Source organism: Homo sapiens, chromosome 6, assembly GCF_000001405.40.
Source record: "Homo sapiens chromosome 6, GRCh38.p14 Primary Assembly".
Lineage (NCBI taxonomy): Eukaryota > Metazoa > Chordata > Mammalia > Primates > Hominidae > Homo > Homo sapiens.
Window position 1 is genome coordinate 40,773,307 of NC_000006.12, and position 72,089 is coordinate 40,845,395.

General features: G+C 44.7%; 1 long non-coding RNA gene across 1 annotated transcript, besides 4 other annotated features; it reads right to left on the minus strand.

Moving 5' to 3' along the window:
* Nucleotides 15,946–16,125: an enhancer, noted in NCBI's record as "active region_24496". NCBI's record gives its function as "activates an Ori minimal core promoter by ATAC-STARR-seq in GM12878 lymphoblastoid cells {active_cell/tissue: GM12878}" and the evidence as "EXISTENCE:reporter gene assay evidence [ECO:0000049][PMID:35858748]".
* Nucleotides 16,084–16,378: a silencer, noted in NCBI's record as "tiled region #15012; K562 Repressive non-DNase unmatched - State 21:Repr". NCBI's record gives its function as "represses a minimal TATA promoter and a strong SV40 promoter by Sharpr-MPRA in K562 cells {active_cell/tissue: K562}" and the evidence as "EXISTENCE:reporter gene assay evidence [ECO:0000049][PMID:27701403]".
* Nucleotides 17,297–18,496: an enhancer, noted in NCBI's record as "CDK7 strongly-dependent group 2 enhancer chr6:40758342-40759541 (GRCh37/hg19 assembly coordinates)". NCBI's record gives its function as "activates an origin of replication core promoter dependent on BRD2, BRD4, P300/CBP, MED14 and CDK7 cofactors, with strong dependence on CDK7, by STARR-seq in HCT116 cells {active_cell/tissue: HCT116}" and the evidence as "EXISTENCE:reporter gene assay evidence [ECO:0000049][PMID:35650434]".
* Nucleotides 21,378–52,037, minus strand: LOC105375053 (uncharacterized). The gene is made up of 3 exons (XR_926790.3): nucleotides 51,777–52,037; nucleotides 22,613–22,727; nucleotides 21,378–21,645 (listed from the first exon to the last, which is right to left on the minus strand). It is a non-coding gene; the product is annotated as an uncharacterized LOC105375053 (long non-coding RNA).
* Nucleotides 30,876–31,075: an enhancer, noted in NCBI's record as "active region_24497". NCBI's record gives its function as "activates an Ori minimal core promoter by ATAC-STARR-seq in GM12878 lymphoblastoid cells {active_cell/tissue: GM12878}" and the evidence as "EXISTENCE:reporter gene assay evidence [ECO:0000049][PMID:35858748]".
* Nucleotides 52,038–72,089: the final 20,052 nt, after the last annotated feature.

Sequence of the window (72,089 nt, forward strand, 5' to 3'; positions counted from 1 at the left end):
GGGGAAGCCTCACAATCATGGTGGAAGGCAAGGTGGAGCAAGTCACATCTTATGTGGATGGTGGCACAGGAAAAGAGAGAGAGCTTGTGCAGGGGAACTCCTCTTTTTAAAACCATCAGATCTCATGAGACTTATTCACTATCAGGAAAGACCTGTCACCATGATTCAATTACCTCCCACTGGGTCCCTCCCACCACATGGGGGAATTCAAGATGAGATTTGGGTGGGGAGAAGGCCAAACCATATCACCCTCAATCACTGACTTTTGTTGTAGGGTGGTGAGCCCTATCTAGGACTGGATTGGAGTGTCTACCTGTGATCTGTGATTTATGGGGATCCTGAAGGGTCCTGTCTCCCCAGCTGCTGCTATGTGGGTATAAGACACCATGCTAGACTCTGTGAGGAAACCCCTTGGTGGCCTATGTCCTTAAGCATCAGAGGATGCTTTGGGCTGCAAGTAACAGAGACCTTCACCTTAGCTGGCTTCAACCAGGAAGGTTAATGATCTGGCACCACAGGGCGCCCAGAGTAGGGGGACTGCCAAAGTTGGTACACTTAGTGGCTCAATCTGTTATCCCAGGCTGTCTGTGTCTTTTTGATTCACATCATCAGCATGTTGGTGAGCTCCCCTCCTAATCATAAGACAACTGCTGCAGTTCAAGGGCTCACTTCAAGACATAAAGTCACACCACAGAAGATGAGCCATTTCCTCCCGGTTGTCCTTTTTGTTAGTGAAGAACATTTTCTCCAAAGCCTCCCAGAAGAATTCTTTCCTCTCATTGGTCAAGATTCGGCCACATGTCACTTTCTTCACCAATGACGGGCAAGGGAAATGGGGTTACCAGAATTGACTTAAATTGAGATTTACCCTAGAGTCTTGGGGAGAGGTGGACACTCAAACAAACTCAGGGTTCTGCCAGCAAGAAGAAGGGAATGGCAGGGGGCAGGCACTCAACAGTACCTGCCACATATCATCACCATCTGAGAAGAAGTGTAGTGTTCAGAGCAGACTCTGGAGCTAGTCTGGCTAAGTTCAAATTCTTGCTCTGCTGCTTTCTAGCTGCATGACCTAAGAAAATTATTTTGTCTCTCTGTGAATCAAATTATTTGAAGAATATAATATAATCTACCTCTTGGTGCTATAAAAACTATGTAAGGTAATATATGTAAACCGTGCAAATATATGTAATATGTAAGAGGCCAGCCCACATAAATATTATATAGGGGTAGCTGTTGCTAGCTGCTTCCTGACTCCCTTCCCATCCTACATGAACACACACTCATGTTCACAACCCATATGCCCAACATCACTGCTACAGGAGCCTCATCATTATTCCAGAACTGACCTGCATTTTTCAAATCTTGAGACTTCACATATGCTGGCCTTCCACTTGTAAAGATAAACTTCCCACCATCTTCCCCATTGACATTTAAGAGCCAGCTCAACACCACCTCCTCCATAAACTTTTCCTGATCCCTTCTAGTTGGCATCAATCTCTTTCCACTCCACCCTCAAACTCCCCGAACCCTCAGTGTCTCCACTTGGGCTCCTGTGCATCCTGCCTTGCTGTGTGGTTCTGAGTGAGTGTGTTGGTCTCCTAGGCTGGGATCCCCTTTAGGGCAGGAGGTTAAAGACTAGGTCAAGAGTCTCTTTAGGAAATAACTCAGTACCCTGCATACAACATCATCTTAGTAAAAGTTTATCAAATCACATAGAATTGAATAAAAATATACAGTCTCCGCCTTCAAGGAGTCTAGTTGAGGAACAGGACAGATACATGTAAGACAATTGGCCATGTAAGCATTAGAACATCAGCACCCCCTACAGACCTGGTTCTCCAGCCACACCAAGCTTCCTGCCATTCCCTTACACCTGCTTGCCTTTGCACATGCTGTTCCTTCTTCCTCCAAGTTCCCTCTTTGCTCCCAGAATCTTTTTATAGCTGACACAGTCCTACTCACCCTTTCAGCCTCTACTCCATCATTGCCTCCTCTGTGAAGCCCCTTGTAGTGATGCTGCTGCCCACTGTGATTCTTCTCTGTTTATTATACCACTCACATACTCCACTTCTGCCTCCTCCAGCCTGGGTGCTCCTGGAGAGTTAGGACTAGGTCTTTCCATCTCAGCATCCCCCAGCCCAGTGCAGAGCTTGGCATGTAGCAGATGCTCCATGCCAACATACCATGTTGGTGGAGTGAATAAGCAGATGAGATTGCAGGCAGCCTGTGAGCACTCCTGGGGATTTATATTAGCTCTCTTTTGTCCCTTTCTCAGAACAGAATCCCTGGGACCCTGGTAACAATTTAACAACAGGCTGTGTCTTCAGGAGGAAAGCCAGTCGGGAAAGCCGAAGAGTGGGAGCCACACTGGTTGAAGATGCCGGGCATCCCAGCCTAGGAGATAAAAATATAATTAGTGTAATCCTGAGAGCAGTGTGACAACACCTGCCTGGTACTTGCCTCTGGAAGGAAAGCTGCAGAGAGAATAGGCACAGCAGAGTGGGGGTTATACTCCTCTATGTCAAGTGGCCAGACTGGAATGCAAAGAACACAGCATTCTTCTAAGAAGGGTCCACCAACAGGCACGGCCATGCAAGCACTGCATATCCCCCAGGATTCTGGCATGTGTTCCCAAGAACAATGTCTGCAGTGCACTCTTGCATTTGTCGCTGTTGGCTTTCCATTGTAATACAGTGCCATACCTTACAGTTTCCTGAGCCCTTTCCCGTGTTACTTCAACTAAGCCTTATATCAGCTCTGCAGGGACGATCCTGCCTATATTCCAGATGGGGAAACCTACTCTCAGAGAGATCAAAGGCCTTACCCGATCGCACACTGCTAGTAAGAGTGGGGGCTCTGGATCCAAGCCCAGCGCTTGCATGATCTGGTTTGGCTGGAAGGAAATTTGACAACGGGAGATTTCTTTCCGTTTTCAGGTGAGACACTGGTTTGCCCCCAGCATCCATGGTCTTGTGGGCCACTATTCTTCTGTGGGTCTTTATGTGTTGAGGTTGGGGGGAGTGGAGAATAGGGATATAGGGAATAGGGATGGAGGGGAGGTTGTGTTGTGTATGCATATGTGTATGTCTGATGTGTATATATGTGTGTATGTGTATATATAATGTGTGTCTATGTGCATGTGTATATCTGTACATGTGTCTGTATGTGTCTGTGTGGATATGGATGTGTATGTTTGTGTGTATATGTGTATGTGTATATGTACGCATGTGAATGTATGTGTCTGTGTCTGCATGTGCATGTGTGCCTGTCTGTATATGTGTGTCTGTGGGTTTCCTTGTATATGTGTATATATGTGTATGTGTATATGTATGCATGTGTATGTATATGTCTGTGTTTGTGTGTGTCTGTGTGTGTATTTGTGTGTATGTGTAATTGTGTACATGTGTATATGTGTGTGTATGTGTCAGTGTCTGTGTGTGTCTATGTTTGTCTGTGTATATATCTGTATATGTGTGTCCGTGGGTATCCGAGTGTGTGTGTGTCGTATGTGTCTGGGTGTATGTGTCAGTGTCCGTGTCTGTTATCTGTGTGTATGTCTATATATGTGTGTCTGTGGCTGACCACGTGTGTGTGTATTTGTGTGTGTTTGTATACGTATGTATGTATATGTCTGAGCTTGTGTGTGTTAGGCCCAGAGAGAGCTGAGAGCATCCCTCATGCAGTGAGCATGTTCCCTGGGACAGTGATGGATTCTCTCCAATTGCCCTGAATGTCATAATTCCCCCAAGTGCATGCTCAGGGCAGTGGTATTTTTAAAACCCATTCATATGTCTGTTCTGCACATTGCCCGGCCCTCTCCAAATGGAAAGGTGGGGCTGGAGCTACAGCTGTGCTGATATTTTCCATCACCCTGTCACCCAAGTTGTCTTCCCCACTGAGAAATAGAGGGCTTCTCCTTGTTTCCCCAGGGACCACAGTTTCAGCAGAAGACCCCACAACCCACCCCTTTTACCCTCATATTCTCTTCCTTGTTCAGAGGGGGGCCTCAATGCACAGGACTTCTCAGTGTCCCCCGACCAGCTTCTGAGCTGGCTCAGGCAACAGAAATGTGGTTTCTGGGTGGCTCCCGTTGGATCGGTGTCTCCTGAAGCAAGTCACCTAGCACCAAGGACTGTCATATCCTCATCTGTAAAGTCAGGATCATGGTGCCTCCTGAGAGGATGAAGTGTGGGAATGCTTTGGAGATTGTAGCAGGCCCTGTACCTTGGCCGTTATTACCACAGCAGCCTCTGGCAGCCATCAGCACCATCCAGAAGCCAGAGGCCCCACTTCCACCTCCCTGACTCTACTCTGCTTTCCTTCCAGATCTAACGACAAGCTCTCTGGCCCATCAGGGTCTCCTCTGTGGTGTCTCCACCAGCCTCTGTTGGCCTTCACCACTTCTGTCTGAACTACCAAGTGCTCCAGCCCTTCCTGAGCCAAAAGGTTGTCTTCTGTTTAGAAGCATTTTGATTTAGAAGGTGCCTTGGACTCAAACCATGGTCTTGTGAGCCACCAGGACTTATTCTTCTGTGTTTCTGTGTGTGTGTATGTGTGTGCATGCGTGCACACGCATGCATGTGTAGGGGCACGTAGAGGTGTTAAGGATGTTGTAGCATGTATGAGGGGGTATGTGGAGATGTTGGGCATGTTGCAGTATGTATGCTGTAGTGGGGGTATGCAGGTGTGCAGTGGCCTCTTTGCCCTAAAAGAAGCCAGGGGCTCCTGAGTCCCCCCGATGCAGGTGGAACAGTCCTGCTTTCCAAGGTTTTCTACCTGGGGATGATTCCCTGAACTCCCTGAGATAGCCATGTGAGTTGGGCTCAAAAGGTGCTCCTGGGATGGGTACTTTAGACCCCTGCTACTCAAAATCTTGCTCCAGGAGCAGAAGCATAGATACTACTGGAAGGTTTGTTAGAAAAGCAGTCTCATACCCTAGCCTGGAACTACTAAATCTGTCTGCATTTTAACCAGATCCCCAGGTGATCCGATGCATTGGAAAGTGTGAGAAGGCCTGGGCGGGGATAGGAGGATGAACCTGCAACAGGAAGGATATTGGCTCAGCATAGGGAGGAATTCTTGCCCACTGAGTGTGTGAGGTAATGGGCTGGGTGACTAAGAGAGGCAGGAGGGAAGGTCAAAGGAGACATTTTTCAGTAAAGGCTGGGATTGGCCAGTGACTTAGGAGGGGACAGAGCTGGTTGTCCCAGACCCTGATCCAGCCCAGCGTCTCCACTTCATTGTGTTGGGTGGGCTGGAAACTGGGCCCCCAGCAGGCCACAGCCTTGTGATTCTCCACCAGTGAGACACCACTGGCGTTGTGTGGCTTTGTATCAGGATGATACTGGCCTCACAGGATGAGTTAGGAATTGTTTCTCCTCTATGTTTTTGGAAGAATTTGAAAAGGATTGGTGTTCATTCTTCAAATGTTTGCTAGAATTCATCAATGAAGCTGTCTGGTCATGCACTTTTGTTTGTTGGAAGGTTTTTTATTACTAATTTAGTCTCTTTATTTGTATAGATCTGTTCAGATTTTCTATTTAATCTCTAGCCAGTTTTAGTAATTTGTGACTTTCTAGGAATTTGTCTGCTGTAAGCATTATGGCCTGGGAACCAAGCTTGCCTTCCCTAAGCAGATCATTATGGGTGGGTAGTTCCTAGGGTTCCTGCTGCCAGGTTGGGCAGTTCTCAGGAGTTCACCTGTGCCTGGTCCTGTCCTCAGATCCCTGAGTCTGGTCTCTTCATTTGACCCAAGTGCAACTGTGCTAACAAACCTGCTCTGGCCACAAGAGTTTCCTGCCTAGATCCACACCGCTGTTATCTTGCTGGTGGACTAGAGCCAGCTTGCAGGTGAGGTAGAAACCTCAGCAAAGTCAACTGCAATCTCTCAAGTCCTGCTCTGCACCCTGGATCCTGAATCCTGCCCTTGAATGTGGACTGAACATTTCTGATCATTCTGTAAGTGATCAAATAAGAACTTTCCCAGGTGTTCAAAAACTGAGGATATTTTCAGTAGACTCCTCATGACTCAAGTTGTCATAGTAAAAGCTTTTTTGGTTAAGATTAAAAGAAATCCACTATATTAGGCAGGAGACTCAGCTTGAGGACAAATAAACCTTGAAATCTCAGTGGCCAAATGCAAAAAGCTTGATTTCTCTCTCACGTGAAGCCCCAGAAGGGTGGCACAGTCCTCCTCAGCAGCTCTCCCTCCACTGAGATTGGGGATCTGGGTTGTGCATTCCTGAGTTCCTCACTCACAGCCACAGGATGAGGGGGGAGTGCGTGAAGCACAGTCACTGGGTGTTAGCTGCCTGGGACTGGAAGTGACACATCCCATCTTCTCATGTCATTGGGGAGTATTCAGTTAGCTGGGCTCACTCTAATGACAAAGTGCGATCTTCCTGGAAGTTAAGCTTCCAGACCACTTTAGACAAAATAGAATCAGGAAGTTACAGGGAGGTCCACATGAGAGTCAGGGCAAGAAATCCAGGCAGCCTCCCAGGACCAGGAATAGGCACTGGGGAGAATTCAGATTCAAGGAAGTTCCTCTTGGGCATCACAGGTCACTCTTCTCTACTTTGGGTGACCAGCTGATTCTGGGTTGCCTGAGATGTTCTGATTTTAGCGCTGAAAGTCTTGCGTCTTGAGCAAGCTAAAATAGTTGGTTGTTCTATCATCACTTCTCTTTACCTATTGGCTTCAGTTTTGTTGTTTTTTTTTTTTTCTCCCTCCTGGCTGAATTCCTTTATCTCTATGCATGTGGCATAAAGTCTCTATCCCAGCCTGGGAAGCTGCCAACCTCAGTACCTCCAACCACCTAACTAATGCACTTCCTCAATACTAGCTCCAAATTTTCAGGAAGGACAAATTGATTATTCTGTCTCAGGTCTCACACCCACCCAAGTAGAATAATCATGGCCACCTGGGCCTATCCCTTTAAGTGAAGAGGAAGAAGCAGAAAAAGCAGAGAGGGTCAACAGACACCCCAAGTTCATGTTATTGCATGGCCTATCAAGAACTTTCCATTTTAACTACACAGAAGACAAAAATAGAAGAGGACTATATTTACCCCGCCAAAGGACAGTGAACCTGGGATAAGAGCTGAGCTCCAGCCCCTCCCCTGAAGCCCCCCACACACAGAATTCATACATATTGTCAGCTACGGTGGTAGGCAGAAATGTAAGATGTCCCCCCACGTTCCCAGCCCTGTGTTCACCCCCCTCTCCTTGAGTGTTGACAGGACCTGGGAATATGCTGGGATGGTCCCTCTAGTGATTAGATTACATTATATGGCAAAAGTGGTCACATACTCACTTTCACAATTATTGTATAAGACACTCATTGCCAACTAGAGAGAGATTCTCCTGCCGGCCTTGAAGGAGCAAGCTGCCATATCGTGAGAGGCCCACTGGCCAGGACCTGGGGTCAGCCTCCAGGAGCTGAGAGTGGCCTACAACTAACAGCCAAGAGGAAAATGGGACTCTCAGTTGTAAGAACACCAGGAACTGAATTATGCCAACAACATGAAAAGGCTTGGCAGAGGACCTGAGTCTCAGATGGGATTGCAGCCCCAACTGACATCTTGATTTCAGCCCAATGAAACCCTAAACTGAAAATGGAGCTATGCCGTTCTTGGACTTCTGACTTACAGAAGCTTTGAGATAATAAGTTCATGTTGGTTTTAGCCACTAAATTTGTGATAATGTGTTACATGTGCATAGAAAACTAATACATCTAACAGGAAAAAATCATAGGGGCATTAGGCAAGCCCAGGAAAGTAAGTTTCAAATGTTCAATCTTAAATCCAGTGTCCACATGCACAAAATATTAAATCAGCTTTACTCCAGAGTCCAGCTTTCCTGGGCCACCCACATTTCTCACCACCCAATCCTCGCCGTTTGGGGCTGCGGCAAGGAGAGCTGTCCCCCTCCATGGGGGCTGGCCTGTGTCATCAAAAAGGAAGCAGCAGCCATCCCCCAAGGAAAAGGAAGAGTGTAACACTGGTTTCCCTTTAAACATTTGGACGTATGAAAAGGATTAATAACAACTCATTTGACAAGGGTGACAGACATCCAGCACTCCCATACATAGTTAATGTGAGGATAAATTAGTTTAGCTTTTCAGAGTACAGTTTAGCAAGATATATTAAATTGTAAACTACACATATCCTTTAATCTAGCAATTTCTCTTTTAAGAATTTACGCTCCAGAAATATTAACACAGAAACAAATCATAATGCTCAAAGATGTTCACTGCAACATTGATTGCCGTAAAAAAAAAAAAAAAAGGCGGTAACCTACATGCCTGTCAATAAGTGATTGGCTAAATAAACTGTGGTACACTCATACTGGAATACTATTCAACCACTGAAAAAAAATAAGGTTTATTTCTATGCGGTGACATGTCTATGCTGTATCTGTGATATACTGTTAAGGGGGAAAAGCAAGTTGCAGAGCACGATGTACTGTATATCATTTTTGTTAAAAGTAATTACATATTTATATGTTAAAATATGCCTAGTAAAGATGGAAAAATATAAACTACATTTTTAGAAACATTTCTTGAATTATGGGGAACTTTCTGTTTTACATATACTTCTAGATTATATGATAAGGACTTTATTATACATTTCTGTATCGTTAAAAATATTTACTACGTGCATTTGTTAATTTTCTAATAAAACAGAACAATGAATTTGGTTTTTGTTTTTTGTTTTTTGTTTTTGTTTTTTTTGAGACAGAGTCTTGCTCTATCACCCAGGCTGAAGTGCAGTGGCATGATCTTGGCTCACTGCAACCTCTGCCTCCTGGGTTCAAGCAATTCTCCTGCCTCAGCCTCCCAAGTAGCAGGTTTTTTTAATTAGATTAAACACCCCTAGATTTTTTTATCTACCGTCTGAGAAACTGATGCAAGCCAGCCAGGCTTAGAGCTCACCATCTAAGTAAAGCTTTCCATAGGCCTGCAGAACTGTCAACAGACACATAGTGGTTTTCTGCAAAGGGCTGATGTGTAGTGAAGAATTAATTTCACCCAAGGAGAGGCCTGGCCTTTGCCTTCAGCTACTGGGAGGTATCTCTAGACACTTGGAACACCATGCCTAATAGGAGTGTCTTTGTTTGCCTGGGGCTCTGGTTACCTGAACAGTCTAACAATGTGATTTGTGATCAGAGATCTAGGCCACGTGGTATCATTTCCACCTCCAAATGTCAGCCACATGGGCAGCATGTGATGGAGTACCAGTAAAAACTCTGGCTCACCAAAGGCTTGGGTGAGCTTCCCTGGTTGGCAGTACCCCATGTGTACTGTCACTTGTCAGTGTCAGCAAAGTAATGCTGCCCATGACTTCCTCGGGAGTATTTTCCTGTCTAGTTAATCCCCACTCAAATTCACCCCTCTGCTCGGACCATGTTTCTTGGTTCATGTCCCCATCTCCACCCCTAGGCACAAAATTTAAAGGGCACAAAATTTAAAGAGGCCTCACTTTCAGGGCTGACCCCACATTTGCATGACCCTGAGAATGAGCACCTCCTTATCATTTGTGTCCTCAGCCCTTGCTTGCCTCACCCTGGTCCCAGCCCTGAATTCCAGTCTCCTGGCCCCTCCCCTCCTCTCCCTGCTGATCCTCAGGACTTTTAGCCATAATCACATCTTGCCTTTTTAGAAACACTCCATTCACACTCATGGCCTCCTAGACTTCTTCCCATGAGAAGCAGTTTCTTCCAGACTGCAGGTTTCAAACATATTATTCTGCCTGCCTGGAATACCACCCCACCTCTCACCAACCTAAAATCCTCATGACTAATTCCTCCTCAGCCCTCTGTGCTCAGCTTAAATATCACCTGTGCTGATACTTACTCCTAATTCCCCCAGAGTAAGTCAGATGCCCTGTTACATACTCTTGAAAAGCATTGTATCACAGTTGCAACTAATTATTTGTGTCATTATTTGGTAGATGGCCATCAGGCTACATGTTATGTAAAGCTAGGTATACCAGTCAGACTGGAAGGAAACACATGGTGTATTTTAATGGGGTAATTGATTTGAGAGTTTGAGGCACCCCAGGGGTAGCAAGAGTGTGAAGCCATTACTTCTCCAAGGCTTGAAGGGGAAAGAAGAGAGAGTGGTTCCTAGAAACTAGGGAGATCTGTGGGTATTCTAGGAGAAATAGCAGCTGTGGCCTTGGGAAGAGGAACGCAGACCCTGCCAGCCTACAGAGCAGCAGGGAAGAAACGAGGGGGATAAATGTCTCAGCCTCTATGGCTAAACCCAACTAGATACAAGAAGGCAGGAAGCTCAGGTGATGCAGTTCATACCGTTCACCCTTCGGGGCACAGGGCAGGGTGGAGGAGGATGGAGAAAAAACCTGGAGGGATAAATTAAGATATCTATCCTGGCAGGGACCATGTCCATCTTGCTCACCCCTGAATCTCTGGTGTGTAGCTCAGTTCCTACCATGGAGAAGGCTCTTAAGAAATATTGGTGCTGAACAAAGGAATGAATCTCTCCCTCACCTACATCCCAGAGGTACAGTAAGATCAAATGAGATCAAGTGCATGAGAGTATTCTGTGAATCATAAAAGAGTAAACAAATAGAAAAAAGTATTATTCTGATTCTTCTTCCTATTGTGGAGTCAGTTTCTAAAAGAGAACCACAGCTTCTAGAAGGAACCACCTGGCTACATTTAATTTCTTAGCTGGCTAGAGCACCAGCCACCAAGGGCTCTGTTGGCTTGAGCACCTGACCTGAAGGTCTTCTTGGAGGGGTAGCTCTTAGTAAGGGTGCATCTATACCATAAAGGTACTTTATTTTTAATTTATTGAGTTAAAAATAAAATAATGACATTTTCTGGCAGCAAAATTCTCTCTGTCATACCTTGGGACTAAAGGTTTATTTCAACTTTATTAAAACATATTAGATACATTGAAGAGTCATGCTCTCCAGCCAGCTGACAGAGCCACTGCATCCCAGTAGATGTTTTGGTTTTGTATTAAGAAAGTTGTCACAAGTAATTTGGACTGCAGCGTGTAGTCATAGACTGCCAAATGTTGATTAATTAAGTCGATGTTTGGATTAGTTCAGCGTGATCATTGCATTAGGGGAGATGACAGAAAATGTGGAATAAAATATCAAGGGGGAATGAGAAAGCATCATGCCATAAGTGAGACCTAAGACAATAACGCCCACCCTGTATTCATTAGGATTTGCATGTTTGTGCGTGTGTATGTGTGTTTTCAAGTATTCCAGCAATGGATGGATCCATGGCTGTAAGAATTATAAATAATTAATGTGAATTCTTCTCCTGGTATCCGCTCCTTTTCTGTCCTCGCCTTTGGGCTTGACGTCTCTCTGCAATGACTTCCCCAAGTCAAATTTCCAAATGTTCATTGAGCTTTTAGCCTTGAGTTGGAGGACCCTCAGCCACACTGGGGTGACCATTTATGGGACCTTGAGGAACAGCCAGGTAAAGACTGACAGGGAAAGCTGGGGGTTGACTTCATTCAGCCACCCAGAACCTGGCAGAAATGCCAGATGAAAGGCAAGATTCTCAGAGAGGCAGGAAGATGCTTTTCCCAACCTCAAGGGAGCCAATATTGATGAAAACGTGAGTCTACCTCAAACACGATGTGCTTTTAAGAAACTGTATTTTTGCTAATACATAACTCAAATAATGAGAGGCTTGGACATTTTTAGGAGTTTGTATAGATGCATATGGTTTTTACCTTCATAAATTCATTCAAACATTAAACATTAATGTTCAGCCCTGAGCTGTTCAATTCACAAGAGGGACAAAAGACACAGCCTTTGCTCTTAAAAGATTTAGGATCTGTATGGGAAGGTGAGTTTCCTGTGTTACGTCTTTCTAGCCCCACATGTCCAGCCAGCATGCCCTGTATCTTTCAACCATATTGTACTTGTTAAAAATTCCTTAACTGCATCATGTTCTCTCTCATTGCCAAGATGTTGCCATGCTGTTCGTGCTGCCTAGAATATTGTTCTCTCAACCCCATCATCCCATCGCCAATTCTTCAGATAATTCCTGCTCGTCATTCAGGTTCCAGCTTAGCTTAAATGTCATTTCTTCCAGGAAGCCTTCATTAATCGTGGACACTCAGACTAGGTAAGAAGCCCTCATTCTATACTCCAGAGTATCCTGTGCTTCCCTAATCATAGGACCCATCACATCATATTGTTACTTCTTCTTTAATTGCCCATCTTCTCCTCTTTATCATAAGCATGGGGAAGAGAGGGCATTTGTCTAGCTTGTAACATCCTCAGTGCTTAGTACAACATGTAATAGGCTTAATAAATGAAGAGAAAGAATAGAAAGAACATGAGCCAAGAATCTAGATTATTTCTACCAATGAGAGTGATGGGAACCCTGGCAAGCCACCGCCCATCCTCAACACCCATTCTCTCATCTGCAGAAAAGGAATAATAGATTTGATGGCCATCTGGCACCCACTAGTGTCCAAGATTGATGTCTGGGCTGATGTAGTTAGCCAAGTGGGAGTCCCATCCCCACTCACTGCTCCCAGTGAAGCATCGGGCTGGAGCAGAAAGAACGATATCCCCAGGAGAGGTCAAGAGCACTAAGTAGGCAGGTGCAGTGGCTCACATCTGTAATCCCAGCACTTTGGGAGGCCGAGGAGGGCAGATCACCTGAAGTCAGGAGTTCAAGACCAGCCTGGCCAACACGGTGAAACCCTGAGTCTACTAAAAATACAGAAATTAGCCAGGCGTGGTGGTGGGTACCTATAATCCCAGCTACTTGGGAGGCTGAGGCAGGAGAATTGCTTGAACCCGGGAGGTAGAGGTTGCAGTGAGCTGAGATCGTGCCACTGCACTCCAGCCTGGGCAACAGAGCAAGACTCTGTCTCAAAACAAACAAACAAACAAAGAGCATTGAGTGAATGGGAATGACAAAATTGATCCCTCTCTCCCTCTTAAACCTCTTGGGGGCCCAAATGAGGATGGCCTCTATCAGTCAACTGTCAAGCAATACCAGGAGAGAATGGTTGTTACATTAGTGAGACAACTGATGGATACATATTTTGATGGCTTACAACAATCAGTGGCCAGATGAATAAAATTCTGCTCTGGCATGAAGAGGATTTACTCTGACATGCGGTATAGCTAGCCAGCTAAGTAGAGAGAGACACAGACGGTCCCCGACCTACTATAGTTTGACTTAGAATTTTTTTATTTTACAGTGGGTTTATTGGGACATAAACCCATCCTAAGCCGAGGAGCATCTGTATAGATATAGATTTAGGCTAAGGGAATCTGCAACACTTGTTAGCAGCATGTAGGAAGTTAGTTGGATATGGCTTTCCTGGGTATGAAACTTGGACTTCAGTCTCACACATGCACAAAAAAGCTAATCATCTTCCCTTCTCTCCCTGCCCCAGTTATTTTCATTTTTTCCCATCCAAGAGGACTTTGATGACACCTCTGTGGAGGCCTTCACTTAAGGGAGATAGGACCCCTTGCCTTGAGAGTGGGTTCCTTCACATCTCACCTGTCCCCCTTGCTGGTCTCTGGACCACTCTTCCTCACTCACATTCTAACAACTGCCTATTCCTTCCTTCATCTCCTAGGGAAGTCCAGTTGGCTTATTCCTGTCCCAGAGTGCATTCTTCTGCAGGGTTTTGTCAGGAGAACTGGGAGGAATGGGGAGGTTAAGGACTGGAGCTTCTACCCAGCCTCACTAGCTGTAAAAGCAGTCAGAGAACAGTGCCCTCCACCTCCACATTCTCCTTCCATGATTCCTCAGGAGCCCCACCTCCCTCTACAGTTTTCAATAGGAAAAAAATTCCACCCATTGAAGCTGGTTGATAACATAGGAAATTCTGATTGAAAGGAAAAATAAAGACATAACAAAAGTGGAACATAGTATAAATTCCCTGCAAGGTCTAAAAGTCCGCCAGGCACAAAAGCTGACAAAAAGAGCTTATGCAGAAAGCCAGCCCCTTTCCCTATTCTCCCTTGAACTTGCCTCCTCTGCAGGAGGAGCAAGCAAACACTACTCACTACTTTTCTCTGCATGATTTTACTTCCATTTCATACAAATTTTAAAAAGTTGCTTAACATGCCTGGAGGTAAGTAGATGTATCCTTCTGGCCCATCTACCCTTGACCAAGGCTAGCAGAGGAGAAAAGCCTCCTTCTGCACCCTGGAAAGTGACTCTGGCTTGGTGAGATGGGAAACTTGGTTAAACTCGGATAGTTCATGAGCATGCTATAAACTAATACCTGAAAGGACCCGCACAGCAAAAGGTAAATAAGGGCCCCTGAGTTTGCTGCAACTTCACCAAGTGCCTTCTGAATAATGGAAGAAAGAACAGATTTGGTACAAAGCATGTCTATCCATAACAAAAGGTAAGCATAGATGTGGGGATAGCTTTACTAGCTATGTAGCAGCGTAAGATGAAGACAGGTGCATGGGCTTTGGAGTCAGACAGAACAGGGTTTGAATTCTGACTCCCTTACCTTGCAAAGTGACTGTCTTAGATTGAGTTCCCCAGAACTAGAGCTTGATTCAAGGATCTGAGGATTATATGGAGATGATCCTAGAGAGAACTCATAGCAGAGTGGGAAAGTGAAACAAGGAAGGGAAGAAACCCATAGAAGGTAGGTTAAAGAGCAGGTTACCACTGTGGGGTCAATGTCAGAAGAACCTTTTGGAGACTGTGTAATTCATGCCTCAGAGTTGTCTTCCAGCAAGGTGAGAAAGTTGTGATATTTATCTACCAATCCCCACTGTTTATTCATTGTAGGCTGCTCCCAAGTATGCTACCTGCACCCAGGTTAAGTGGGCTTTCTCACAAAAAGTTTACAGTAGAAAGCTGTCAGTGCATAAAAGAGAGGCATGATGGCATTCAATATACCTTTGCATAACTTAAAAATGCAGATACCTTTAAATGAAGTAGAAGAAGCAGAGAATCATCATGCACATTGTGATTGAAAAGTCTTAAGCTTACTGCAGAGGGTTTCTTTAAGAGGGGACAGACTTCAGGATCTGGTTTCCACAACCCATATCCCTCAATAGACAACCCAAAGCCTGAGCATCTTGGGACCTCCTCAAGCCCTTGCCTCAAGCAAGGACTTGGAATTCATTAGGAGATTTCATCTCAGCAGCCCCAATATACAAAGTCAGTTCATACGTACCCAGTCTTAGCATCTCCCTTCCCAAAAAACTACATGCGCTTTGACTGGGAAACAAGCAGTAAGGCAGAGCTGGATCTGGTCTACCAGATGACCCACCAACTGTGTGGTCTCAGAGGTGTCATTTAACTTCTTTGGTCTCATTTCTAGTCCTATAATAATTGACCCAGACTTCTCAGAGGCACAGGGAGGATTAACTTAAGGAGGTAATCCATGTGAATGCAGATCAGCCTGTCTTCCCTCTCTGCACCTCCAACTTACCCTTACAGGGCCCAGAGCACACCGCCAGGTTCTTAGCAACCTTCAACTTCTACGTAGATTTGTGACACCCTCAAGGACAGGGAAATTCCAGCCCTGGCCCTGGGCCAAGAGACATCGCCATGGCCCAAAATTGGTGTATCCCTTCTCTCTGTGAAGCTAAGATGTGGTCCTAAAAGCCAGCCAATGTGGTAGGCAGGGGCAGGCCGTGTTGTGGGGAGGCCCTCAGGCACTCAGGCTGGGTTTTGTTGCCTCATTCAGATACCCTGGTCCTATCCTGCCAAGAATCATGCATCACTCTTTTCCGTGGCTGTTAAAATTGGCTCTGTTGCATTTGTGATTCTACAGCAGGAAACTATAATCAAATCAAGGAAGAAAACTCCAAAAGAGAATGGTCTCTCCCTCTCCCTTTCTCTTTCTTTACACACACACACACACACACACACACACACGCACACACACACATACCACTCAGGGAGAATCAGAAAGGAAGGCAATAGCAGATATAAAAATGCAGAGAGAAAAAAAATGGAGATAAAAGGAAATAGAAACAAAAAGAGACACACAGGCTCTCTGCAGTGCGGAGGCCTGGTAGGACAGGAAGTCGAGGAGGGGAGGTGTGGAGGTGTGAGATTCTCAGAGGGAGAGAGTGGAGGAGGCGGCCAGCCATGCAGGAAAGAGAGGCAGCCATGAAGAGATTGTGTTCAGGCTGCAATGTTTAAGATCCTAAATAATAGTAATGACATAGTGTGCACGTGCATGTGTGCATGCATGTGTGTGTGTGTGTGTACACCTCTGGGTGTGTGCTCATGAGCATTAATGGCACAGAAACAGAGCACAGGCACAAAGGCAGGAAGCAGATGGCCTGGGAAAAATCCAAGGGGCTTTTGAGGGCGCTTATTATCCCAGGCAGAGCCTTGCCTGCTTCTCTGAAGGCACATAATCAATACTTCCTGAATAATGTTGAACGATGCAATCCAGTCCTTTACCAAGAGGGTGGATCACAGGTGGGACAGTAAATGCAGACATGGCCCTCCTACCCACTTTTCCTACTTTACTACCACACCTGCAAAGCCAATCAATAATGAAAAAGTGCCAAGTTGCTGGCCTAGAGCCCTGGGGCTCAGATCCACACATCTCACTTGGAAGTGCGACTTTCTTTCCTTTCTCTGAGTTAAAATGATGTGTTCAGATCCTCACTCCCCTGCTAGACTGAAGGCACCCTGAGGGCATGCCACATTTATTATTTATCTTTGTTTCACCACAGTGCCCAGCACAGTACCAGGTGCTCAATATATGCTTGTTAAATAAATGAACTGTATGGCGGTAGCTGTCATATGTCCCAGGGCACAAAAATGGTCTACAGAGCAAGATTTGACAGGGTGCCACACACACCCAACAACATGCTGTGCTTGTTTTTCCTCCCTCGCTCCCTCTCTTCTCTCCCTTTCTTCCTCCCTTCACCAGGATTGATCAAGCCCCTATTCCAAACCAAGAACTGTGCCAGATGATACCTAGCTAAAAGAGACTGAGGCTGAAAGAAATGCGTGCCCTTGGGTCCCTTGATGTTCTGTGTCCACTTAGGGACATCATGCCTTTGGAGGGCATGAAAGAGCATGGATGAGTCCAATATGTATCTAGGGTCAGATGAAAGAGGTTACATCTCCTACAGGTTGAGTATTCCTTTTCCAAAATGCTTGGGATAGCAGCGTTTCACATTTCAGATTTTTTCAGATGTTGGAATATTTGCATTATACTTACCAGTGAGTGTCTGTAATCTGACAATCTGAAATTAAAAATGCTCTACTGAGTATTTTCTTTGAGCATCATGTCAATGCTCCAAAAATTTAGAATTTTGGAGCATTTCAGATTTTCAGATTAGGGATACTCAACCTAAAATATGTAAAAGACAAGGCTGGGTACGAAGCTTCAAGTTCCTGAGTAATCTTGGGGTAAAATTTACTAACTGGATGTTTTCAATTTTCCTGAAAAAAGAAAGACTGAAGGAAGAAAGCAAGGAAAGGAGAAAGGGAGAGAGGATGGAGGCAAGAAGAAACTGATATTACCAAAGAGGGTCAAGGGTAAGTTTGGAAGAACTCCCCAAGAGCAAGGACACTGATTACCCAACACTTCCACCTTCCAGGCCTTTTGTGCCCTATCCCATTTACCCTCCACAACAGCAGTGAGGGAGGTACTGTTATGAGGAGGCCCTTTTGCTAATACAGAAACAGGTCTAGGCGGTTCCAGGAGGGTCCTTGGGTGTGGATCTGAGAGTCTGATTTGGGATTTCTCAACAAAGAGGGATTCGGTGCACACCACCAGGGGCACCAAGTGGTGATGATGATTCAGTCCTGCAGATTGTCCCAGCCTGGTCGGTCTCCTTTCATCCCAGAGGGGAAGGAGTCTGCAGTGGCCTGTAAAATGCAACAGATGCTAAGAATTTTCCTTTTGCAGCTTAAGAGAGCCACTCCCTCCTATCTTCCTCACACCCAGCCGGCTCCCAGGTCACAGAGCCAATTCATCTAAGATGTCACTGCTGGTAACCAAGCAGGAAGCTGATAGAAGCCTACTGCTGGGGCGTTTAATCTTGCAAAGTAGTGTCAAGCAGGCATGTCTCAGGATGCTGTGACTCAGCATGAGTTCTGCCCTTCAGGTTTTCATCCTTGGGAAGTCTCAGCCTGTGGGGCCAGGTAGAGCAGGGCAGAGACAAGCAGAAAACCAGCATCTGCCACCTGGTCTCCAAGCCGTGTCCCTCACTCACAGTGGCCCTCAGCTGAGTTATCTCCCCAAAACCAAACCACTTATAGTCACTTCATTTTCTGTGTCCAGAATGGGTTGTCCTAAATGTCCCAGTGGCTTGGCTTGTCATCCAGGTCTCACACCATCCAGCCCCGCCTTACAGGACAGGATTATCCTCCCTACTGACAGCTATCCCTTCTCAAGACCAACTCATCTATTCTGATTCCTAAAAGTACAGGCCCTGGCATCTGAGAAACCTGATTCTGCCACTAACTACATAGGACCCTAAGCATGTCACTTACCCATCAGTTTCTCATCTTTAAAATGAGCTCATCGTCATCATAACTATCTCACATGGTGGATGTAAGGACAAAATAAGATACGGCCTTGAACTGCCTACTCGGTGCTGAGGTTTGACACCAATAGATTTGTGTGGTCAGCTAAATAATGCCCCCCAAAGATGCCCACATCCTGATCCTTAGGACCTGCAAAGAGACTTTGCAGATGTGATTAAATTAAGGGTCTTGAGATGGGGAGATGATCCTGGATTGTCTGAGTGGCCCAATGTGATCACAAGCATCTTTATAAGAATGAGGCAGGAGGATCCATTGGAGAAGGAGACGTGATGATGGAAGCAGAGGTCAGAGTTGTGAAGAAGAGTCCAGGAGCCACAGCATAATCTTCCTCTAGAAACTTGAAAAGCCAAAGAAAGCCAGTTTCTTTCAGAGACTCCAGAAGGAACAAAACCAGCAGACACCTGAATTTCAGACATCTACCTTCTAGAGCTGTCAGGTAATAAACTGTGCTCTTTGAAGTCACCAAGTTTGTGGTGACTGCACCAGTAGGAAACTAACATAATACAGACATTTGGCTTCCCTCCTTCATATCAGTACTACTAGACTGTAGGGCTCATGTGTCACAGTTCTCTGAAACTCTCACAGTTCTACCGCAATGCCCCACACAGAATATCCTGCTAGAGATTGCCTAAAAGGCAGGAGAGCAAGTTGCGTGCTCTGAGTTTGGAGGCAGATGATCTAGGTTTGATCCCAGGTCTTCTATGCACTCAATGTGATCTTGGGTAAATCATACCAACTACTTGAGCCCCAGTTTCTTTTTCAATAAATGGGATAATGATATGAGTTCTCCAAAATGCATGTTCTCCAAAATGCATGTCTTGTTCATTTTCCTTTTAATTTCAGGAAGTACATCCATGTTCAGGTGTGTCTCCAAGTGTGTTTTCACTTTTCACAGTAACTTGATGATGGGTCTGACTCAGTATGAATATAAAAATCCTGCTTTTTCTCCCAGTTGGCTGCTGAGGACATTGAGTCTTCATTTGACACCTGGGACCCTATTTACTCATTCACAAAGCAAGGGGAAAAATAAAAATCGAAGAGATGGATGTGAATGGTTTCTAAGGGATCCATCATTCCTTTGCTTAATCGCTGAAGGCTTATGAAGCATTGAAGCTATAGAATAAACCCCAAATGGCCCTACTCTTAAGGTGTTTCCTGTCCATTTGGGATAGATAGGGAAACATCTCTACAGTTCCACGGGGTTCATGGTGTGACATACATGGAACACACCAGGTTCATAGTGCACATAAAGTGAATATTCTGCAAAGAAATAAAAACATCAGGCTCTTGGGGATGGAAGGTGATGAGGGAAAGGCCTTCTAGGGTTCACCTCGTGCTTTCCCTGGCACCACAAAAAGATAAGAGAGTTCTCCCTTCTCTGCAGATCTCTAGGAAAAGATTGGATGGTGGTTCCATGAGTAGTTTTCTAATGACAAACTCCCAGAACATTCCTAGGGTCTGACCAACGTTTCTTGATGACAAAACTCCTTTTCAGTATGAAGTTGTCTATTCTGTTCAGAAAGTTATTTTGGAAGGTCAGATTAGAAAGCAGATGGAGCAGGGAATGCTGAGCAGTCACAGATAGGAAAACTAGGTGGGGTTTCAGGGAGCAAATGGCATCTGAAACTTTGCTCTTAGGACCACTCTGAGTACACCCAGGTATGCCCCAACAGAGGCATCATGGTCAGAACCACCCTCTGATTGCCTCCCAGAAAGAACCTACCTTTCAAAAAATGGCCTTCATTCCCTGCCTTCCTGTCCTTGGCTCTGGAGTCCGTGAAGAGTGCAGCAAAGTTTCCCCAGGGCAAGGCGTCCTAGAGGACCCGGCCTTCTCCCACTCCGGCTCACGGCGAAGTTTCCCAGGGTACAGCCAGAGAGAGACAGTAGTAGGCTTGCCTTTAATCATTTTCCAACTTGCAGGCAGTGACAATTCTAGCTAGGGATGAGCAGGCACATTAAAGAGGAAAACACTCTGGTTCCTTAACAAGAGGGTAATGTACCTGTTTTCTATTTCTAACGAACAGCACCACAAGATCAAGCATTTGTCATGAATTAGGAGGCAAGAGGCCAGAGTTCTTGATCAACTCAAGAGTTAAGCCATTCCACATACCCAGTTGTGCCCCTCCATGTGTGCCAGGCACTGTGTTGGGCACGGGGGGTATGCAGATAGTAAGCTATAGTCCCTGCCTTCAGTGTGCAGCATAATGCAATCGTCTCTTTCTCTAACATTCCTGCCAAGTACAAGGGATATAAACACAAGGAAAACATGATCCCTGCCTTTGAAGAGCTTATAACCTGGTTCATTCATTTAATAAACATTATTTGTGAGGTGCTAGGCTAGGCTTTGGGAATCACAGCTAAATTAGACAGTTACTACCTTCAAGGAAGCTACATTCTCTTAATGCTAACTGAACTGCCCTTGCTGGGTTCCTGGATAGAATTTTGGCATCTAGCATTTGGAATGCTAGAATCATCTGGTCCACCCTTCCATTCAGTGTGGGATGAGGGTGGCCACAGAAATCTTCTGGCCAATGAGATAAAACTGGAAGCTGTTGGATGGCTCTTCTGGGAAAGCTTGTGCAAAAGGGACAGACTCCATGAGCATGCCATCTGTCTGGCTTTAGACATTCGTCCTGTTTAGAAAGAGGTGTAACATTTGGAAATGCAGCAGCCCTGGATTGAATGAATGAATGAACAATGAGAAAGAAAGCCTCAAGCTAAGGTAGAGGGATGGAAAGACAGCAGGGGCCTGGGTTCCAGTGGTGCCCCTATTGAGGCAGCATGGAGCCACCATACAAGCCCTTGATGGCCTCTGCATCCATTACCTATTGCTGCATAATAAAGCACTCCAAACCTTAGTGGTTTAAAACAGCAAACATTTATTAATCACCAGTTCTGTAGTTAAGAAATCTGGGCACAGCTTAGCTGGGTGCCTCTGGCTCAGGCTTTCTCTCGAGGCTGCAGTTGTGCTGTCTGTCAAGGCTGCAGTCATCTCAACGCTTGACTGAGACTGAAGAATCTGCTGCCAAACTCACTTGGGTGGTTTCTTTCTGGCAGCCTCAGTTTCCCATGACAAGGGCCTCTCTGTGAGTTGCCTGAGCATGTTCATAGCATAGCAGCTGATGACCTAGGAGATAGCCATGGAGTATCCAGGTTAGAAGGCACAGCCTAATCCCAGAAATGACAGGCTGGCATCAATAAGAGGGGCTGGGGATCACTGAGAGTCATCATAGAGGCTGCCTACCACAGCCTCTGACCCCCAGATTTCTTGTTGCACAGCACAAAGAAATGCCTCTTTTATTTTAATCACTATTAACTGAGTGTTCTGCTACTTATAGTCAAATGTTATATAGTCTGGTAAAGTCATAACAATATTTGACTTATAGTCAAATGTTATATAGTCTGGTAAAGTCATAACAGTAGTTTACATGTACAGTATACAGCCTTTACTATGTACCAAGCAATCTTCTAAATGCCTTTTATATATAAACTCATATAATCCTTGAAATAACCTTACAAGGGAGGTATTTTGTTATCCTCATCTTGCAGATGAGAAAACAGAGGCACAAAGAGGGTACATAACAGACAGCCAGGAAGTGGCAGGTCCTTATGCACACCCAGGCAGTCTAGCTCCAGAGTCCACACTCTTAATTAACCACTGTGGTTCTCCTGCCAATAAGTACCCATGATCCTGACCTTCTCTTCCTGTTTCAAAAATCACCTCCTTGGTGGAGATTTCCCTGATCCCACCAGCCCTATGGTTGCCACAAACAGGATTTGTTGTTCTCTCCTTCCCATAATGGCTTGTGTACCTCCATTAGCATGCTGCATCGTACTGGAACTAGGTATTTACGTGGCTGAATCTCCTTCTGGACTGATTCTGAACTGAGAGCTGCTTCCTCGAGATCGGGACATGAGTGAAAGTAAATGTGTGTGGACAAGAGTGTCCACATTTTTGTGTGAGTGTGAGCACACAGAAACAATGGCCATGCAGTAGCCTGCATTCCCATGGCTCAAAGGTACCCCAACAGATGTCTGCTGAATGAATGAATGAACCAATGAATGAGTAAATAGCAAATAGATGGTATATTCACCTGAATGCTTTCCAAGACCCTTCCTTCAGTAGGCTGACGACAGGAACTTTATCGTCATCATTGACAGTCAGTATAACAGTGGTTCTCCAGCTTCCATCAGGACCACCTCGAGGAACTGATTATTAGAAACACAGATGAAAATCATCGCTAACATTTTTCACTCCTTCCCTATATGCCGGGCACCTATCTGAGCACTTGATTACCTTCATACATTTTATCTTCACAACTGCCTTATCGGATGGGTATTATTGGTAACCACACCTTATAGATTCAGAAGCTGAAGCATAGAGAGGTTAAGTAACTGACTCAAGGTCACACAACTTCTAAGGGGTGGACCTGGGATTTGAACCCAGACAGCCTGGGCTCCAGAGTCTATGCTCATAGCTGTGCACACGATTGTCTTTGTACTATTTTCTCATTGCCTTCTCATATGTTTTGCAAAGTGGTTTCTGAACACCCTGGGTGAAGCTTAGGGAAATTTGTGAGTCAACAATATCTAGAAAAAGTGAACATTGTAAAGGCATCTGCATCATGGCCCCAAGCCAGAAAGAGGCTGTTAAGGCCCCAGCCCACTGGGATAGACTCAGCTGGGGAATCCAGAGAGCAGCCCTTGCCCTCCTCTGACCCTCCACCATTAGCACTCAGTCCTCCCCTGGAAAACAGGATGGCTGAGATGATACAGGGTAGCTGTCCTCCACATCTGTACGTACCAGGCAGGGGACATGGTTAGGCGTGGCCCACTGCCAGCTCCAGGACACTCCAGCCAGCGGCATTCCGGGCTGAGAGGGCTACAGAGCAAGAGGGGGGTGGAGGCAGCCTCTTTCCCCCCATCCTCCAAAGCTCACTGAGGCAGCCCAGGGGCCAGATGTGTCACTGCTGTGGCTTCAGGGCAGGCTGTGAGGGAACTATCTGTGGTTCTCTTAAGGCCCTCTGAGTGCAGCAATGTTTAAAAGCCTTAAATAAATTCCCATCTAATTTCAACTAGCTCCCATCTCCAGCTCGAGCTCTCAGCCGGAGCATGAAACGAGCAGGCGGGGTTTCTCCTGTAGCTGTGTCTCCTCCACGGGCCCCAGGGGACCCACTCGATGACCTGGCAAGTCTTTTCCATCTCTGATATCTATGGCTCCAGCTTCTCTCCCTCCCCTCCTTCCCGTCCCCGGCTGGCCTCCTGGGACTGCGCTCTTTGCTCTTCCCCAGCACTGCTAGGCTGCCTCCACAGCCCTCCCCACCCATCTGTAGGTATGGACACAGAGAAAGGCAGTCTTCAAAACTGCACCCTTCTCTAATGCAGCCCATCTCTCAGAAGCAAGCTGAAGGCTGGCTTTTCATTCTTCCAGGTCTCAGCTCTTCTCTTGCTCCCAGAGAGGCCTCTCCACCACTCAACTCCCTCCAGGCCCCCCGGCCTTCTCCTGTCCCCTTGAGGAAATGGCCCTCCTACCAGTTCTCCCTCCCCTTCTAGCCACAACTATGGGGGTCCCTCACACTCCACTCTTGCCCTCTTGGGGCCTTGGCACTGAGAGGCCCTGCTCCCTGCAGTGCTCCCTCCTGGACCCAGAGCCTCCCTGCCTGGCTTCACTCAGGTCTCTGCCCAAATATCACTGCCTCAGACAGGCCTTCCCTGGACTCATTACCTCCTCCTACTACCATATCTTTTTATTACACTTATCACATCCTGCCACATTTTATTTTTTATTAAATACAGTAAGTATACTATCTAGAACACATATAAGTATAATACGCTTGTTTTATTATTGTCTCTGCAGCTTAAATACAATTCCCTTGGCACGAACACTTCTCTATGCCCTCAGCACTGGGAGCAGTGTCTGCTGCATAGGAGATGGTTGTTTGTTGAGTGAATGCATGGTAAATGACAGGACAGATAAAAGCATGAGTTAATCCAGGGAAACTAAGCCAGGTGCTAACAAATTAGGGGTGGAATAGCCTGGAGTCATTTGAGCAGATAGGCTTTGGAGGTCAGCGTAGGATGGCCTAGGCTTAGAGCTGAAACTCAGGAGCCAGGTGCCTGGCCTGGCTTCCAGTCCCAGCTCTGCCAATTTCCAGCTCTATGACCTTGGGCAAGTCACTGAACCTCTCTGTGCCTCACTAGGGCAGCCCAGGGGCCAGATGGATCATTGCACAATGGGGATGAGAGCACTACTCTCAGGTTATTATGAGGATTCCACAAGGAGATACTTGCTTGTAACTGCCCAGCCTATGGCAAAGGCTCCAAAGGTGTTAAACGCATGAGACAGACCTGTCTACAAGAGGAAAACAGCTCGGCCCTAGCTGCATCACAGGGGGGCGAGGCTGAGCAGGCTTTTAACTCTGCAGGGGGCTTCCTTTCACAGAGCTGCTGCTGCTGCTGCTGATGCCAGGGAGGAGCTGGCCTTCCAGAGCTCCAGAAAAGATTCCCACCTTGGGCTGACAGGTGAGCTGAGGACACTGTGAAGAGAACAAAACCTGGCTTCCCAAGAATCTGGGGTCTGGGAGAGAGGAAGAGGGAGGGAACTCTGGTCTAAGAGCGAGCCTGAGGCAGGGATAATAACTGAAAGGGGGCTGGAAACAGGGCCGGGCTGGAGGGCCCAGCTTCCCATTCAAAGAGCCTGCCAAGACTGCTGACCATGGCATGAGCGCCATGGGGGAGAGAGATGTTGCCAAGGGCAGAGTGAGGACTGGATCCTGCATCCCAGACACCTGCTATCCCTGGCAGGAATGGGCAGAGGAAAGTGGCCTGGCAGAACTGGAGCTGGGAACTTGGTGGATGGAGACTTTGGGTTGGGGCGTCTGAGGATAACCAGGATTTTTGTGTACTGTGTAGGGGGAAAGATGATGCCAGCAATGCTGGTGTGAAAATGTTGGTGGAGGAGCACAGAGCCCCCCACCCCAGGGGAAAGCAGTGAAGTAGAAGAGGGTTGCCCTGGGTGCCCACCCCCTACCAGCTTCCACCACCACTGTCAGCACAAACACTCCCATTCCTGAGGCCTCATCTTTACTTCCACTTCTCCCACCTACCCCCTCCCTCCCCACACCTACCTGTTCTGCGCTTCACTCCCCGCCATTCCTGCTGTCTGCAGGGTGGCAAGCTGCTACCCTGGTAAAGGAAACCACAGGAATACATCAAGGGCACCTAGATAATGTACTTGCATTTTATGAGGTAATGAATACTCCAACAACCCAAAGCAGATCACTAATGCTTTAACAATTCAGTTAACAAACATGCCTACTATAGCTTGAAAGGTTTTGCTCTTGGTACTGGAAATCAGTGGAGTGTAGGATATTTAAGAGCCATTTAGGCGATGGCAGGATGTATAGGGAACAGCAGAACACCCTTCGCGCTTAGAATCAAAGCAGGCAGCAGGTTCCTGTTCTCCTGGTGAATGGAAGAGGGGTGGCGACTTCGGAGCAAGGTTGAACCTAGAGTCTAGGGCTCTATGAGGCAGGCAGAGGAGGCTGGCAAAGCTTTGGCTTCCTGAAAGACAGAATTCCTGGGCAGGAGCTAGGCAGTGGCTCCATCCATTTGGGTAGAGCCCACAGGGACCTGGATGAATCACAGGTCGATAACCAGGCTCTCAGAATGAGAGGAGAGCAGTTTTTGAGACAGCAGGCTGTCCAGGCGGGATGTATTTGCTCAAGAGATCAATATGTAATCCAACCAGATTGTCCCCTCCTTCCTCCCTCCCTCTTCCCTTCAGAGAATTTGAAGCAGAGGAAAGCAAAAAATCTTCAATGTGAATGAGACAGAAGGTCAGGATTGTACTGACCTCTCTATCTGAAGATACTCCCCTGCCCTCTCCCGGGAAAGGAAGGCCAAAAGCTAGGGGCTGGGAGGCAGGTGAGTCTGAGGAGATGCACCTAGGAGGTGGGCAGGACAGTGAAAGGAGCACTTTCCCTGGCCCTTGGCAGCTGCATGGAGATGATTTAGGACAGGAAACATCACTGTGGGTGGAAGGGCCTGCAGGGGTGTTTTCCTGTGCCAAGTATTGATGGGCAACTGGTCCACTTGGAGGGTGTTTATAAGGAAGTGCAGCTGTTTATAAACAGAATCCGGGCTAATCTGGGGTTAAAGCAGAGGGAGAGAAATCTGGAACTGATTGAACTCTTTGCTAAGGTAGCAGGATGCTTGCTGGACAGTTGAGAAAGGCAGGAAGACTAGACGAGGAGAGCAGCAGCTCGGTTTCCCTATTGGACACATAAGCACAAAGGAAAATGACATGGGTTTCTGACATCAGGGAGACTTCACCCTGTGGGACCGACTGACTCCAGAAGGGATCCTTTCAATCCCACCAAGAGGGTGGATACAGAGAGAAAAGCTACAAGAAGACTGAGGCACGAGCAACCAACTTGAGGGAGGCAGGGAAGGTTTCCAACAAAAGGTGACCATGGATCTGAGTCTTCAGGAATAGATGGATTGGAGTGCACATGGTTTATTTGGGAACTGACCTTCCAAAAATATTAGTAGGGAATGAAATCATGAGACAGGGAGGGAAGACACTGAATGAAAGGTGTGTTATCAACAAATGTAAATGAGGCTCAATCCTACTAGGGAAACGTGGGAGTTAGAACAATAGGCCAACGAGGGCCTTAGAATTCTCCCCTGAAGTGCAGATATTTAGGGTACTTATTCACGACTCCCATCAGTCCCCAACAAGAGCCATTCATTCCCAACAGTGGCCATGCAGGCTCCAACAGCCAGGAAGAGCCTGCAGGCAAAGAGGTGCAGGTGCTACAAAGAAGCATTGGGTCCATGTATATGTGCTTAAAGAATAAGGGCTGATGGGATGGCAGGTGAGCCTCAGATGTGTCTGCTATAGACTCTGCAGGGCAAGAAAGGATGAGCATTTGGGGACGGTGGATTAGCATGTACAAAGACCCAGAGGAGATCTGGAAGGGGGCAAGGGCAGGAAATGAAAGAAGGGGGATGTCCTGGGGAATAATGCAGAGAGATTTTGACTGGGAAGGACTAAATCATTAGGAATGATGACAGACCCCAAACTACAGAACATCTCCAAGTCCAGCTTATTTCCTAAGCTATTCAAGTCTAGGTACTATAGCCAGACTCTGGAGCCCTGGATTCCTAATTTTTTAGGGCCTGAAGTTCCCTGAGAAATGCAAACACTAATAACTAGAGAGAGAAAGTGATTTGCCCAAACCCACACAGCTGGTTAATAGCCATGCCAGGATTAGAACCCATGACTGTAACTCCCTAAGGTATTAGTGGCCTGGTCTGCAACTCTTCTTGGAGAAATCTATCTCAGGACATAGCCTTCCGGTTGAGGGCATGATCCCTACAGGCAACTCCACACACTTGAGCAAAGGGGGTTGGCATTCCCAAGGTCTAGAAAACGCCTGTGCCTACAGAAATAAAGGAAGAGCCCTATTCCTAGGAGTGACTCTAGGGGCCCCTCACAGAGACGGGGCTTTTCCATCAATAGGCATTAGACATTTGTGCCTGGGTGGGGACATGATAATTTTTAGCAGACGTGCAAAGTGGAACTGCCATGCCGGACTAATTCTGGAGGGGACCAGCCCCCTCACTGAGTGCTGGCAGGTGTTTGGAGCCACTTCCCACCCCATGTAGTCCTGACTTCCTAAGGTGACCGAAAGAGCATTCATTCATTCATTCATTCATTCACTAACAAAACTTTGCTGAGTGCCTTGTCTGTGCCTAGCAGAAAGTGATGGGAGTGGGCAATGGTGTCTTGGATGGCCAAGGAAGGCCTCTCTGATTAAGGTAGTATCTGCCCAGAGACTGAGGCAATGAGGAGAAGCCCTGAGGATGTCTGGAAGAATAGCAGTCTACAGAGAGGGAATAACAAGACTAAGGAATGGAAGGGCGTGTGCTTGGTGTGTCTGAGGAGCAGCAAGCAGGAAGTGGCAATGGCCTAAGTGAAGAGAGGGTGGCAGGAGGGAGACTGGGAGGGAGCAAAAGGGGAGTTGGGACAGAAGAGAGCCCTTGATGGCTGCCTACACCAAGACCCTCTGGAAGGTCTCCCTTCCCGGAGGAGTGAATCACAGAAGGTCATCATTTCAGTGTCTGGTGCCATGACGGGGCCTCTGGATAGACTGATCCCAGAGTGGGAGAATCATCATGGTGCTGACTGAAGTCCCTCCCAGTGACCCTTCCTGCCCTGCCCACCCCACTGCCCCTGGGGCCAGCTGGGCTGTGGACCCTTCTGTACTTGGAACATGGAAGGAGACAAATGCTTAGGGATGCAATGCAGTTGGCTTCCACCCTTTCCAAAAGCCTACAGCATTCATGAGGCCTGAAGGAAAGGAAGCGGCGGGCGTCGCTGGAAGCTCAGAGACACACAGGTCATAACAGAAAGGGAAACGTGGCTGCAGTTCTAGCTTGGTTTATGTCCTTCCGGTCTTTTTCCCAGGCATATTAAACCCATCAGGGAATAGATGGCTCACTGGGGGAGGAAAGTGAGGAGAGTTTGAAGAAGGAGTTTACAAGGTGTGGGGCAGGGTTTAAGGAAACCAGCAAGGTAGGGTGCAACACCTGGGGCTAGCCTCAGTGGGTGCAGTTAACACCCCCGACAGGAAGGGGTGAGGGGAGGGAGGGAGCAGTTGCCAGGACCTCGAAGGCCTAAAGGTCTTGTGGGAGCGCTGCCTGGGGAGAAGAGTCACCTCAGTAGGGAGATGTAGCAGCTTGGCAGGGAGGGCACGAATGCTGGCCTCACTCTCCTTTTCTCCCATTGGCTGGGCCATCAGGAAGCCAGAGGGCAGGAAGTAGGTTGATGCAGTCCACACAGGCAAGCCTCCAAGGGCAGAGAGTGGGTGGAGAGGGGGGAGCGTGGATCTGAGAGAGCCAAGGGAAGGGATCCAGCACCCATAATAGAGCGAGTGAGAGAGTGAGTGACTGACAGAGAGAGAGAGATCTCTGTCTATATACATACATATATATATATATATATATAGTAGAACAGTGCAAATGCTATTTCATGGCCTAATTTCCTTTGAAACAAATGCTAGACTGATGAAGAGAGAATTCCCACCTCTGAGGAGGACCCCATTATCCAGCCCACCCTGCACACAGGGCCGCTCCTTCAGGGAGCTTCTTTGGCTCATTACGATAACAAGTCTCAGCCTTCTTATTTAGCCAGGCATCCTGATGCCTCTCCTTCTTCTGCCTCCTAATGAGAAACTAGTGTGGCCCTGCAAAGGGAATGCAGAGAGAGGCAGTGGTCATGCAGGGGTTGCCATGGAAAGCAAACTGTTCACAGGAACAGGCATCATTCTGGGGAACAAGGGGCATTTCAGCCCAGTGCTCTCAAATCCAAGTGTGCACACAAGTTCCCTTAAAGTCAACTTCAAGTCTGGTTTAGGTTTAGGAGGTCTGGTTGGGCGGGGGCAGTGGGGGGAGGGGGCTGGGCATCCCTAAGAAGCTCCTGGATGAGGCCCATGTGGCAGCCTCTGCCTGCACTTGGAGTATGAGTTTCTAGAGAAGCTTTGAGACCTATGTGCTCAAGCCCAAGGGGAGGGGAAGTTGGGGTCATTACAGGCAACTGACTAAAGGAGGTACAGCTTATCTTTCTCCCCAAACCTGTCAATGGGCCTGAAATTTTACCATTAGAGTCACCTCTTTCGAGTTTACTTGGTAATTAAATTCAGCTTCTCTTTTTGGAGGGTAAATCATACTCAGCCCATCATGACTTGGCTCTACCCTGTTCGTCTATTGAGATTAATCCCTCAACAAAGGCAAAGCACTGAAGAAAAGGGACACAGGGCTGGGATGTTCTAATGAGATGGGTGGGGCACACCAAGCACAGACCTGACTGTATTTCCCAGTGACCAGGTCTGGGACAGCCACAACAGAGGTTGTGAGGGCTGAAACTCAGATTCACCCACCCATTATGTTCCCTAGAGACAGGTCCACAGGCATCTCTGGAGGCCCTAGTCCCACAAGCCCCATCTTCCTAATATTAGAGGGTCTTCCTTTTGAATAACTCTGAGCCTAGAGTGTTTGCCTTCTTTAAAGCTTGGCCTTTTCTACCTTTAAGAATGAAGGGAGAAGACCCACAATTTTTTACCTTTGCCCACCAGAATATAAGAGGTCAGTATGCACATCTGACTTGGTCTCCTCTGGACTTCCAGCATCTAGAGCAGAGCCTCACACAAAGTAGGCACCCAGGAATGTTCACTGAATGAGGAAAGACTTCCCTGCCAAGAGCTTTCTTCATCAGCTGGCTGCTGGTCTTGGAGGGGAAAGTAAACAATGATGGGTGATTGACTGGATTAACTGAACCCTAGGACTTGAGAATTAGAGGAGAAGGAACTTCTGCTTCTAAATATTTAAGACACTTGATCAGGGAACTCAAACAACTTATTTTAAGAATCAGGAAACTGAAACCCAGAAAGGAGAAGAGGTTTCCCCAAGATCACACAGCACATTTCTAGGGTTAGGCCCCAGCACTCTGACTCCCAGTTCAGGGCTTTGTCTACTTCACCATTCAGGTGTCCATTCATTCATTCATTCATTCAACAGCTGCCTATTGAGCAACTGCTTTTCCCAGGAACTGTTCTAGTTGCTAAGAATCCAGAATAAACAAGAAGGCAAAGTCCCTGCCTTTATGGAGCTTACATTCCAGGGGAGGAGACAGAAATAAGCACATAAATCAGCAAATAAATTCAGAAAGGGATAGCAGCTATAAAAGAAAGAAAACAGGCCAATGAGCTAAGATGTGTGTGCAGTGGGTGGACACCCAAAGTAAAGGTGGTTTTCTGAACCTTGAAGCTGAGAATTATGCACAGAGGGATGAACAGATACAGCCCCTGCCTCGGGTGCCTAATTCCTTACTCCCCACATTCTGCTCTGTGTCTTCCCAAAGTTCTCCCTCCTGTCCCTTCCTCACCCTGCTCTGAAATCATCAGTCAGGCTACTGTTTTCTCGATCATGCTCCAACCACCTCTGATTGTCTCCCAGCCTCCAGCCTCACAGCCAGAGGGGGAGCTCAGATACCAAGGTGCCTCCATGGTCATACCTCCTTCAGTGCCAGAACTGGAAAAGACTAATATTCTGCTGTAAGTCCAAATACCCTAGATTACAAAGGAGGAGCCTGAGGCCCAGAGAGGGCAAGTGACTTGCCCAAGGTCACACAGTAAGTAGTTGGCAGAATTTCCACTTTCTCGCTTCCCCGTGCATTTCCTCCTTTACTCCCAGCCAGCCCTCTAGGAATCCTCAAGGGTCTTCAGGGATGTTCAGCAGACCCTCATCTTGGGCTGCTTCCCCTGGCCCCCAAGGAAACCCAATGTGCAGTGTGCGGCCTCTCTGCCATCTTGTGGCTGCTCCTAAGAATGTCGCCTGCCTGGCCAGTTTGGAAAAAGTGCCACAGAATTCTCACTGGGATCTGAACTCTCCTCCCTGTACCCATAACTTTTGGCAAAAGAGCTTCACCCACACAAATGCTCACCTCCAAGAAAGAAGCTAGGGCAAGGGGTCAGGCCTGCCCCTCCCCAGCTCTGGACAGACCACAGCAGAGTCACTTCTCCCTTCTGCCTCAGTTCCCTCCTCTATAAAAGGAGGGGGATAATTTCTTCCCACCCACTGCTGGAACGGTTGTAAGGCAGGAACAGGTCATAGATGTGAAAGTGGTCTGAGAGGGGAAAAGTGCTGTGTCACTCTTGTCATCCCGCTCTTTCATGTAGCAGGTGCCCTAACCCACCCCAAAGAGCCTGGATTAGGTGGGCATGAGATGCGGACTTCCCTGACCTGTCATCTGCACACGCAGAAGGCTCATCTGCAGGATGCAAGGCCTCTGCTGCCTGCAATGGGATTAACTCTTTCCATGGCCACCTGTCTGATCTCTGTCAGGATGTCTGTCTGCAGTCAGGGGAAGGGACGGTATCTGGGTAATTTTGCATCACCCAGTGCCAGGTTCATGAGGTAGCAAATGTTTCCAGGTGTGCAGGTGCTGTCAGTGCTCTGCCCAGATCTTCTGACTTGACCCCATCCGTGTATCCTCTCCTGAGTACTTTTTCTGTCCACTTGAGCCCACTTTGCCATCTGTTTGCAGGCCAGAGGTGTCTGGGGATAAATGCCCTGTTCCCTACCCCAGCTCTGACATGCTGGCTCCCAGAGCTCCCCTGTGGGACTAAGCCCCCACGCCCAAAGGGATGGCTGACTTGATGAGGCTCCCTTATTGAGGCTTCCAGGTATTGTCCCACTTACCCGCTCTCCTCCTGGGGTTTCCTTCACCTCCCAATAAACTATGTGCACTCATACCCTCCTCTTAGAGTGGACACCAGTATATCCCCCAAGCCCTCATGCCTCACCATGCACCTGGCCCTCCCTACACTTGTTCCTGGCCAGCCCTCCCTACCACCATCAGGAGGGACCAGGGGAAGAGAAATTTCCCCAAAGGGCTGGAATCCATGCCTTCCCATGGCTCTGTTTGTATTCCAGCTGCTGCTCCCATCTCTTGTCACGTCGTTTAGATCAATGGATTATCAAATTTTTAGTGAACATTTCCTGTGTTTCAACCCCTATGTTAGATGCTAAGAATATAGTTGTAAGATTACTCAAGGACAAATGTACTGTCCTTGAAAGGCAAATACGAAATAAGCATACACACAAATGGAAGTTAGCAGTCTGAGTCATGGCAGAGGCCATGAAGGAAAAGAGGTTGCTGCGGGAGAGGAGTGGCGAGGGACATATCACAGGGGAAGAGGCCAGAGTAGGCCGCCCTGAGGAAGAGCTATTCAGGGTGATTGCTGCAGAGACAGAAGGAGCCAGCCAAGCAAATACTGGGTGGAAATGCTCCAGGCAGAAGGACCAGGCTGCACAGAGGGCCTGGGGTGGGAAACAGGGAGAAGGCAGAGTGGTGAATCATGACACAGAAGAGGAGAGCCTCTCAGAGAGCTGCTGGCAGAGCGGGTAGGGCAGAGCCACACAGGGCTGTGGAAGCCTTCTCAGGGCATCTGCATTGCACTCTAAGTTCAGTGAGAAGCCCAGGACAGTGTCAAAATATGATTGTTTAGGCTGGGTGCAGTGGCTCACGCCTATAATCCCAGCACTTTGGGAGATCAATGCAGGAAGACCACTTGAGCCCAGGGGTTCAAGACCAGCCTTGTCAACATAGGGAGACCCCTTCTCTACAAAAACTTTTTAAAAATTAGCCGAGTGTAGTGGTATGCATCAGTAGTCCTAGCTACTCCGAAGGCTGAGACAGGAGGATCCCTTGAGCCTGGGAGGTCGAGGCTGCAGTGAACTATGATTATGCCACTGCACTCCAGCATGGGCGATAGAGCGAGACTCTGTTACAAAGAATAATAACAAAAGAAAAAAAAGAATATCGTTGTTTGAAAAGATCTGTCCGGCTGCCAGGTGAAGCCTAGACTGGAGGAAACCAAGTAGATGCAAGGAGGCCTGTTCAGAGACCATTGCAATTGTTCAGAGGAGAAAAAGCAGTAACTGAGACTAGAATGGAAATGCATGGTGATGAAGATAATTTCACCAATACATCAACAGACCCATAGAAGCATCAGGAGTTGGGAATTAAAGTATTTTTATAAGCAAAACCTAAGGGTAACTGTGATGGTTAATACTGAGTGTCAACTTCTTGACTGGATTGAAGGATGTGAAGTGTCCCTCGGTGTGTCTGTGAGGGTGTTGCCAAAGGAGATTATTAACATTTGAGTCAGTGGACTGGGAGAGGCTGACTCACTCTCAGTCTGGATGGGCACCATCTAACCAGCTGCCAGCATAAAAGCAGGAATAGAAAGCACCAACTTGCTAAGTCTTCTGGCCTCCATCTTTCTCCCGTGCTGGATACTTCCTGCTCGCGAACACTGGACTCAAAGTTCATCAGCTTTTGGACTCTTGGACCTACACCAGTGGTTTGCCAGGGGCTCTCAGGCCTTTGGTCACAGACTGAAGGCTGCACTCTCAGTTCCCTACTTTTGAGGTTTGGGGACTCGGACTGGCTTCCCTGCTCTTCAGTTTGCAGATGGCCTATTGTAGGACTTCACCTTGTGATCGTGTGAGTCAATATTCCTTAATAAACTCCCCTTCATATATACATCTATCCTATTAGTCCTGTCCCTGTAGAGAACCCTGACTAATACAGATTTTGGTACTGGGAGTGGGGCATTACCTAAGGATAGCAGTTAGAAGAAAAATATAAACCTTTCTAGATACCAAAAGATATACCTAACTCCTCACATCCCTGCAAAGGAGAGAACAAACAAAATGTAGTCACATGGAATATTCTCTTTCTTTCTCTACGCTCAGGTACACACACACCTATTTACAGAAAATACAAAGGACACAGGAACTTGCTAAACTATCCCACAGGGAGGAAATCAGCAAAATTCAGACTCTGTAAAGCTCTTCAGGGCAAATGATCCAAATTATTCATTAAGAAATTGGATGGACATTAAAAGACATAGAGGAACAAATAACAAAGATTTAAGACACATCAGCCAATCACCATATATGAATCTTATTTGAATCCTGATTCACATTTTACAAAAATATGTTTTTCTCAAGCCAATCATGAAAATATCAACACTGACCTTATATTTCTTTATTTTAAGAAATTACTTAAAATATTAGAAGCGATAATGGTAAGGTGGTTATGTTTTTCTAAAGTTGTATATATGTTTTCAAATTGAGTATATATCTTTTACAGAAATATACTGACATATTTATGGGCAAAATTATACAATGTGTTGGGTTTGTTTCAAAATAACCTGGAGTGGAGAAGTGGATAAGGTAATAGATTACCCAAGATTCACCACATGTTGATAATTGTTGAAGCTGGTGATAAATACTTTGATATAAAGTATTTTTTCTCTACTCTTACAGATATTTGAAAAAATCTATAGGAAAAATGTTGAAGGACCAAGAGAAGTGAGAAGATAGAGAAATGTCTTGGAGACAGAAATGATCTAATATACTATGGCATGGGATGATGGGGGACCATGAGGGAACTAGAAGTATCAGAGCAGCAGCCAGATCTCTGGCTTACCCAACTCATCACACGGTGGTTGTACTAACCAGCTCGAAGACCTGTGAAGTCTCCAGAACTGAAAGAAAGACTTGGCAGGATGGATTTCTAATGGGGGCTCTCTTTCTGCCTGGCAGGTGGCTGCCTTCCCACTACATCCTCAAATGATAGAAAGAGAAAGAACTCTGGTCTCTCTTCCCCCTACCTTTTTTTTTTCTTTTTTTAAGATGGAGTTTCACTCTGTTGCCAGGCTGCAGTGCAGTGGTGTAATCTCAGCTCACTGCAACCTCTGCCTCCCGGGTTCAAGCGATTCTCCTGCCTCAGCCTCCCGAGTAGCTGGAACTACAGGCACACGCCACCACACCCAGCTAATTTTTTGTATTTTTAGTAGAGACGGGGTTTCACTGTGTTAGCCAGGATGGTCTTGACTGCCTGACCTTGTGATCCTTCTGCCTCGGCCTCCCAAAGTGCTGGGATTACAGGTGTGAGCCACCGTGCCCGGCCTCTCTTCCTCTTTTTATAAGAACACCAGTCCAATAGGATTAGGATCTCATCTTTATGACCTCATTTCATCTTACTTACCTCCTAAAGATCCTGTCTCCACAAGCGTCACATTAGGGGTTAGGATTTCAACATTTACATTTCGAGGGAACATAACTTAGTCCACAGCAAGGATGTCATTTACTGAGATGGAAAAGACGGGGAAAGAACACTGGAAAAAGATAAGTCTACCCTCGTCACAAAGTGAGGATATTAGATTTTCAAATCAACAAAGCTGACCAAAGGTAGGGGGACCCATTACCACAATGAAGGTTTTGAAATAAGAATAACAGCACCATCAATCTATCACTCACTTTCCTTAACCAGGAACTGTGACAGGTGCTTTCTAAGCATCATCTCATTTCCTTCTCTTCTACTCCTCATATTACAGATGACAAAGCTGAAGTACAGAGAAGTTGAGTCACTTGTCCAAGGCCATATGCTGGCAAATGGTGGAATGGGGCCCTGTCTGATGTCAGAATCTACACTTTGTTTCATTCCATTCCCCCACAGTGGAAAATCTCTGACTTTGGAGTCATAGAGGTCTGCGTTGGAATCTTGGTTTTGCCATTTACTTGTTGAGAGGATTTGGGTAAGTGATAACTTCTCTGAACTTCAGTATCTTCATCTTTAAAATGAAGACTATAATATCATCCTCTCAAGGCTTTCATGACAATAAGGTTGTGTACGGACAGTGATTGCCACAGAGCAAGCACTTCAAGGGGGCAGCAGCTATTGTTAATATTACCATTTTGTTATGTACTTTTATTCACCCTATGCTCCCTTCCCTGGAGGCCCTCAGGAATGTTACTTCTCTGACATCCCTGACAATTTTTACCCCCTTGTTCACAAGTATCCTCCTCACAACAGACCAACAGACTGGAGTGCCCTTTGGGTAGGGATGGGCCCAGAATGGGTAGGGCTGGATGTTGTGACTCATTGCTTCCTTCCCTCATTCCTGACCACCTATAACTGCCAAATGGGATAAGATGACCAGTATCTCAGCCACAGTATCTCAGGACAGGCCTGGCTTCACACACTGATCCCACTGTTAGACCTTTCCCATTTGTGGGGCTCATAAAATGTTCTGCATATTTACAATAACCTGAGTTTCTACTCCTGCTGTTGCAAAGCAGTTCAGTGGATGTCCTGCCCTGTGCAAATCTTCCAGTTGCCGCTGACCATTATTCCAGGTCATTATTCCAGGTAGAGTTTCTCAGCTATCAGGCCCCGTAAAGAGCCCTGGGCAATAGACATCTCAGGTCAGCTTGCACCAGTTTTATGGCATTGAGGTAAACATGTCCCATTTCTGGACCTGAGCGTCCTCATCAGAGGCTAGGTTAGACGGAGCTCTAAGAGCCACATCAACCCTGGGGCTGAGCATCTGTTGAGGCCCCAGCTCACGTAGGCTCCCATGTTGATTTTCGAGTGAAACGTGGAAAGCGTGTGGTTCAGTTGCACAGTGGAGGTTGGTTGCACCTCCCAACCCCCATCCTTAAAGTGTGCCTACTTCTCCATCAGAAAGAAAACCTAATAAGGTGAAAAGCAGATTTCATAATTCCTTGTAATTCTCTTTGAGGGCTTCACAACATGGATTTTCTGTGCAATTACCTACAGAGAGCAGAAGCGATTAGAAACGCAGAAAGTTTTCTGGGTGTCATGTTAAGGCCTGACATGTGAGGAAGGAGGCTTAGAAGGCTGCACCCTCAGGAAAAAAGAGTTTAGCACTCATTTACACAGGGCCTGTTAGGTGCCTAGACCAAGCCCCAAATTGTTGAAAAATAATATCTTAAATATACAAACATCATCTATGTCCTTAAGGCTATTACAATTTACCTCAAAAGACAAAAACAACATGATTCCCAGATTCCTGTTTTTTAAATATATGGTGGTTTATTCACACACAGTCAAGATTCCCTATGGCTCTGGGAACCTACACTCCAGGAGGAGATGGGGAGGGAATGACCAAGTGACTCACAGAGCCCAAGGTGCTGTCCACAGGAAGGTAGTTGTCACCTCATGTTTATGGGATAGTGGGAGAAGGAGCAGAGATTAAGGCGGGAATGGGAAGTGACCCCTTGCTCAGGATCACACAGTTAGCTTGTCAGAGAAAAGCCCAGAAAAGGTCCTGGCCAGGCCTCAGGTGACCCCTGCAGACACAGACTGCACCACTACAGGTTGGCCTAGGGGCAGGAGTTGGGATCTTGGAGTTGACAGCCATTTTTCTCAGCTGTAAAATGGCTCAGAGGATTTTTGTCAGGGTTGCCACTCTGCTTTGTAAACTATGAAACACTGTATATGCGTGACCCAGATATTTAGAAAAGATGAAATAAAGCCTCATTATTATGCATCATTGATATTTTAAATTACATGTATTAACAATAATAACAGGATTAAGCCCATAGAATCTCAAGAGCTAGAAGTGTTCTCTCATCAGCCTTCCTTATCTGGTGTTGGCATCCCCTGTTCTCTATCTGTGCCAAGTGGTATTAATCTCATTACAAATGATGAACACATTTAATTTCAGAATCCTCCCGGAGAAGAGAGCTACTTTAGGAGAAATTCTCATATACATCCTCCAGCCAGCCTGGTGTTCAATGGCTTGAGTGCCAGGCCTGTGGGACCTGTAGTGGGGAGGGCCAGGCCATCACTCTGACCCTCTTGGGAAACCCAGAGCTCCAGAGACCACAGAGTGACCCAAGCCTCTGTGGCTTTACCTGGGCCCAGCTGAAGTCTCTGTGACGCCCATTGTCTTCCTGCCAAGCTGGTCCTGCTTTTCATGACTTGGAGAAGATAAGAAAGCAGAGAGGGACAGGGGACAGCTGATATCCCCTGTGGCCCTGGATGAACACTTTGTTTTAGTTTTTACCAATGGAGGATCTCATAAGAACCCATAAATTTCCAGCCCTCCCTGCTGTAGCACTCAGGCTGGTCATGAGAAGCCAATACAGTTGCATTCAGCACCAGCACACACTGTCATCTTGGTGCCTTCATCATCCCTCACCCAACTACCTGTTTCTCAGGACTGCCACAGCGGCCTTACAGCTGAACATCCATGGGCCCAAGTCTCCCACAGTACCAGGTCTTCTGGTACAGGGGTCCATTCCTTGTAGAAATAAGAGTTCTCCTCTTATTAAAGTGAAAATACACATAGGATTGTTCTCCAACTAAACCACAAGTACCAAGTCACCTAGTGACAGACGAGGCTGTGCTCAAAAAAGGTTGAAGACTGCTGTTAGCCCCCTCAGGCAGAGTGAAGGGCTGTGGGTGTGGTATACAGGGGCTGGCAGACAGAAGGCCAGGCCCTCTTTACACACTTCCCCTAACGTCCAGCTTCCCTTCGCCGCAGACCCACTGATCCTGACTGGAAGATGATCCTAACCTGGTCATCTGAGCTCACCAACCCAAACCCTGGCAATAACATACAAAATGCTGTTCTCAAGTGCTTTGAGGGGGGTCTGGTTGACGGGCCAGTCTCCTTGGGCCAAAACAAAACTTCCAAGTTCTTCTAAAGTTTGCTGCCAAGGCTAAGGGACTCTGTCCACATTAAAGTGTTGGCTCTGGTGTTGATGCTACATGGAAAATATCTTTAGGTCACAGCTGAGATTCAGGACAAGGAGACTCGGGGTTGTGATAGAAGACAAAACATCTAGTTAGGTAGGTCTGTGTGCCAGGTATAAGAAGATCGGGGAAAGGTACTACTCTAATTTCCATTCCAAAACTATTATAGAAGGAGTTTGAAAAGATATCTTGAATTCATGGGTGGTCTTCCTCTCCCTCTTAACACACAATTGCATCATTTGGGCTGTCAGAAGTCAAAAAGTGGGTACTGAACAGTATGTAAAATTATATTCTAACATCTCTAGAGAACTCAAATTGTCATTCTCATCCTCGAAAGTTCAAATGGACACCCCCTCTCGTTTACAGAGAAGAAAACTGAGGCTAAACGTTTAAGTAGCTTTTCCAGATTTGCACAGGACTCAGAACTTACAAGGTGGAGTGGATCTCAGGACGGGTGATCTAATTTCCTACCTGGAGCTCTGGCAAGTACCCACCCTCCCACCTCATCTCTCTTATTTAACACCACCACATCACACATTCGATGGAGACACGAGAAGTGATACTGAGAAACACAAAGCAGCAAAAACAATGCCCTAGAAGCAGACCATGAAAGATCTTGGAAGACTGACCAGTCTTCAGGCTTGGCAGGCTGCGCCAGAGCTTCCCACAGAGCCCACGGGTCCCTGCTGGCTCTGAAGTGGGCTGTGGGGGTGCCTGTGGAATCTGCCCTCCACTGGTGGAAGAAGTGAGGGGTAAGAAAGAAGGATTCAGCCAGAAACAAATGGGAGCCCCCTAGGATAGCCAGAGCTCACATGCAGCCCCCTCCACAGGTGGCTCCCAGCCCACCATTCCTGCAGGGAGAAGGAGGGCACAGTGGGGGCCACATGCCTGGAGAGCCCAAGGAGATCCAGCCATCACTACTGGGACTAGGCCCCAGGGCCTGTCCAGCCTCCTGCCCAACTGCCTCTGAGAAAAGGGGATGGGGTGAAGGGAAAAAGTGAGGGAGAGAAGTCTATCTCTCAGCCAGGAAGAGCAAAGTCCCCCAGGCTCTCCCTAAATGCCCTGGGGCTCACTTGGCCACCCCTGCAGAACCACACACTCAGGCCTCCTCCAGTTAGAGGTTGAGTGTTTTTTCCCACCCCCCAGGCATGGGTGCTGGGAAATGATGGACTTAATAAAGTTTAACAAAGAAATGCAGTAGCCCTCTTTGGGTGGATAGTCCTCTTCTTTGGATGGGAGAAATAGGAACTTTCAGAAGATTCTAAGACATCTGGATAAACCAAGACTCTCTGAGTGGAGGCTGAAAAGTGATAAAGATTTTTGAGATCCTGGGCCTTCCAAAAAGCTCCACGACCCAACCTCCATGAAGGGAAGGCTCAGGCCAAGGGAGTGAGAGCTTTTAGAAAATTCCACAGTCCCTAAAGAGGCCATACGGTGACCTTTCAAGATGATAGGTTGAATGGGAAGGGAGACAATAGGGGTTCTGAAAGCTGAGCCTTCTAGAAAGTTCCACAGGTTGAGATAGCCCTCAACCCAACCTCCATGAAGGAAAGGCTGGGGCCCAGAGGATGAGACCTGTGCCTTCCAGAAAGCGCCATGATCTGGTAACTGACTTGTGACCCAGCAGGGGCATGGTGGAAAGGTGGGCAGTGTTTCCTACCTGGAGCTCTATCACGTACCCACCCTCCAACTTCCTCTCTCTAATTTAACATCACCACATCACACATTCAAAGAAAAGACTAGAAGTGACACTGAAAAACACAAGGCAACAGAAACAATGCCCAAGGGTTGACATAAAAACAAAGACACAGGCCATGCAAGAGCTTGGAAGACTGACCAGCCTTCAGGCTTGGCAATCACCACCCTATTACACCTCTAAAAAAAACCAAGGCCAGAAAGACCATGTCATTGTTATCCATTGTCAGTGACAAGGCTGGAAACTTGACTGGCCTGATGCCAAAATCCCATTATAATCTGAAGCCTCAAGTAAGGTAAGACATTTGGGACAGGGCCAGTGCACAGAATTGGAGGGATAAGAGGAAACCCTTCCTCTTGTTAGAAATCTTCCTCACCGTCCTCCCTTCAGGAGCCAGAGACCCCTAATCTTACCCCTCAAGTGCCAGAAACCTCGAGTCTCCCGCTTGCAGGGGCCAGGAAACCCCAGGTCTCAACCACCAGAGTACAGCCTCTGGGAGAGTCACTGAGACAGTCCACGAGAGAAGGAGCAGCCAGGAGATCCCCCAGCTCCTTGTACTGGAAGGTGGTCTGGCCCTCAGTCTAGTTAGGCCTTGGCATCCTGGTATCAACTGGTTTAACTGCCGTGTATCCCACTGTCTGGAAAGTGTACCAGATGACCCAGAGACCACCTTCGCATGGCTTCTGAGGCAGGAATCAGAGGCACAAGCTGCCTGCCGAGATTCCAAAGCACTGGTGTCACCCTGAGGGGTGGAAAGGAACGTCACAGTGGGTGGCCACCCCATGCTTGCTTTGGGGACTGATACTAGGGGTTCAGGACACCTGTAAGGGGTCTAAGGCAACTGAGTGTTTCAGCATTGTAGGGCCTAGGCAGCTGATCCCCTGTGAGATGAACCAAGGCTGTTGTGGCCGACTGGTGGTCTAGGCCCCTGGTGGGCCTTGAGATGTTAGGACACAGGCTGGGCACTGGGCAGCTGATATGCTCCAGGAATAGCCAAGGCACCCCGTCTAAGAGGCAACCCTGTGGATGCAACATTGTAGGAAACAGGTGGCCAGGAGCCAATGTGCTTTTCAGGAGATAACAGTGTCTCCTCTCTGAAGGCCCATTGGCAAGTGGGCACTGGACAGCCAAGCCTGCACATGCTAAATCAACTAAGGCACTAAGATCATCCTCTAGTCCTTTCTGGGGCTGGCAGCAGAGGTGCTGGTGTGGCCCAGTGACAGGGGACCAATGGAACTGGCAAGATAATATACTTGAAAGACATCCCCCGTCTGGGAGGTGGGGGGTGCCTCCGCCTGGCCGCCGCCCCATCTGGGGGTGGGGGGCCCCTCTGCCCGGCTGCCATGTCTGGGAGGTGATGAGCCCCTCTGCCCGGCCGCCACCCCGTCTGGGAGGTGTACCCAACAGCTCATTGAGAACGGGCCATGATGACGATGGCGGTTTTGTCGAATAGAAAAGGGGGAAATGTGGGGAAAAAAAGAGAGATCAGATTGTTACTGTGTCTGTGTAGAAAGAAGTAGACATAGGAGACTCCATTTTATTCTGTACTAAGAAAAATTCTTCTGCCTTGGGATGCTGTTAATCTAGAACCTTACCCCCAACCCCGTGCTCTCTGAAACATGTGCTGTGTCAACTCAGGGTTAAATGGATTAAGGGCGGTGCAAGATGTGCTTTGTTAAACAGATGCTTGAAGGCAGCATGCTCCTTAAGAGTCATCACCACTCCCTAATCTCAAGGACCCAGGGACACAAACACTGCGGAGGGCCGCAGGGTCCTCTGCCTAGGAAAACCAGAGACCTTTGTTCACATGTTTATCTGCTGACATTCCCTCCACTATTGTCCTATGACCCTGCCAAATCCCCCTCTCCAAGAAACACCCAAGAATGATCAATAAACACTAAAAAAAAATTAAAAAAAAAAAAGACATCAAGAACATGGGGTGTGTACTTCCTACTAACTTTTGAGACTTGCAGAGGCCCAGGCCAACTGTCAAGGGTCAAAGCACTGCATGAACTTAACAGTGGGAGTTTAGAGAAGGTTGGGCATCCAGGGCACCAGAAGGAGGAGCAGGCCATGAGGAGGTGAATGTGAAGGCCAGCCGGCAATGCACACTGAAAACCACAAAGGCCATGCCAAGGCAAGCCTCAATGGCTTCGGCAGCTGGTACTGGTGGTCCAGGCTCCTTGCCAAGGGGCTGAGGCATTGATGTAACTCTGGGGATGTGGGTTATGTGGGCAAATTGGGGGCCAGGCAGCCATGCCCTCTAAGAAGAATCAAGTCAATGTGCCAACTACTACTGCCAAGGTTTGAGGCTTTAGTGCTGACCCAGTGAAGCAGGGTCCAGTAAGACCAGCCAATACACCTTAGGTAAACCAAGGCAGTGTGAAAACAATGCTCTGTTTCTGGGGTATTGGTGTGGCCCCAGGGATCTAGGGCGAAGGGGCCCAGGCAGCCACGATACTCTGAGAATTTCCAAGGCAATGCAGTGGCTTCCCTGCAAGGTCTTTTGTGGCTGGAACCCATGGTTCAGGCCCCTTTCCAAGGAGTCATTGGTGTGGCCCCAGCAATAAGGAGAACATGGGGAAAATGTGGAGCCCAACTCACAGAATTGACAGATAAAATACAGAATGCCCAGCCTAATTTGAACTTTAGATAAACCACAAATAATGGCATGAAACATACTTACAAAATATTATTTGTTGTTTATCTGAAATTTAAATGTCACTGAGCATTCTGTATCTTTATTTGCTAAATCTTGCAACGTGCGATCCATTCAGCCCATGTATTCTAAGAACCCAGGCAGCACAGAGGCCACCCTCATCGCTGTGGGGCTGGCACCAGATGCTTTGTCACTGCCAAGGGTGAGTCCCTCCTGTGGCCACAGTGGTGTGGGAAAACACCAAGGCAAACCACGATGACCCTCTAATGCAGCCCTGCCCAACGGAGGCACGTGGGTCATTTTACACATGTGCCTCAGTAGCCACATTAAAAAGTAAAAAGAAATAGGTGAAATTAATTTGAATAACCCAATATAGCCAAAATAATATCCTTTCAACATGTAATCAATATAAACATATTAATGAGATATTTCACATTTCTTTTTTAGGACTAAAGTTTCAAAGTCTGGTGTGTAGCTTGGTGCATCTCAACTTGAACTAGGCACATTTCAACATTTGAAGCGCTCACTAGCCACTTATACCATGGTGCAGCTTTTTTTTTCTTTTTTCTTTTTTCTTTTTTAAGACAGGGCCTCGCTCTGTCCCCCAGGCTGTAGTGCAGTGGTGCAATCTCAGCTCACTGCAGCCTCAAAGCCTGGGGCTCAAGCAATCCTCCCACCTTGGTCTCCCCAAGCAGCTGAGACTACAGGTGCACCCCACCACATGTGGATAATTTTTGTATTTTTTGTAGAGATGGGGTTTTACCATGTTGCTCAGGCTGGTCTTGAACTCCTGGCCTCAAGTAATCCACCTGCCTCAGCCTCCCAAAGTGCTGGAAATACAGGCATGAACCATCATGTCCAACCCATAGTGCAGCTCTTATAGCATCTGGGGATGGCACTCAGCACCTTGCCAAGAGTTCCAGGCCTTGGTGGATTCTAGTGATGTTAAGGATGCAGGGGCCAGGGAGCCAATGAACTCTAAGAAGAACCAAGGCAATGTGAGGACTACTTTCTCATGACTACTTGGGTTTCCCTGATGGCCCAGCCCCCTGCCAAGGGTCTGTGGTTTTGGGGTAAGCCCAGGGATGTGGGAGACTGGACAGTCAACACACTCTGGGAAGAAACAAGGTAAGGCTTACATTCCTCTCTAATGGGTGTAGAGACAGGCACCAAAGCCCCAGGCCCCAAGCCTAGGGTCTGAGTCAATGGAGTTGCCATTAATTTGGGGGAGATTTAAAGTTATTTGAAGGGGGCTAAGCAGCCGGGTAATATCTGTGGCAAGAGCCAAGTTAATGCAGTGACTATGTTCCAATGACTACAGTGGCTGACCTCAGAAATCAAGACCCCCTGATGACAGGTGATGTGGGGAGTGGTAGCCAACCAATATTGTCCTCAAAGAATCAGGCGACATGGTGAGCTCTGGAGTTGTCACAAAGGCACAAGGCCCTGCCAAGGGTCCCAAACACTGATGTGGCCTATATGACTTGAGGAAGAGGAGTGGGTGGGAGTCAATACACTCTCAGAAATAAATTCAAGGCATGTTGTCTTGCAGGTGGGGCCAAGCAGCCACTGTGGTCAATTTCACTCTCTGCCCCAGTAGCACTCAGATCCCACCCTCCAGAGCCATTCCTCCTCCCAGGACCTGTGCTCTTCCTCCAAGAATGTCTCTAGCTGACATTCTTGGCATGGCAACTGGGCACAAAGTATGCCTACCCCCTGGGATGGCCCACACCAGGCAAACAAAGCAGGGAGAGGTTGTCATTTTCTCTTGTTATATAAGTTCCTACACAATTGCCTCTGGTCCTCAAAGCCTAAAATGTTTGCTAATCCCTACTCTATATCATGACTTTCAGAGGCTGGACCAAAGGTCAAGACCCCTGCCAGGGATCTTAGGCCCCAGGGTGGCTCCTGTGATACGTGGGAGGGGGCCAGGCAGGCAAAACACCAAAAACCGAGACAACATGGTACCCACATTCTAGTGCTTTCTGAGACTGGCACTAGAAGCTAGGTTTCCTGCCAAGATTTGACACTTGGCATGCCCCTGGAGATGACATCAGCCCCGGGGGCGGGGGTTGATGTCCCTGAGATTGCATCAGCCCCAGGGGACAATGTGAGCTCCCTAATGACCTGCCACTGAAGGGCGAGTGAAGAGACCCTTCACCAGGGCAGCCTGCTTACTCAACTATGCATTGCCAGAAAGGTGGCTGGCATGGGGCAGACAGAATCATTTCATTCCCTGGTCAGGAGTTTTCCTGGTGGAGGACCAGTTGTAAAATATGGGTGTATGAGGGATCCACAGAAAATGTAGCCACATAGGGATGGAACTGTCTAACACGTGTGATGTCGGTAAACTCAATGAGCGGAGGATGGCAGAATGGTTCTGCTCTGTTAATAGCTCCAAGGTGGAAGGAAAATGTGGATGTGTGTTCTGAAGTAGGAGCCTTGGAAAAAAGCTGGCCCAAAAGAGGAGCTCCTCTTCTTGTGCGACAGGACAGGAGGGTGAAGGAGAGTACAGAGACCCACCAAACTGACGAGCTGGGAATTTAAAGTCATTAACTTGGAGAGGTCTAAGATGATTGGGCATTACCTCTGTCTGCAGAGTAGGGTTGAAGATGGAGGGCAGAGAAAGGTGGAGGCAGGAGTGGGGAAAAAAAGGGAAAGGAGTAGGGTAGTCAGTGCAGGAGGTGCTTAGAGCACATTTGCAGCTTAGCATAAAGACTAGAGCCTCTTGAAGAGGGCTTAAAAAGGTCAGAGGACAGCATTCAGATTCGTGTCTTCCGGCTAAATGAAGTTGTATGGGCCATTCTCAGAAAATGTTGGGTATTGTGGTCCCAGGCTGAGAAAGTATCCAGAAGGTCAAGGTGCCCCATGACCAGGGTTCAGGTTTGGCAAATCAGGGGCTGCTGAGCTCTGAGTGTGTGTGCCCCCCAAAGTCATATGTTGAAATCCTGTCCCCCAATGTGATGTATTAGGAGGCAGGGCCTTTGGGAGGCGACAAGGTCTTGAGGGTGGAGCTTTCATGAATGGGGTTTGTGCCCTTATAAAAGAAGCACCAGAGAGCTGCCTTGCCCCTTCTGCCATGTGAGGGTGCAGCAAGAAGGCCATCTATGGACCAAGAACGGGGCCCTCAGCGGACATTGAATCTGCCGGAGCCTTGATGTTGGGCTTCTCAGCCTCCAGGACTGTGAAAAATAAATTTGTTTTTGTTGTTGTTGTTGCTGCTGTTGTTGTTGTTGTTGTTGCTTCAAGATGGAGTCTGGCTCTGTCACCCAGGCTGGAGTGCCGTGGTGTTATCTCGGCTCACTGCAACCTCCGCCTCCCAGGTTCAAGCGATTCTCCTGCCTCAGCCTCCCAAGTAGTTGGGATTACATGCACGCGCCACCACGCCCAGCTAATTTTTGTGTTTTTAGTAGAGATGGGGTTTCACTGTGTTGGCCAGGCTTGTGTTGAACTCCTGACCTTGTGATCCAATCGCCTCAGCCTCCCAAAGTGCTGGGATTACAGGTGTGAGCCACCATGCCCAGCCGATAAATTTGTTTTTAAAAATAAATTTGGCGATAATATATTTAAATAAATTTCTCTTTATAAGCCATCCAGTCTGAAATTTGTGATAGCAGTCCTAACAGACTAGGACAGGAGCCAGACCCTTTAAAGGATAAGAGGATCTCTGTGCTATCAAAGGGAAATGGCTGACGGAGGTGGTGTCAGGTGTGCAAGGGGAGTAAGGACATCATGAAGCTGGAAGGAGACTTTGGAGGAAGCCGAGGCCCAGCACTGCAGTGAGAGTATATAAGAGCTCAGCAGCAGTTCAGTTTGGAGTTGAGATTAATAAAAGGAGCAGGAGTTAGGGTCAAAAGAGAAGCCTAAGTTTTGAGATCTCGGACGTGTGGAAGGTATCTGTCAAGGCCCAGCTTATGGTTTTGCCCATGGTAGCAGAAAGTAGTTGAAGAGGCATGGCAACAGGAAACCAGGATTCTAGAAAGGTCACTAACAAGGATATTGAAGTGACTATGGATGCCCACCTGGCAGGATGAAGAGACCACAGGACAGGTTCTAACCTTTCTGGAAGGTGGGAGAAGTGTTCAAGGCATGCAAGTGGTGGTAATAAATTACACGTGGTACACTTTGCAACAAGAGCTGTGAAGTATGTTTTAGATTTATAGGATTGAGTGGAGCAATTTTCTGTTCTCCTGGAGATGGGAGGTGAAGAGGGAATGGAAAGGCGAGGGACATTTCAGTTATGTACAGTGGTACAAGATGTGAACCAGAAAAGCTTTGGTGAGCGGGAGAGTTCATCATCAAGAGAGGTGATGGGAGTGCAGGAGTCCTACTGCTTAGTGCTTACTATTCAAACCCATGCTCCAACTCTCATCTTGGAAGTATTTACAAGAGGAGTGCATTGGTTCTCATGGAAAATGGGCAGAAAGGTCACAGATGCATCTATTGCTGCTGGGCAGAAATGACCAGCTCAGAAGTCAAAGACAAGGAAATAGAGGTTAGTTACATTATATAGATATGCTTCTTTCATTTACTGCAAATTCTGGTACATCTACATTCTGATACATCTGTATCTCTAAGTTTGGTGTAAAATGCTCTGTGATTTCAAGTTGCTGTGGAGAAATCTTTCTGTGCACTTGAGCTCTTCTGGAACTCCAGAGACACCAAGGATAATGCTTCAAACAACTACAAAATTCTCACAATTGATGACTACATTTACCCCTTCTCTTTTTTAAGCATAAAAATTGTTTAGTGCAATGTCTGCTTTCCGTGTAAGATCTGCTTAATCTGGATTCCCACTGATTTTTTCTGGGTTGTTTACGTGTTGATTTGGAAGGCTTGCAATCTCTAAGAATCTGTTAATGGTGGTCGTGTAGACCTGATCAAAGTTTGTTTATGATTTATTGTCCAAGTTTATAAGGTTTGTTTTCATTAAAGCTCTCAGAGATGGCACAAGTTCTTTCTATGAGTAAAAACTTTCTGCTCAAATAGACCACTGGATATTTCATATTCATGCATGTGAAGGAGTACTACTCCTAAATCTGCATCTTATAGCCATTATAAAAGGTTCCCAAGATACTCTTGGCTGACAGCTCCCTACATTGCAACTATGTGGATTAAATCACAGAGTAGTCTGATACTAGCGTGAAGAGCAAATCTCCTATGATACTATGCTAATCCCAGGAATGATCTGCCCTAGTTGGTATTTAATAAAGTGGTCCTTTTCTTTTATTATGGCAGCTTTTCTCTAGTACCTAATAGTGAATCTTTTGTGTCTCAAATATTTAGCTTCAACTATCCCAAGACAATAATTCACTGAGTTTTAGGACAGAGACAGAAGTAAGTGAAGATGGTCTAAGCATTCTTCAAAGCTGTTATCTGAAGTTGCTGCTGCACTCTCCATGCAGGAAATGTAATAATATAATGACTCAGCTAATGACTGAGTACCCACCATAAAGATTCCTCAGGTCAGGCAGCATTTAAACACGCCAGAGCATTATTTAAGGGGAGGGATCGAGGATTAGGCAAAGCAGATTGCATGATGATGTATTTAAGCTCTGTGCAAAAACATATGCATCCATCTAATTCTTATTGCTCTACGTGGCAGAAAATGACCTACAGACACATCGAACACCATGGCTACATAAACAGTAAGCAGAGAGCATGTATGAAGATATAGGTGCCTTTCAGTCAGGATGAGGTCAGGAAAAGAGACTCAGCATCAGTTTGTTAACAGAAGAAATTTCACAAAAGGAATTAGATAACAGATACTGGAGAGCTGAAAAGGCAAAGGCGACCACTGCAGCGACACCCTCCAGGCCAGGAGAATAAAGGGGGCAAGGATGGGGTTTTTAGAAGCTCAGGGAAAGGTGCTGATGTCTCAGCAGCTCTGAAGAGGGTCAGATGCCATTGAGGCTGTTGATGGTGTCTGGGTGACTTGGACGAGGGTCCCTGCATGCCAGGCTCAGGCATCAAAGTAACAGGCACTGACTGGCTGGGCAGGTGGCTCTAAGAGAGCATAGTGAGTCTAGTTCTGGAAGTATGAAAAGAACTGGAACCAACTGCCACCACTTGGGGCAAACAGTTGCTTGGGTGAGAAGCAACTGTTTATTATAGGAACCAAACTCAAAACAGAAAAGAATAAGCCCCTCCTCAACCTACAGAATGGGAAAAATTTTTGCAATCTACCCTCTGACAAAGGGCTAATATCCAGAATCTACAAAGAACTTAAACAAAGTTACAAGAAAGAAACAAACAACCCCATCAAAAAGTGGGCAAAGGATATGAACAGACACTTCTCAAAAGAAGACATCTATGCAGCCAACAGACACATGAAAAAATGCTCATTATCACTGGTCATCAGAGAAATGCAAATCAAAACCACGATGAAGTATCATCCCATGCCAGTTAGAATGGCAATCACTAAAAAGTCAGGAAACAACAGATGTTGGAGAGGATGTGGAGAAACAGGAATGCTTTTACACTGTTGGTGGGAGTGTAAACTAGCTCAACCATTGTGGAAGACAGTGTGGCAATTCCTCAAGGATCTAGAACTAGAATTACCTTTTGACCCAGCAATCCCATTACTGGGTATATACCCAAAGGACTATAAATCATGCTACTATAAAGACACATGCACACGTATGTTTATTGCGGCACTATTCACAATAGCAAAGACTTGGAACCAACCCAAACGTCCATCAATGATAGACTGGATAAAGAAAATGTGGCACATACACACCGTGGAATACTATGCAGCCACAAAAAAGGATGAGTTCATGTCCTTTGCAGGGACATGGATGAAGCTGGAAACCATCATTCTCAGCAAACTATTACAAGGACAGAAAGCCAAACACCGCATATTCTCACTCATAGGTGGGAATTGAACAATGAGAACACTTGGACACAGGGAGGGGAACATCACATACCGGAGCCTGTTGTGGGGTGAGGAGCTGGGGGAGAGATAGCATTAGGAGAAATACCTAACGTAAATGATGAGCTGATGGGTGCAGCAAACCAACATGGCCCATGTATACCTATGTATCAAACCTGCACGTTGTGCACATGTGCCCTAGAACTTAAAGTACAAAAAAAAAAAAAAAAAAAAAAAAAAAAGAATAAGCCCGTCCTGACGGCATGAGCCTCCTTCCAGTCTCCCTCTAGTGCCCCCTAGTGACAGAATTTGAGAAGGATCTGGCAAAGGAGGGCTGGACCTGGTAAGGTCCCAACGCAGTGTGACACAGCAGGATATATAGGAAGAGGTCAGGAGGTAAGGAGCAAAGGCTTAATAACCCAAACAAGATGCACATGCACCTTATAATCCCGTCTACATGCAGGGAGGAAGGTAAAGCAGTAAACTAGGTTACTGTGTTCTGTGTATCACCCTTACTTAAATTTGGAATAACCCTAGGGGCTTTCTTAAATCAAAGTCTTAAATTTGTTTTGCCCATCCAGTGTTTCTAAATCAGATTTTTTTTAACTGTTCCTTCAGTTATATACCAAAAGTATCTCTACAAATTGATGTTAGGAACTTTCTGAGCCCTAAATCAATATAGTAAGAGAATCATTTCTGGGTAGAATGAAAAAGAAATTTTCAGACTGGGTTCATGCTTATATTCTATACGAAGCCTAGCCCTGCTTTTCCAAAGAAGTAGTGACACATATGGAAATGACAACCAGCAAGACCCAAGTCTGACAAGGAGGCTGAATTGCCCCTTTAGAATTATCATTTCTGCCACCTCCCAGCACTTTACCACTTACCTAAAAGAAGACAAAATAATAGACTCTTTTGCTTCCAGTACCTATAATGTACATTTCCAGGTTTGTTTTGGAGTACAGCTGTGAAATCCTTCAGCACTGACATAATTCTCTTCCCTCCAATTGTGAAGTGTTCTTTGAGCAATGTAATTGTTCCCCACTGCAATTCTTACAGCAGCGTGTCAGCATGCCAATCACTTCTTCTTCTTCCAGTTCTGATTCTTCCAGTTCCCTGCTGTGTTAACACCCAGAATGAGTCCTTCCAGCTGTTGAAAGATGTCAGCATATTTATATGAACTACTTTATGTTTCCTGGGGAAATGTTCTAAAAGAAAAGAGATCTTGGCCGGTATGCTTGTGATTCTGCAGAGATGTGACTTGGCTTGCATTTATATTTTCTTTGGGGTCAGTAATAGTATTAAGTATTTCAAATGGCACATGTGACTACACAGTGTCACTTTATCTTAACTGAGCTTTGGTCATCTGTATTCCATTCAATTAGACTACACATATCACTCAGATATCTCTTCTGGAAATGAGAAAATTTGTCTTGTGGTAGGTTCTCCCAGGAAAACCTTGAAGATATCATTTATTGCAATGTTGCTGGACAGCACAAACTCATGGAACTTTTTCTGACATTTCAAATTTCTCTTTATCTTATGTTTGCATAACATTTCTTGAAGATTTCTGAAGGTACCCACAATCTGAGTGTTACACATTTTTCTTTCACTGAAAAGGGAGTTTCTTCAAGATTCTATTTTTTTGTTTTTTTGTTTTTTTGTTTTTTTTTTTTTTGAGACAGTCTCACTCTGTCACACCTAGGCCAGAGTGCAGTGGCAGGATCTCAGCTCACTGCTATCTCCACCTCCCAGCTTCAAGCGATTCTCCTGCCTCAGCCACCTGAGTAGCTGGGATTACAGGCAGGCACCATGACACCCAGCTTATTTTTGTATTTTTAGTAGAGATGGGGTTTCACCATGTTGGCCAGGCTGGTCTCGAACTCCCGACCTCGGGTGATCCACCCACCTTGGCCTCCCAAAGTGCTGGGATTACAGGTGTGAGCCACTGTGCCCAGCCTCTTCAAGATTCTTGATAGGAATTGTTAAACCTCCTGTTACAGGCTGGATTGTATCTCCAAAAAGATGTATGGAACCTGACCCCTGGTACTTGTAAATGTGACTTTATTTGAAAATAGAGTGTACAGATATCATTAAGATGAATGTTAAGATGAGATCATACTGGAGTAGGTCAGGCCTTTAATCCAATATGACTGGTGTCCTTATGAAAGGAAGAGAGAGAGAGAGACAGAGGGAAGACAGCCGTGTGAAGATAGAGGCAGAGATTGGCCACAAACCGAGGAATACCTGGGGCTACCAAAAGCTGGAAGAGGCAAGAAAAGACCCTTCCTCCCCTAGAGGCTTCAGAGACAGCATATCATTGCCAACACTTTGATTTTGGACTTTTGGCCTCCAGAACTGTGAAAAAGTAAATTTACGCTGTTTTAAGCCACCCAGTTTATGGTACTTTGTTTCTGTAGCCTTAGAAAACTAATACACCTCTCAAATCTGCCAACTAAAATTTTAACAGAATAGATTTCTTTTTCACACTTTCCCTGTCTCTGCTTTCTTCTAAGTTAGTGCCTTCAGCACTAGTGAGCTCTTCCCTTCTTTTGCATTGGCTGAACACAGAAACAAAGAATTCTATAAACTCCTTCAAGGACACTCCTGGTAGATGCTGTGGCCCGTGCCTTTGCACGCACTGTCTGATAATTGTGGGGCATCCTGGGAATGGGTGCAGCATCGTTGGTGTTACATTTGGGACACTGTACATGCCCAGTTAGCACTGGCCACTGCTGTGACTAAAGAGAAAAGCCCACAAGCAAATTTTAGAACTCCCAGCATCTTCACCCAGTTCAATAAACTTGTTTCTTAGTTGCCCTGGATTTACAATCTTGTATTTCAATTCTCTACAAGCATGCTATTCTATAACAAGCAGAATCCCAGGACTGCCATAGGATACCTCTCTCTGATGTAGGTCCAGAGGTTTGTTTAGTTCCGAAAGAGCACTATCCCAGGCCTGCTCCCTCATGTGTGTGTCCCTAATTTCTCCTAATTATGATGATTCTGGATCTGCACTCTCTTAGTGTTCTAGGGGTCTCTAACCAGATACTTCCTTATTCTTATACCTCTATCGACAGTTCCATTTCAGAATGTCACAATGCTAAACATACCTGTGATTTCAAAGTTAAGTTATACCGGGGAGGATCATGAAATTTCATGTCCAAGCCAGGGCACTATTTTAGAGGAAAAGGAGATGTTTAAACAGTTAAAATTCTATAATATTGTTAAAATATATTAACCAACATTGATTTTTATTATATTGATGTACCTAAAAGATGAACTTTTTTTTTTTTGAGACAGAGTCTCACTCTGTCGCCCAGGCTGGAGTGCAGTGGTGCGATCTCGGCTCACTGCAAGCTCCACCTCCCGGGTTCACGCCATTCTCCTGCCTCAGCCTCCCAAGTAGCTGGGACTACAGGCACGTGCCACCATGCCCAGCTAATTTTTGTATTTTTAGTAGAGACGGGATTTCATCATGTTAGCCAGGATGGTCTCCATCTCTTGACCTAGTGATCCGCCTGCCTTGGGCTCCCAAAGTGCTGGGATTAGAGGCGGGAGCCACCGCACCCGGCCAAGATGGACTTCTTTAAGCTTTTAAAAATGAGATCTTTTCTAAAAAATAAAATCTATCTATATTAAAGCAGAATAAAAGCTTTATATTGACATTTAAACATTTAAAAATAGCAAGGAGAATAATTATCTTTGGTATATATTCACATCTGTTAATCAGCCTAGCCATTATCTGTCATGAGTATTTTTCTGAATAATTCATTTATTTCAATATATTATGCAATCCAGAGTTGCATATTATGATTAATAAACTTGGAATGAATAGGTCAATTAACTCTTCTGGTGGTCATAATAGTAAGGCCAGAGCATATCTGCTAAATGTATGATATTCTAAATTTTACTTTTGAAATTAAAATATATAAATACTGAGCCATTTTCAAGCGTACTTTATTTTTATCTCTTTTGAGTACCTTTCTTTAACAAATATTTTTCAGAGACAAAATTGGTTAAATAAATTGTCTAATGCCTTTTAATGTTTCATTGAATTTAAACACTTTAAAACTGTACACTTTCTCAATTTCAATCCTATAAAATATAGAATACAAATATGTCCAGTTAAAAATAGGACTTTCATCAAACGATTCTTTAAAGTCAACACGTTCCCAAGCACACTTATAGAACTTAAAAATTAAATCTTGACAAAGAAACAAAAGACATGTACATTAGAATGGAATAAATAAAACCATCCCTATTTGTAGATGACATGGTTGTCTACATAGGCAATCCAAGAAATCTAAAAAAAAAAAAAATTCCTAGAATAAGGGAGTTCACCAAGGTACAAGGTGAACACACAAACATCAATCACCTGTTTATTTATAAACAAGCATGTGGACATAAAAACTAAAAACACAATACCATTCATAATTGCTGCAAACTAAAAGAAATATTTGGATACCAATCTAACAAAACATTCTATACATTGAAAATTGCAAAATGCTGAAGACAGAAGTCAAAGTAGCCCTAAGTAAATGGAAAGGCATGCCGTGTGAGTGGATTGGAAGACTTAACATAGTAAAAATGTCAGTTATCTCCAAAGTGACCTATAGGTTAAGGCAATTTCCATCAAATTCCCAGGAAGGTTTTTCTCCCATCCACATGCTTATTTTTAAATCTATATGGAAAGTTGAAGGACCTAGAATACCTAAAACAATTTGAAAAGAACAGAGTGAGAGGAATCACTCTACATGATGTTAAGGCTGACACTTTAGCCACAGTAGTCAAGACAGTGCAGTATTGGCAGAGAGCTAGACACAGACCAATGAAATAGAATAGGGAACCCAGAAAGAGACTCACACAAATATGCCCAACTGATTTTTGACAAAGGTGCAAAAGCAGTTCAATGGAGGAAAGACGGTCTTTTCAGCAAATGATGTTAGAACAACTGACATCCATAGGCAAAAACCAATAATAATAAGTACTTCAACCTAAACTTCACACCTTATATAAAAATTGACTCCATATGTATCATGGGCTTACATGTAAAACATAAAATCAAAATACTTTTAGAAAAAAATTAAAAAATATTTAGGACATATGGGTAGGTGAAGAGTTACGTATCTGACACCTAAAGCAGTAGTCCCCAACCTTTTTTGGCACCAGGGACCAGTTTTGTGGAAGACAATTATTCCCCAGACACAGGGCGGGAGGGTGGTGGGCATTAGATTATCACAAGGAGGGTGCAACCTACATCCCTTGCATGTGTGGTTCACATTAGGATTTTTGCTCTTACGAGAATCTAAGGACCCTACTGATCTGACAGAGGTGGAGCCCAGGCCCTAATGCTTACCTCCTGATGAGTGGCAGGGTTCCTACCAGTACAGGACCATGGCTCTGGGATTGGGGACACCTGACCTAAAGCACAATCCATAAAAAGGAAAAACTGATAAATTGGAGCTCAACAAAATTAAAAACTTTTGCTCTTCCAAAGACCCTCTTAAAGTCATGTAAACACCAGCTACAGACTGGAAGAAATTGTTTGCAGACCACATATCCAACAAAGTTTTTGTATCTAGAATATATAAATAACTCAGCATTCAACAGCACAAGACAAAAAGCCCAATTAGAAAATGGGCTGCTTCCGGCCGGGCGCAGTGGCTCACGCCTGTAATCCCAGCACTTCGGGAGGCCGAGGTGGGCAGATCACCTGAGGTCAGGAGATCGAGACCATCCTGGCTAACGCGGTGAAACCCCGTCTCTAATAAAAATACAAAAAATTAGCCAGGCATGGTGACGGGTGCCTGTAGTCCCAGCTACTCAGGAGGCTGAGGCAGGAGAATGGCATGAACCCCGGAGGCGGAGCTTGCAGTGAGCTGAGATCACACCACTGCACTCAAGTCTGGGCGACAGAGCAAGACTCCGTCTCAAAAAAAAAAGAAAATGGGCTGCATCCATGAACAGACATTTCACTGAAGAGGATATACAGATGGTTAATAAGCACATGAAAAGATACTCAACATCATTGGCCATTACATCTCTGTACATTAAAACCGCAAGCAGATATCACTATACACCTATGAGAATGGCTAAAATAAAAAATAGTGACAATACCAAATGCTGGCAAGAATGAAGAGAAACTATATATTTATATATTGCTGGTGGGAATGTAAAATGGTAGAACCACTTTGAAAATTCGTTTGGCAATTTCTTTTAAATCTAAACATGTTGGTACCATACGGCTGAGAAATCCCAAACTCTTGGGAATTTATCCCAGAGGAATGAAAATGATGTTCACACGAAAATCTGTTCATGAATGTTCATAGCAGTTTTATTTATATTTGCCAAACACTAGAAGTAACCCAGATGCCCTTCAAGGGGTAAAAAGTTAAACACACTGTAGCACATTCAGCGCTACTGCTCAGTAATAAAAAGGAACAAACTATTGATATACACAACAGCGTGAATCAATTTCAAGGAAATTATATTGAGGGGAAAAAAGCCTATTTCAAAAGGTTATACACTGTATAATGGTTACACAACATTCTAGAATATTCTTGAAATAACAAAATTATAATGTTGCCAGAGGTTGGGAATGGGGGCGAAGGATCAGGTATGTCTATAAAGGAGTAACACAAGGGAGCCTCATGGTGCTGGAATAGTTCTGTATCTTGATTATGGTGGTGGCTACATGAAGCTACACGAAGCTACACACCAGGTAAAATTGCATGAGCTGTACACACACACAAATGGGCACATGTAAAGCTGTAGAAATCCACATAAGCTCTGTGGCTTGTACTGATGTCAATTTCCTGGATTTCATACTGTACTATTGTTAGATAAGATGTTACCATTGAGGGAAGATGGGTGAAAGAGTGCACAACACATCAACATGTTTTTTGAAGCTTCCTGTGAATCTTTTATTATTTCAACATAAAAAGTGTTAAAAAATTAAATTTTGTACACCATTTGAGTTCTAATTCCTACCAGCAATGTATGAATGATTCCATTTCTCCACATCCTTACCAGCATCTGCTGTTGTCACTGTTTTTTATTATAGCCATTCTGATAGGTTTTGTTCTTTTCTTGCTTGTGTAGGGATACATTTTAATGTTTTCTTGTTTGCACGCTTTATTTTGAATTGTTGCTATCGTTGTTTTGCTAAAAGCTGAAGTACTTTGGCACTTTACTGAATACTCTGATTAAAATTTCCCACCTTATTTTTAAAATAATCAAAATTTAGAGAGCTTGACTTAAAAAATCGATACTACTACTGTAGGAAACTGAGGTTGATCTATAAAGTAGTTCTTCAAAGGCTTTAAACTTTTTAAAGCCAATTGACAAGGCAGCAAAGAGAAAGATGTACTGCCATACTGAAATATTTTATTGTTTCCAACGTAAGCTTCATAACAGAGTTTAATTCGTTTAATTCTGGTTGAGTGACTAGAAATTGAAAATTCTCAAAATCACACTGTCTGTGCCAGCTGGCAAAATATTATATCTTGTTTGAACCCTTGGGGTATGATTATGGTGAAGCCTCATGGAGGAACACCAAAGTTTATCACTAAGTCCCCAAAATCAATTATTGTCTCTGGAATCCATATCAGATACCAAAGGCCACTGGAGTGACCTCAGAATTAGTCATTAGAGAAACAGATGTAGATTTATCAGAAAAACTTTCCCAAGAAGCCAGCCTTCAGAAAATGTCAGTGCATTCAACTAAAAAACCATGTTGATTTCATGAAAGTTCTGCATTTATGTGTGTTTACAATGTAAATAGGTTCTGCCTACAATGATTAAAGAGAAGAGAAATGACCTAGTGTCTGTCATCACCTCCATGTATTGGTGATAAAACTGATTTGGAACAACATTACCTGCCTGGTTAACTGAATATGGCAGCGTTGGTCACTTTCCCCTGTCTCATTAGCGAGGTTGATGAGGGTTCATTATGTATTCATGAGGCTGAGGCAGAGTGCATCTTTTCAACTAAAAAGATTAAGCCTGCTACAGCAACTGCTTCAGCTCAGGTAGCAAACATATGTAAAAGGAATTCTCATTATCCCTCCTCCCTTGAACCTGACGGGTTTGATTTTCAGTGTCACCTGCCTTCACACATATGACTGTGAAGCAGTTAAGGGTTATTCTGGGTAAAGATTTGCAGGAGTTTAAAGTATTTGCCAACAAAGGACAGCTTTATGAAGCTGATCTCTAGTAACTGAAGATGTCAGAAACCTTGATACTAGTAAGATGGGGTTGGAGGAACTCTGCCTATTATTATTTCAAATATGAACATGATAGGCAACAACCAGTAATCCTGGAGCCTCAGACAAATCCACATTCTAAAAACATCAAGCTGCCTGAGAATGGAACTGGTTGTGAGATTGTTGAAGGATGCATTTTCTTCCACAAAAAGCCAAGTACAATCTCCAGGTGTACTGGAGTGATGCTGTGTTGCTGATACCTGCTGTGATGCTGGGGAATTCCCTGCTAGGAAAATTCAAAATGAAAAAGAGCAAGCCACTTAAGACACGATGAAGAACAGATAATTTATACAAACACCCACACTTAATTCTTAAACACTGCAAGCATGAAGAGTTGGCTCATGTAATGTTGAAGCCAAGGTCATGGAATACCTCTAGCTAGAATAGTTCGTGCTGTGCCAACATGATCATAATTCAGTGCCATAATTAGTATCTCTTCAAGAATAAGTATTTGCCTGACTTCTCACTTGAGTCCAGGGTTAGGGAGTGCTTGGTACTACCAGTTAATAGACCTGTCGGAGACAGCTCATGGCTCTCTGAATCAGAAGCAGGCTTTAATTTCTTTTTTTTTTTTTTTTTGAGATGGAGTCTTGCTTTGTCACCCAGGCTGGAGTTCAGTAGCGCAATCTTCGCTCACTGCAACCTCCGCCTCTCTGGTTCAAGCAATTCTCCTGCCTCAGCCTCCCAAGTAGCTGGGATTACAGGCATCTGCCACCACACCCGGCTAATTTTTGTATTTTTAGTAGAGATGGGGTTTCACTATGTTGGCCAAGCTGGTCTCAAACTCCTGACCTCAGGTGATCCACCTGCCTCAGCCTCCCAAAGTGCTGGGATTACAGGCATGAGCCAATGAGCCCACCCTAGGCTCTAATTTCTGTTTTAACCTACCTTTAATCACTTCCCTTCTTAGATGAAGTTGTTTCTTGTGGCTCCAATGAGTGCTAATGAACAGCCTGGTATTTTCCAAGGAGTAGCAGATTAGCAAGGGTTTGATTCAATGGTACCCTCTCTATATCTGTAAGAAATTTCCATGGATTTAAGAGCTACAAAGTTATGTTTATTTTTCCACCAGTCTAGAGTTATTAGTGAATACACTGTTTATAAGGAAAGGAAAGCATGTTTTTCCAGTCTTCCCTTCTCCAACCCTGCATGAATCAGACACTCCCATTTACTTCCGCATGGACACTCACCTTGCTGGGCCCAGGTCCTTAGACTGGTTCCTGTTTCTAGGTCCCAGGCCATTTCTGGATTCAAGATTTCCCTTTAGAAAAATACTTTCTTCCATGCAAGGCAGTGCCTTCAAGGCCTTTATTTTCTGGTAAGTAACTCCTTTCTTGTAGTTATGCCCTAGAGTCTAAGATACTCTCTTGCTTTTCCCTAACATGACATCTTGTGCTTTAGGTGGATCTCTAAGACTTAGTTACTCTAAGTTAATATGTCTCCTGAAAACTTTGGGTCCCAGGTAGAACCAATTTCTATCCTGGAGTATATCTTTCCAAAAGTAATAAGAGGGAGTGACTCAACCAGATAAGTACCTTATTTGTAAAATCACACTAAGCCAGCACAAACCTCTTTTGTTTAAATCTCCACATGTCAAAGCATTGTGTAAGTGCATTTTGGTTTCTAGTGACATTGTCCTGTCTGGAAGGCCACCCCTGACCCATTCTGCCCATGTTGATATTTAAACAAACATGTGTTTGTACTCCAACAATAGATTTAAGAGCATCACCTTTTCCTAACCTGTCTGTAATCTGTTTATAAGGGTCGAAGCAGCTCAGGCTGCTGTGTGTATGTGTGTGTGTGTGTGTGTGTGTGTGTGTGTGTGTGTGTGTGTGTGTGTGTGTGTGTTTAAATCTCTAATCTCCATCTTGTCTCTATTCACTATTCCCTACCTCTTCCACACCCAATATCCCCCAGTAGAAAAGATTCCCAGGGATTCTCATGAGCCAGCCTCTGTTTTCAGCAGACCCTTTTTAAAAGTCTGAAATATGAAAGATCTTCTAGATGTCTCTATTAGTTGGAAAAGGGAGGAAGCCTGACCGATTAAGAGGCCTGATGTTGCCAGCCAGTTTATGTTGAGGAAATGGGGAAGAAGGGACCCTTTCCAAAAGCCTGTATGGGGAAAAGGACATCTATGAACCTTTTGTGAGGATTCGTTCTTGGTCCTCTGTAACACATTCCTCACTTCTAACAGCGTTGCAGGCTCCTGCTGGCTGTTTTCTATCCATTTAGGGAAAAAGATATTTCAATAGTGAAAGCCACTGAACAGCATAAGGTTATGATAGTGACCATATTGAGAAGGTAAGATAGTTGTTGTAGGATTGGCCATAAGTAAGGTTCCAGCTTTGGGGAAAATATTAGTAAACTACCCTCTGAAATGAGTATTCTTACTCATTTTTGTGAAAGTCTCCCCCAGGATGAATTATCATGTGGGATCTGCTTTAAGATAATCCAATAAGAAATAGAAGAAGGAAGATTGGATACAGATTAATAACTGATGAAACCAGATGACTGGCACATGGGATTTCACATTATTCTTTCTACTTTTGTGTAGAATTAAGAGTTTTTATAATAAAAATGTTTTACATCTCCCCAGGAGACACCCACCTAGGACATGTTTTGTAAATGTGTTCCTGATAATATAGCACTGCCAAAACCCCAGGACTGTCTCTCAGTCAAAGGTATTGATTTAACATGTAGCTTTTGAAGGGCACGCTGTATTCTTGTTGCCTATTGCCTGTTTGCTCCAAAGGAGTGTACTCATGACAGAAATTTGGGGAAGTTGATAAAAGAATATTAAAACACTGCTGCATATGACTTGGGTTAAGAGTATGCTTTCTTGTATATGCATACAATGTTTCTGGAAGAATTCACTATTTGCTTCTAGACAGGGAAGCCAGGTTTCTGAGGAAAGGGATTGAGAGGCTAGGTTTAAATAAATTAAAATTAAATGATTAAATGAACAAAACTATGCTGTCACTGGAGGGTTAGATTTGTTACTACCTGTGATACTGTCCCAAGTGAAAGTGATCTGCCCAGTGAGCCTAAAACCAAGTTAATTAAAGATTATGTACCTAGCTCCATTGTTTAGCAGTTGAGTAACAACTGCTTGACAGACTCAACTTGATGAATCAGTACATTAGGGCATCAGTTAAGCTGTTTAACTCCAGCCTTGGAACCACCGTGGAGACAATAGCTTTTGCTCACATTCTTAAAATGCTGCAGGATTATGTCCATAGTACATGAGAAGGTGCAAACTTCTCAAAGCTCATCTATACCCTCATCTCTGCAAGTGGACTTCTTAGAAAAATGACTTAGGAATGATATGGAAGATACACAAGCTGTCCCAACTGAGTGGGAACAAAGGCATCCCTGCAGGCAGGCAGGAAAGGGCCCCCTAACTGAGATGATGGCACCCCTGAAATCTGCACTTTTCGGTGAATTTGCCATGAAACTATTCTTACACCTGAGAATGTGAACCTGCCTGTGTTACAAAGCTCCTGATCTTTTCAATGCAGAGAGAACACTGTTCCTCTGAAAGAACAAGCTGGCACAGTTATTGCTAGCTGCTGCCACAACATCCTTGTTTCAGAAGAAAACAGATGAACTGGAAGTCAGGAAAATCTGCTTATGATTTTTGGCCTCAAGACACGCATGTTGAAGTTCATCATCCCAAATGCGGGAGCATTCGAAAGACTGGTAAATGAATGGAGTCTTTACAACTGCTTCTGATGTTGGAGTGACTATATGCTATTTGAGTATATGTGTTAAACAAGTCCATGATGTTCTTCTACAAACAGAAGAACAGCGGGGCACATTTACCTATTTAGGGGAGGGAGCTGGAATCTATAGCCAGTTATGAATTGACTTAGAAAACAGAACCAAAGCAAATGTAATACCAGTTTTTAGACAATGCTTATGACTTGTGCATATGTCTCTGCTGAAGCATTACTAGGCTGTTGGATTGAGGCAGAGAAGAATTGACAATTTCTAGTTGAAATATCACCTGCAGTTCATCCAGGACTCTGTTCCAAAGACAGAAGCCATAACCTGTATTAATTCTTTCTGTTCCATCAGTCTGCTCAGCTTATTATGGACTACTCTTGAGGACATGAAGATTCTTACGTGTGTAATGAGATGTACCAAACCGCAACATTCTTGGGTGCAGAGAACCAGCAAAAATTGAAAGTTTCACATCAACACACACTTGGTGAGGAGGACAACGTGGCAATGTATATCAAAATTGTAAGTAACTCCACGTCTGAGAATTTACCTTAAAGATGTATACATTCCAAAATGATGCATGTAAGAGATAATTCATCATAGCATTGTTTATAACAGCAAAAGATTTAAACCAACGCCTTCTGTAGAGGACCGGTTAAATAATGGTACCTCCACACAATGACATAGTATACCATCATGAAAGAATGAGGCATCTTTAAGTACTTTAAAATCTTGAAGATAAATCAAGAGGAAAAGGTTAGAGCAGTAGTTAAAAGCAGACTTTCATTTGTAAAAAGGAAGAAGGTGGATAAGAATATGTTTTTGTATTTGTTTACATCTTTCCTGAGATTTTGTACCTATACAAAAGAAACTGACTACTAGCATCATCCAGGGTGAGAAACTGAACGTCCAGAAGACTTTTCACAGTACAGTTTCCATTTTTCAATCATGAAAAATCATTCAAAATTTTGACTGTTTAATCATGAATTATCTATTCCAAAAGAAATATTTTAAGTTAGACTTTGAAATGACTATAAGACGGTATCTAATACATAGTTGGCACACTTCTTACGAATGATGATTTCTTGGATATACAATTAAATATGAACTTGGAATTTCTGCTTTTAGCATTATGGCTAAAATAGAGTTTTTTCTCCTACTCAAAAGTTAACAAAGGAATTGTAGAACTTTCTTTTTTTTACCAGCCTCCCCCATCCTCTACCCCCTGACTTTTATGACGATTCTGAAGACTGCTGAGAAGTAAACGTTGGGTGTGAGAGAAGCGCTGTGTCCTTGAACTCCCCAAGATTTAGAAGTGCCAGGAGCACTAAGAAATTGCCTGGAGCTATTTTGCTTACATTTATTTCTGCCCACCCGGCTCCAGGCTTTGTATTTAGTCCTCTTTCCTCTGGCCCTCCCTCTGGTTTCTACTGAATCTAAAACTACAAGAAAGAAACTAGGTATTTTTGAGGCATAAATTATTGGGCACAATTTAATCATTTACAAAGTCTTGCTGATGAACTCAGTTATTTGGTGATATTTATTAAAAAGAAATAATAATTGGAATAAATGTATTTATAAGTGGTTTTCATGATTCTCTAATTAGATGAAAACAATATATAAACAAAGCCCCTTGAATCTGGGACCAATATGGACAGTTCTTGGCTTAGCAATATGGCACATCTCCTTGAGAAATGAGTATAGTGTATCTTGGGGGTAAAAGGAAATGAAAAGAGCTGAACTTGCTCTAAGACAATGATGCCTACATTCTGCAATGTGCATCGGTCTTATTCTTACCTTCCCATTCTGACTGCCTCACAGGATTGGTTGAGAGGATCAGAGTGTAGTATGTGTGGATGCACTTCATAAATGCAAAAGTGTGGTTCATGTACAAATACTGGCCCTTATAGTGCTGAATTTACCCAGAATTTTGCCCAGAAATTTGCCCAGAACTGTAAGATCAAATGTGTGCAGATATGCTGAAAATACTGTAAAACAGTTGATGATTAGCAACTATGATATTTCTAAGCAAAATACTGGATATTTCTTGGAGAACCCCTAGGACGTTGGTTTTTAAGCCTACTCTTGGGACTTGCAGTTTTATTATTGAAACTTGAGAATGCCTTTGCATTCTCAAGCAGACTGGCTGAGGCTGCTTAATGGTTTCCATATCCAGGCACTCTGTGGGCCCCCACATTGAAGTGTGGACCTCCAGGTTCTGGTGCAGGTGTCAGTTTTCATTTCCTGTGCTCAGAAAGGAAGGAATTATCACCACAGCTGGGCCTTCAGTTTTTACTGAGGTGAGGGAGATGAAGAACCTTAATACTGGTCACTAACTTGTAATGAGATTGTTTCAGGAGTCAACCTGCTGGTTAAAGAGGACCAAGCCATCTAGGGGTATTTAGGCATCAATCGGCTGCTCCACCATCAAATTTTAGCAGCCAATAAAGCTGATCATGTGTGTGACCCACCTTCCCCTGCTTGGGAATGCAGTGCTTAGCTCTTAAGGTTGGAAGGTGATTGACAACAGGACTTCCAGTACAGAGAGAACCTTTGAGGTATAAGAGGAAAAAAAAAAAGCCCAAGGCTGAATTAGGCTATCAGAGATATATCCTGGTGTATAATTAGCGTGGCTTCTAAGAAGCTATTTTAGTGGAAGTACACATATAATAGAATGGCCCAGTGACTTGTTCAAATGTAACCCTGGGAGTGAATCAGCTTTTAGTGGAATAAAGATTTCCAAGGTCAGCCTTTTTGAACCCACTGTGAATTAGTTTTCTCTTCTGTCCAAGAATATGCAGACATGGTCAGAGTGAATGCTGTGGTTGAAGTGGAAGACGTCTTTGTCTACACTGTCCCAAAACCTCGTGAACGGTTTCCTTATGTGATTAGCTCTGCCCTTAGTCGCTTAACTAAGTTGTTAACTCTGCTCTGGTTACTTATTGCACATGGGTTGGAAGACTCAAACGGGATCATGCCCATACAAGCACTGTTAAGTTGTATAACGCTGCATACGTGTAACTGTTTCACAGGGTGGTCATTAGGAATAAATGAGATTGCCTGTAGGAGCCAGCCACTTTCGGTGTTCCATTCATAGAGCAATTAGGGCCCTGATCAGAAGCCTGATTCCAGAAATAAAGGGCCTCTGCTTTGCACCTGATGGTCTAGTCTCCTGTCTGTGTCAGCCCCATCTTCAGTTTCCAGCTTTGGCACACTGTGCTCCCAGTGTCTACTCTCCAGCCAGCAATGTTGGCTTTTCTTCATCTTCCAAGCCCACTACTGAGACTCCAAACCCAGGCATGTGAACTCTGACTGAAAATCATGAACATCTCAGGGAGAGAGACTAAAGCCATCCTCAGCACATCAGGCCTGATACTACCAAGGCAACCTTCTTCTCCTTTGTCTTTCCTGTTTCGGCTTTCCAGGTCTCCACCTGGAAAGCAGAGGCCAAAGAGGGACAGGAAAAAAATCGAGTTTAGTAGCAAAGAGCCAAATAATTGCTTCACTGGTACCTTGGTACAAAGTTCTAATTAATTAACTGGTAGAAACAGCTGCAAATATTAAGACTTGAGCAAATGTTTTGTGGGACTTGACATACCCTAGGACATTGAAACAGCAATGGAGTGGCATGGGGATCTGGCCACTGATAGACCAAATCCTGACATCACATCTGTTAGCTGAAATATGGACTAAGTTGTTTTTAAACTGTATACTTAAAAATAATATAGATCAATAGGAAGTTGCAAAGATACTGCAGAGTATCATGTACCTGTTCCCAGATTTCCACTAACGGTTACATCTTACATGACTATAATGCAATTTAAAAACCAGGAAACATATTGGTATAATGTGGGTATAGCTTTATGCCATTTTACTACAAATGTAGATTTATGAGAACTTCAGTCAAGATACAGAACTATTCCATCATCACAAAAATCTCCTTCATGCCACCGCATCATAGTCTCACCCCCATCATCATTACCACATCCCTAACCCCTGGCAACCACTAATTCATTATCCATCTCTATAATTTTGTCATTTTGAAAATGTTTTAGAAATGGAATTATACAGTATGTGACCTTTTGAAGTTTGCTTTATATATATTGCCGAATTCTATTTGCTGATAATTTCCTGAAAGTTTTTGCATCTATATTCATGAGGGATTCTGGTCTTCCGCTTTCTTTTCTTGTACTGTCATTGTCTGGTTTTAGTATCAAGGTAATATTAGCTTCTTAAATTACTGGAGAAGTGTTCCCTCCTCTTCTATTTTCTGGAAGTGATTGTGTAGAATTGGCATTAATTCTTCCTTAAACATTTGGTAGAATTTGCCAGTAAAACCATCTGGTACTGGAGAGGTTTTTTTTTCAGCAGTTTTTAACTTATAAATTCAATTTCCTTTATAGTTATAAGGCTATTCAAATTGTCTATTTTATATAAGGGAGGTTGTGATAGTTTGTGTTTTGCAAGGAATTTTGGTCCATTTCACCTAAGTTGTCAAACTGATGTGTGTAGAGTTGTTCATAGTACTCTCATGTTATCCTTTTGATGTCTACAGGGTCCGCAGTGATATCTGCTGTTTCATTCTTTATACTGGTAATTTGTCTTCTCTCTTTCTTTTTTGTTAGTCTTGCTAGAAGTTTGCCAATTTTATTAATCTTTTTAAAAAGTTTGTGTCTTATTGGATTTCTCTATTGTTTTTCTGCTCTTCTCTTTTCATTTCTTTCCTTCCCCTTGTTTTATGTTTATTATGTTCTTCTTTGTCTAAGTTCTTGAGGAAGGAGCTTAGGTTACTGATTTGAAACTTTTCCTCTTTTCTACTGTAAATGTTAAGTGCTATACACTTCTCTTTCAGCACTGCTTTAGCATAGATTTCTTTTTTACTTGCCTTGAGACCTCCTCTTTGATTATTTAGCAGTGTGTTATTTGAACATTTCATTTTCTCTTTCTTTTTATGTGTAGTTTAATTCCATTTTTGTTAGAAAACATAATTTGCATAATTTCAGTTATTTCAAATTTGTTGAGGTTATTTTTGTGGCCCAGGATGTGGCCTCTCTTGGTATCTGTTCCGTGGGCTCTTTAGAATGTGTTCTGCTCTTGTGGATATGCTGTTCTATAAATGCCTATTAGATCCTGTTGTTTTATGGTGTGGTTGAGTTCTTCTATATCTTGCTGATACTGTTTATACAGGTTTCTCTCTGGTTGCTGTATCAATTCTTGAGAGATAGGGGATTCAAATATCCAACTATGATTGTGAATTTGTGATTTCTTCCTTCACTTCCATCGGTTTTTGCTTCACGTATTTTTCAGCCCTGTTTTTGTGGTCCACGCACATGTAGGACTGCATATCTTAGTGGATCGGCCATTTTGTTATCATGTAATGTTCTTCCCTGTTCCTGGTACTTTTCTTTGGTCTGAAGTCAACTTTTTCTGAAAGCTCCTCTTGCTTTCATTTGATTAACCTTTGCGTAGTATACTTTCTTAAACCCCTTTACTTTCAACCTACCTAAATTATTATATATGAAGTTTCTTATAGACAGCTTATAGTTGAGGCATGTATTTTTATCCACTTGACCAATTACTCTTTTAATTTATATATTTAGATCATTTATATTTAATGCAATTATTAATAATCTTAGGACTTAAATCTGCCATTTTAGTTTTTCTTTTCTGTTGTTCTCTGTTTTTAATTTCTCTGTTTTCCTTTTTCTGCCTTCCTGTGAGTGAAAGTAACATTTTTAGGATTCCATTATCATCTGTCTAGAGCATGTCTGAATGTATCTTCTAGAAATTTTTTTAGTGGTTGTTCTAGGTATTACATAATATAACGTAAGTTATCACAGTCTACCGGTATCATCATTTTACCAGTTTGAGTGAAGTATAGAAAACTTACTATCCCTTATGTTCCTTTACCCTCTCCTGTATATAATTATTAATTATGTTTTAATTATTTCCTGTACATTCACTGAGAGCCACATCAAACAGGGTTATATTTTTGCTTCGACCATCAAACATAATATAGAAAAGCCAAAAGGAAAAGAAAAGTGTATTACATTTACCATATTTTGTGCCCATTGACATTTCCAGGTTACCTGCTTGTCCTGATCCAAGTCTGGGATACATGAGGCAAAAAGAAAACCCAGGGAACTTACTACATATTGTTCCTCACCTCCTGAGTTTCCTAGCTGTCCTACCTTCTTTTCTCCTCATTTCAGAAACTTCTTGTGTCTGTTTTATATGTAATGTCCAGCGTATTTAGTTGTACTTATTGGGAGGAATAGGGAAAAGTGTGTTTTCTTGTCTTGTCTAGAAGTGATGTGACTAAGTGGATTTTAACTGCTCCTGCAATTACAGTTCGTGGCTTGAAATCTCCTTGCTCTTTCTTCTATTCTGTTGCTTATTCTGTTTCTTGGAATAAAAGTTAAATGTATCTTTAAATAATCTTGACCTCTTAGATTAATAGTTGATTTAACCTTTGATGGGTCGGACGGGGGCGGAATGGAGATGGAGCTACTAGAAAGCTATCAGTTAGAACAGCAAAAGACAGCAGGTAGACCAAATAGATATGCTAAATAGACACAGTGCTGGCTCCTGAGAGTTGCTTCCCCAGTGAGCTAAGTCAGTCTTTTTGCTCATTGCCTTATCATTCTTACATAACCTACACTACACTGCCTTATGAAATAAGAAAGGTTGCTAGACTGGAGTCAGGAGACCTAAGTTACAGATGACACTGTGACCTTGAGCAAGTGACTTGACCTTCCTCAGCTCTGTTTTATTCATCCTTAAAATGTGCTTGTTGGTGGATTAGTTCCTAAAGTTTCTTCCAGCTCTTATGGTTTGTAATTACTCTTCACAGACAGCTTCCCCACCACTACTACACACGCACATGCAAGCACCTGCAGGCAACTGCTCACCGACTACTTTGTCCTACAGAATTCTTTAAAGAGGATTTGGCAACATGCTTCTACAAGACATTTAAAACCTCACTCATCAGTTTTTGAAAATCTTGCTCATTTAAATTGTCACAGCTCAAGAGCCCTGGGATTTAAACCTTGGAAAGGGTAAGGCTTGTCAGCAGAATTTCTGTGTTAATTTGTAAAAAGCTAAGAGATATTAAAACTTTCCACTCTGCAGAAGGCAGTAGAGAGACTGCAGACAAGGAAACCCAGAGGGGTAGTAGAGGGAAAGTCACTGACAAATGCCTGCACTCTCAGACCCCGGTTTTTCCCCTGTCCTGCCAGTATCTCCAGCCCTACTGGAATAAAAGGGACATGAACTCGAGGGAGAGGAAAAATTGTAGCCAGTAGAGACAAGCTTAGAAGGAACAGGAACGAGAACAGGATCTGAACATAAACAGGCTTGAGATAGTCATGATTTATGAAAGATCAAATAGATATCTGCCCTCAAAGTACAAATACATTACAGAAAAGCTTATCCCATATATTTCCTCTTTGTCCTTTATCACTTAAGCTACAGAGATGATACCATTGGTTGAAATATTTCCAGGAAATGCTTGTTCACACATTAAATTCCTTAATACACAGTGATTGGACAAATTGCTCAAATCTACTAGAAGAAGGAAACTTTTTGAAATTACTAACACTTCCCATCCACTAATTTCTTTTTTAAAAAAATTACACCAAATGGGAGTGTTCTTTCCCAGGCAGTCACTAAAAATCATTGTCAGTGGTGAGAGTTGTTTCTGATAGACTTTTTGTGTATGGAAACTCAAAGGAGGCAGAAGAGACAGAGGCATTATGAGATGGGCCATGTGAAATACAAGATCATGTGAAATGATTGGGGAATCCAGAGAATGGAACCTTGGCTCAGGAGATCCTCTGGCTGGAAAAGGAGGACTGGAAGGGGGTCATGGAGCAGGCTTGGGGAAAAACGGGCTGGCCTCAGATCTTCTGTTACCACTACCCCTTCTCAAAATTATTTTCAGGGAATATTTTCATGCTGTCCTAAGTCATTTGGTAGACTTTGTTACTCAAAGGTTCATAGCATCTGAAGAACTGACAATATTTTGAGTATTTTACCAACGTATATATTTCTCCCCACCTTGAGAGACAATTGAAGGCTGACAAAAAGAGTTATTTACATCTATCTCTCTCTTGTCCTTTCTCATCTCCCTTTAACTTTCCTTCATTTCACAAGTGAAGGCCCATACTACCAGGCTGGTAGGGAAGACAGGAAAAGAGTATGCCTACAAGCCTCACAGGAAATGGAGAACAGCAGGAGGAGCTAGCACCAGCACCGTTTATGACTGCACAATGCACTGCTACATAACAGATGTTTAAAAATTCCTTGAGTCCCTAAGGCCTAAGATCATAAAAGAAGAGATCACAGAGAAATAACAAAGTATATAATACCATGATTATATGGTGCCAACAAAGCCAGAGTTTGCAAAAAAGAAGAGTGGCCAATAGATAAAATAAAGCAGAGTGAGCACTGGGGACTATGAGAATTGATTGGATTTTACCATTAGGATATTATTGATGACCGTAGCAAGGATGGTTTTATGGAGTTATTAGGGACTGAAAGCTAGATTGTACTGAGATACAGTAGAATAAAGACAAGTGGAAGCTAAGCAGCGAGCACCAAGTTTGAGAATAAAAATGTTGGTAACTTCAAGAGGAGGCTCAAAGGTGGTTTTTGAGAAAAATGAGCAATGTCTGTAGGCTGAGGGTGGGAATATGGAAAGGGGATGTTAAAGCTATCAAGGAAGCTGGGTTAATGGAGCAAGATTGCAGAGGAAGAAGTGAGGAAGGGTACAGTGGAAGGATTGGCCTAGGGTACTGAAGGAAGGAGGATGAGAGTCTGTGGGAATCCCAGTGGAGTTTGGATGAGTAATTGCTGCAGTTCTCTCAGCATCTCTGGGAGAGCACAGCCCAGCCTGGGCTTGGAGGGCTGTGGTATATCAGGGGCAAAGTTTCCATGAAAGCTTAAAAAGTAGGAGATTTTGACAACGGAGGGAGGATTTGGGAAAGCAGGTGGGGGAAGGAAGGGTTCATTATAACAGAAGCCAAGGCAATAAGCACCTGAGAGAAAAAAGCAGATAATGAAAGGAAAAAGAAAACTGCTACATTTTTTCATGTGGAAATTGATGGTTATAAAAATAAAATCAGAAATCACTGACCTACAAAATTCAACTTCAGTGTGAGTCCCTGTGGTGGCAGAACTTTCAAGGTGGTAACTGTGGTGGATTTATGG